The 72,089-nt window shown below is 37.8% G+C and overlaps 1 protein-coding gene, 1 long non-coding RNA gene, 1 other non-coding gene and 1 pseudogene across 4 annotated transcripts; all 4 read right to left on the bottom strand.

The window, feature by feature from the left end:
* Nucleotides 1–5,985: 5,985 nt before the first annotated feature.
* Nucleotides 5,986–6,089, bottom strand: LOC132620597 (small nucleolar RNA R71). Its single transcript, XR_009575038.1, has one exon. It is a non-coding gene; the product is annotated as a small nucleolar RNA R71 (small nucleolar RNA).
* Nucleotides 6,090–18,430: 12,341 nt separating this feature from the next.
* On the bottom strand, nt 18,431–25,773 carry LOC132619128 (uncharacterized). The gene is made up of 2 exons (XR_009574523.1): nt 25,077–25,773; nt 18,431–18,629 (listed from the first exon to the last, which is right to left on the bottom strand). It is a non-coding gene; the product is annotated as an uncharacterized LOC132619128 (long non-coding RNA).
* Nucleotides 25,774–63,501: 37,728 nt separating this feature from the next.
* Nucleotides 63,502–68,756, bottom strand: LOC132617233 (cytochrome c oxidase subunit 6a, mitochondrial-like). 2 transcript variants are annotated; one of them, XM_060332192.1, is made up of 4 exons: nt 68,481–68,725; nt 66,952–67,058; nt 66,469–66,511; nt 63,502–63,745 (listed from the first exon to the last, which is right to left on the bottom strand). In XM_060332192.1, the coding sequence occupies exons 1-4, from the start codon at nt 68,605–68,607 to the stop codon at nt 63,711–63,713; spliced, it is 312 nt and encodes a 103-aa protein (XP_060188175.1). In that variant the 5' UTR covers nt 68,608–68,725; the 3' UTR covers nt 63,502–63,710. The 2 variants fall into 2 exon arrangements, with proteins under 2 accessions (XP_060188175.1, XP_060188176.1); XM_060332193.1 differs by lacking the exon at nt 66,469–66,511 and having other exon boundaries at nt 68,481–68,756.
* A 2,362-nt stretch (nt 68,757–71,118) lies between these two features.
* LOC132620081 (probable polyamine oxidase 4) overlaps nt 71,119–72,089 on the bottom strand; it is a 4,919-nt pseudogene continuing 3,948 nt past the window's right edge.

Genomic DNA, 72,089 nt, shown 5'->3' on the forward strand with positions numbered 1-72,089 from the left:
ATAATACAAATAGAAACATAGAGCATGATTAACAATATCATAAGGTCGTAGGACATATGATGAGGATAGAAAGTAACCAGTGCGTAGGAACGCCCCTGTCAGGCCGGATACCGTGCATGCTTGTCTTTTCCTTTTTAAAACGTTTCTTATTCATAGGCATAGAAAATAGGATTTATATCATGTCATGTTTTATCATATTATACACTGTCATATCATAGCGTGTCGTATCATATCATGTCGTAGCATATCATATCATGGTATATTATGTCATAGCGTATCATAGCGTATCATGTCATAACATAGCACGTCATAGCGTATCATGTCATAGCATAGCATGTCATAGCGTATCCTGTCATAGCATTGCATGTCATGGCATATCATATCATAGCATAGCTTGTCATAACATATATTATCATAGCATAGCTTGTCATAGCATATCTTACCATAACATAGCTTGTCATAACATATCCTATCATAGCATATCTAGTCATGACATGGTAGGTCATATCATAGCATAGCGCCGAACGATGCCGGCTCACCCACATAGCGCCGATATACACCGGCTCACCCATATATCCCGCGTCCGGGCACCCCGCGTTCGGGATGATAAACCAGCTGATCAGGTGGCAATGAAACATGTTTCCCTTCCCATTCCCCCATATATCCCTTCCCCCCATCCCAGGGTCATATACATATCTTACATACATATACATGTCTTTATATTCATATACATAGCTTGTATACATATACATGTCTTATATACATTTACATATCTTATATACATATACATGTTTTATATACATATTCATATCTTATATACATATACATATTTTATATACATATATCATATAAGCATGCAAGGGAGCCCAAAGAAAAATCATGTAGCCATCGGAGTGACGTAAGGTCGGTGACCTCCGATTACACTATGGAATACTCGTGATCGCCTCGTCTCACCTTGAAGGGACGAGTATTTTAAGGTGAGACTATCAATGGAGAATAATATTAAAGTAAACGAAAAATGAAATCGAGGCATCATAGATGTCAGTTCATAGGCTTTGAAATCCTTAGAAAATAATGTCATAGCTAAGGAATATAAATAAGATTCGAAAATTAGTCTATTACTTTCATATTCACATAGAATACTTAGCTTTGGAATCTTAGTCATAGAATCGTTCCGGTAGTACTTATCGTAGGCATATCCTCTCCTCTAGCATCATTGTCATCATTATCATCATGGAAGTCTCCTCGTTAGAGTAGTTATAGTACTTATCATTTGGTAACGAAATCGGGATCAAAGGATTCCCTTGGATTTAACTTCTAGTAAGTCCAACAAGACCATAAGGAAAATCCGAGAGTAATGGGCCCACCTCGGGTCGGATGAGGTAGCGTATACTATTTGCATATGTTACATGTCATAGCGTTACTTGTGAGGGTTCTAGGGTAATCGGGTCCCATTTGTGCAAGTTCTAGGGGTTTAGGAGGTCTTTCCATCATTTTGCACTTTCTAGTTCAATTCTATTGAACAAAAAGGAGAAAACTTTAGGTGCGGATTCCGGGGAACGGAGTTGTCCCCGAGGCTCGTACCCAACTTATTACAGCTAAGACATGCCATAGAAGGAAGGGTGAAGCCTTACATACCTCTTTCCGCTCCTTTTGCTATTCCGAATTCACGTTGCAATCTCGTCAAAATCTTTCTTCTTCAACTTTTCACTTGACCACAACTTGACAACTTGTATGATTATGAATTTTTCTTGCTTCAACAACCACTCCACCTTGTTAAGGAACCTCTAATTAGTAGAAATTGATTTTTGAAGGAATTATTTTATCAATTTTCCTTGGAAATCTTTCTATGGCCGAAGGCCTTGAGGGTTTTGCTCCTCCTTTCTTTTGTTTTTGTTTTCTTGAATTCTCTAGAAGTTTATGAGGTAAAGATGACTTAGTCATCTCTTATAAATTACCAATTAAATCCCACATGGGCTTGGCCCAAGTCCATGGCCGGTTGGGCCTTGTCCATCTCCTTAAAAATTTCAAGCCCACTTATTTTTGGGCTAGTTCTTGTAATTCATGAAACATTTTTCCAACTTCCAAATTTGCCCTTCGTCTTTCTTCCATATTCCCACGAGTCATATTGCGAATTTCCCTTTATGCCCTTGACCTTCCTCATTAATTCCACTTCTAAATTTTTCATAAGCAACTCACATGTCAAACAAAATAAAATATGGCCTTGCTTGTTGTCTTCCCGCGATTGTCTTCAATTATACGATTATACGAATTGCGGGATATAACAACAATAGACAGCGAAATCCTTACCTTCCATAGGTAAGGCTAGGATCAGGGTTGTAGTCAAAAGAAGTTTGACCTTTTGGAAGCTCTCCTCACAATCATCCGTCCACCGGAAGGGAATATCCTTCTGAGTCAATCTGGTCAAGAATGAAGCAATGGCAGCAAAACCCTTCACAAAGCGACGGTAATAACTGGCCAAACCCATAAAACTACTAATCTCAGTAATCGTAGTGGGCCTTGCCCAACTCCTCACAGCCTCAATCTTTTAGGAATCAACCATAATCCCCTCCTTGGACACCGCATGACCTAGGAATGCTACAGACCCCAACCAGAATGCCACTTAGAAATTTTAACAAACAGGCTATGTTTCTTCAACAACCCAAGAACAGTACGAAGATGGCTATCGTGCTTCTCTCTACTCTTGGAATATACCAAGATGTCATCAATGAACACAATCACAAAGGAATCAAGAAATGGTCTAAAGATGCCGTTCATCAAGGTCATAAATGCAGCCGGGGCATTGGTAAACCCAAAAGACACCACTAGAAAACTTGTGGTGGCCATATCTCGTCCGAAATACTGTGTTCGGAATATCCTCCGCCCTGATCTTCAACTGGTGATAGCCGGAACACAAATCAATCTTCGAAAACACCGAAGCACCCTGAAGCTGGTCAAACAGATCATCAATATGAGGCATAGGACAATTGTTCCAAATAGTGGCCTTGTTCAACTGGTGGTAATCAATACACATTTTCATGGTCCCATCTTTCTTCTTCACGAATAACACAGGAGCACCCCAAGGGGAGACGCTAGGTCTTATGAACCCCTTGCTCAATAAATCCTGCAATTGTTCTTTAAGCTCCCTCAACTTGGCAGGTGACATCTGATATGGTGGGATGAAAATGGGACGAGTTCCCGGGTCTACGTCGATACAGAATCAATATCGCGATCGGGTGGCATACCCGGCAGATCCGACGAAAATACCTTCGCAAACTCGCTCACAATAGGGATAGACTCAAGAGGTGGAGATGCAACAGTCGTATCAGGAGCATGCGCCAAATACGCTAAACACCCCTTGCTTACTAACTTCTTCGCCCGAAAGAAGGAAATAATCTTCTTTGGAGCGGGACTAGGAGTACCTCTCCACTCCAACCTAGGAATACCCGGCATGGCTAAGGTAATTATCTTGGCGTGACAGTCCAAGATCGCATGATATGGAGAACGCCAGGACATACCCAATATAATATCAAAGTCCACCATATCAAGGATCATCAAATCTACGCAAGTGTCATAACCCATAAAAGTAACCAAACAAGACCGGTAGACTCGATCAACAATCACAGAAGCTTCGACCGGAGTAGACACATGAACAATTTTATCTATGCTATCACAAGGAAAATTCCAACCAGCGGCATGAAATGTAGATACCTACGAATAAGTGGATCCAGTATCAAACAATACAGTAGTTGACTGACCCAGAACATAATTAATACCTGCTGTCGCTGCGTCAAGGATCTCCAGCTGGAGGCCTAGCTGCTCTAGCTCTCGCGGCCTTAACTCTCGCTGCACAGTTAACGATGGCCTGGAATGAAGGGCCTTCGGCCTCAAGATGGACACATGGCAGCTGAAGAGGACCATCCAACCCACTAAAAAACCACCGGATCCTGCCAGCCTCCGTCGGAATCAAGGGGTAGGAGTAATGGGCAAGATAGAAGAAGGATATCGCATAGGTAGTAACTGGCATGCCTGATGTGCCCGAAATTTATGGCATATCCAAGGCCTTTTTACGAAAAATTTTACTTGTTTTTAAGCAAGCTAGTGTCTATTTAATGTGTTTTTAGTGCATTTTAGGTAACAAATCAAATTTGGAATGAAAATAGTTAAAGTGCAGAAGTGGCCGTAAACTCAGTATACTTACCGTATTCTGAAATACAGGCCATATTCCATAGGCGTATTTAAGGATAAGCAGAACCAGAAAGGCATGTTAAGGAGATGGTGAAATATGAACAACTTTTACGGACCATATTTCAAAGCGTATTTAACCATTTAGGCATTGGCAGAAAGTTGAAGTTTTGAAAGTTGAAAGACGACTATACAGAAGACGGACTGTAAATCAAAATACGGTCCGTATTTTAGGAGGTTGCAGTTGCTCAAGTCTTGAAGGAAACCCTGGTTGTAAACTGGTTTACGGTCGGTATTTCAATATACGGATCGTATTTTGTGCCGACGGGGACCAAAGTGCAAATTTATAACTTTTACGTTTCAGAACCAATAAATAGTCAATGTAGGGTTTTAATTGTGATCAGTTATTATTTTTTGACTTTTGGCTTAGCACATTAAATACTCTCTTGGTTTTGAAGATTCATTACATCAATTCTAGTATTATTAATTCCTCTTCTTTTCCAAAGTAAGCAATTATGAATCCTTCAATTTCTTATTTCTTGTCCTTTTTCATGAGTAGAAAAATCCCCTTACTAGGGCTGTGAACCCAATGATGAGTGTTTTGTGAATGGGTTTGTGATTGATATATGTATAATAGATTGTTAGGGTTTATTTATTCTTCATTCTTCATTCATAATTAATGGTTGCAAACATTGATTAAAGCCATAAATCTTGATTTGTTTCGAAAAACAATTAGGGTTTGGTAAGAATAAATAACAAGAACTCGAAGCTTCAAGCTTTGTTTAATAAATTCACTTAGGAATAAGAAGAATTTACTTGACATAGTTAACCGTTCTTCATATTACTTTCTTATATTTGGAAAAATCATAGAAAGAAATAATCTTTATTTATTGGAAAATAGTAGGGATTCACATAGAGGTTAAGTGCATTCATATAGCAATCCATTAGAAGTATATCAGGATCAATACCCATGATCATACACCCTATCTAATGGGGATACAACCTTGGTTTCTTTTATCCTAAATTACACTCCAAAGAAATTAGTTAGCCATTAGTCCTACACAACCAAACTTTTACAAAAATCATTGGATTAAGACATTAGACCTAAATTAAGCATTCCACGCGTTTAGTAAACTTTTCACACCATATTCTCTGTGGGATTCGACCCCAACCTTGTTGGGTTACTATGTTTGATATCGTCCGCGTTATACTATTATAGGTGTAATTTGAGCGTATCAAATTTTGGCGTTGTTGCCGGGGAATACGGTTTTGAAATTTCTAAATAGTGTTTGCTTTGATTGAAGTCTTTTGCTTATTCCATCACACCTTGTTTGTGATTCTTTGTAAACCAGGTGAACATGAATTAGAATCAGCAAAATCAACGTGCTAGTAACCAGGGGATCGATTGAATAATCGGGCGAATGAATCAGATGAAGAGAATGTTTTCGCTAATCTTATTCCAAAGGTGGACTATGCATCTGCTATTGTTCATCCTCGAGTTGGAGTTGCAAGCGTGAAAATTCACTCCTCTCTAAACCTGTTGTTGAAGCTTGAGGGATACTTTCAGAACTCTACCGAGAATGACCCTCAACGTCTTTTGCAGAATTTTTTGGATGTGTGTCATAATCACATCCAAAACAACATTTCATAAGATGCTATTCGGTTGAGGTTATTCAAATATTCTTAGCTGGAGATGCAAGAGCATGGTTCAAGAAGCTGCTCCGAAATTCTATGACAACATGGGCAGAGATAGTAACAGTGTTTCTCAAGAAATGGTACCCTCCTACCAATAAGGCTGAGATTCGTGACAAGATATATGAATTTAAGCAGCGACCGGGGGAAAAATTATGTGAAGCTTGGGAGAGATTCAAAGAGTATTTGCAGAAGAGTCCGAACCATGGATTTTTGGAGCACATATTAATGTAGAAGTTCTACCGAGGGCTGGATCTAGTGACACAATTAGTTGCTAACAATGTAGCTGATGGTTGTTTCATGAACAAATCTTATCGATGAGTGACCAACATACTTGACAGGCTGACTACTCACAATCAGGCTTGGCACTTGAACAATGCTGATGTTGTGCCTTACGGTAGTGCTATGATTCAGAATATGGTAAAGGAGAATCTAGATACCCAACAAACATTGGCTGAGCTTGCAACAAATATTTCCTTGATAACAAAGAAGTTTGATGAGACCCAGATTAAGAAGGTGAATGTTTGTGAGGATGATGCAGGTATGCCAAAAGGGATGTACCAGACCGAAAAGTGTCCGTTTCATGAGGGACCTCCTATGCAGGTTGAAGATACTAACTATGTGAATAACTCTCAAGGGGGTTATCAAAGACAGAACTACCAAGGTGGTTGCCAGAATCAGAATCAATGGAGACCTCAGCAAGGTCAAGGTGCTTATAACAACTCAAGGAACTACAACAATAATTATGGTGGTGCGAACCAAGGGAGCTACAACAATAGTAACAATTTTAGGAACAAGAGTTCTAATCCATATATACCACCAAAAGGGCAGTGAACAGAGCAAGGTAGTTTGAAGGTTGAAGCAATGCTTGAGAAGATTCTAGCAAATCAGTCTAAGTCTGAGAGGACTTTATCTAGGCTGACAGAGACAGTGCGTTCCCATACAATGGCTATTCAGAAGCTCGAGTCATAGATGAGGGATATTTCTAGAGAGCACCACCCTCCTAAAAAGGGAGGACTTCTGAGTGACACTATTTAGAATCTGATGAATGGGGGAGGCGGCGTATACCGTGTGTTTTCCATCACTACTAGGAGTGGTAAAACACTCCGAGGGGCTGATAAGAAGGTTGTTGATCTTGAGCCGATAAATGTAGAGGAAGAGGTGTAGTCTGAAGCACCAATGATTGCTGATGAGAATCTTACTGACAATAAGGCCGTTGATATTCGAGAGACTTTGAAGTAGGCTGATGACAAGTGCAAGCAAATTGTAAAAAGGGCTTTCCGCCCTTTGACTCAGCTTTTCAAATCTAAACCATCCTTTCCTCAGAGGTTGGTGAAGATGAAGGAAGATGCTAAGTTCAAAATTTTTTATGATCAGTTGAAGCAGTTGTCTCTAAAATTTCCTTTCTTGGAAGCTGTCAAGGAGATGCCAGGTTTTGCTAAATATTTGAAGGACCTGCTGACTAAGAAAAAAATGGTATAACATGAAATCGTGAGTTTGACTCACACTGTGAGTTCCATCATCTCAACTACTACTGTTCAGAAAAAGGGAGATCCTGGGGCGTTCACCATTCCTTGTTCTATTTGGTACCATGATTTTTCTCGTGCTTTGTGTGATAATGGGGCGAGTATTAACTTGATGCCACTTGCTATATACGAACAATTAGGTTTGGGGATGCCAAGGCCAACTACTATGAGGTTACAGATGGCTGACAGGTCTATCAAAAGGCCTGTTGGTGTGGTTGATGATGTGCTTGTGCGGGTTGGTGAATTTATCTTACCCGCTGATTTTGTGATTCTTGACTGTGCTGTTGATCGGCACATTTCTATTATTCTAGGGAGACCTTTCATTTTCACAGGGAGAGCTCTGATGGGTTCGGAGAAAAATGAAATCAAGTTCCGAGTCAATGATGAAGAAGTTACTTTTCAGGTTAGCAAGGGGATGAAGTTACCAAGTGCTTACGAGAGTATTTCGGTAATTGATTCGTTTGATGTTGTTGATGAAGCGGTGGATATCAAGATGGAAGAAGAAAGTTTGGGTGAAGCTCTAGCCGGTATTCTTGTGAATTTTGATACTGAAGACACGGAAGGTTATGTGGAGACAGTTAATTCTCTTGTTGGGTTGGGTTCATATGCTTACCACCCAAAGAGGCTAAATCTTGATTTGAAAAATAGAACAACTCCTCTAGCAAAGCCTTCGATCATTGAGCCACCTAAGTTGGAGCTTAAGCAGCTCCTATCATATTTGAAGTATGAGTTCCTTGGTTCGAACAATACATTAACAGTGATTGTTTCAGCCCTACTAAATGAGGAGCAGATTCTATAGCTTTTGGAGGTATTGTGTGTATATAGGCGTGCTATTGGTTGAACCATTGCAGATATTCAAAGAATTCCATCTGGAATCTGTGAACATAAAATCTAGTTGGAGGAGGATAGCAAGCCGAGTATAGAGCATCAAAGGAGACTGAACGAGAATATGCAAGAGGTAGTCAAGAAAGAGATCATCAAATGGTTAGATGCTGGAGTGGCTTACCCTATTACTGACAGTAAATGGGTGAGCCCAGTCCAATGTGTTCCTAAGGAGGGCAGCATCACAGTGGTGCCCAATACAAAGAATGAGTTGATCCCGACAAGGACTGTAACCGGATAGAGAGTTTGCATGGACTATCGCAAGCTCAACACTGCCACATGCAAGGATCACTTCCCTATGCCTTTTATTGAATAAATGCTTGATCGGCTAGCGGGGAGTTCTTATTATTGCTTCCTTGATGGTTATTCGGGGTATAATCAGATCAACATCGCTTTGGAGGATCAAGAGAAGACGACTTTTACGTGTCCTTATGGGACGTTTGCATTCAGTCGGATGCCCTTTGGGTTGTGTAATGCACCAGCCACTTTTCAGAGGTGCATGATATCCATCTTCTCTGACATGGTAAAGGACTTCTTGGAAGTGTTCATGGATGACTTCTCTATTATGGGTGATTCGTTTGAGGATTGTCTTGGCCATCTGAGTCAAGTGCTGAAAAGATGTGAGGAGACAAATCTTATGCTAAATTGGGAGAAGTGCCACTTTATGGTGAAGGAAGGGACCGTCCTCAGTCACAAAATCTCTGAAAAAGGAATTGAGGTCGATCAAGCGAAAATAGATGTGATTGCAAAACTTCCTTCAACTATCTCAGTCAAAGGTGTCCGAAGTTTCTTGGGACATACTGGGTTCTACAGACGCTTCATCAAAGATTTCTCCAAGATTGCTAACCTGGTGTGCAAGCTTCTTGAAAAAGAGGCTAAGTTTGTGTTTGATGACAAGTACCGGAAGGCGTTTGAAGAGTTAAAGGAGCGCCTCACTACTGCTCCTATTATTGTTGCTCCTGATTGGTCCTTCCCTTTTAAATTGATGTGTGTTGCTAGTGGTTTCACGATAGGTGCTGTGCTTGGCCATAGGGACAATAAAATTATGCACCCAATCTATTATGCAAGCAGAACACTGAATGCTGCCCAGATAAATTACAGAGTGACGGAGCAAGAGCTGCTTGCAATAGATTTTTCTTTTGAGAAGTGTCGGGCCTATTTATTGGGGTCCAAAGTCGTAGTATACACTGATCATGCAACATTGAGATACCTTATGGCGACGAAGGAAGCAAAGCCGCGACTAATCTGATAGGTTCTATTGCTGCAAGTGTTTGATTTTGAGGTGAAAGACAGCAAGGGTAGTGAAAATCAGGTTGCTGACCATCTCTCTTGGCTTGAAGAAGCTAAGAGACCTTCTGATGAGGTAGATATAGATGATGCATTTCCAGACGAGAGGGTGTTGGCTGTGTCAAATGAAGTGGCGCCTGACATTGCTAATTATTTGGTGACAGGCATAGTTTCAGAAGATATCAAAGTTTACCAGAAAAAGAAGTTCTTGCGGGAGTCTCGTCAATACTATTGGGACGAGTCTTATTTGTTCCGAACATGCACTGACAATATCATTCGGCGTTGTGTTCTCGAAAGTGAAGTGATGGCGATTCTAAAGGTATGCCATGACTCTCATGTTGGGGGTCATCATAGTGGTAATCGAATTGCTGCTAAGGTTCTTGAATGCGGTTATTATTGGCCGACCATATTTCATGATGCCAATCTATTAGTGAAGTCTTGTGATCAATGTCAGAGGTAAGGAAATATAGGCAGAAGGCAAAAAATGCCTATGAATTTTGTGATGGAGGTAGAAGTGTTCGATGTCTGGGGGATTGACTTTATGGGATCCTTTGTGAGCTCTGGTGGCATGAAATATATCTTGGTTGCTGTGGACTATGTGTCGAAATGGGTAGAAGCGGTGGCCTTACCTAATAATGAGGCCAAGAGTGTCATGGGGTTCCTCAAGAAGAACATATTTACTCGATTTGGTACTCCGAGGGCTATAATCAGCAATAGTGGGTTCCACTTTTGCAATAAAGCTTTCGCGGGATTGATGGAGAAATATGGTGTAAAATATAGGGTGGCAACACCTTATCATCCTCAGACAAGTGGGCAAGTTGAAGTATCTAATCGGGAGATCAAGAGTATTCTAGCAAAAACGGTGAATGTAAATAGAACTGATTGGGCCCGCAAGCTCGATGATGCTCTATGGGCATACCGGATTGCTTTCAAAACCCCAATTGGGACTTCACCCTTCAAGCTCGTTTTTGAAAAAGCTTGTCACTTGCCGGTTGAACTTGAACACAAGGCTATGTGGGCGTTGAAGAAATTGAATCTGGATTGGGTAGAAGCGACCAAGCCCAGGCTGTTTCAAGGCATATGAGAGTGCAACACTATATAAACAGAGGATGAAGTAATATCATGACAAGAAAATCCTGAAGCGAGAATTCTACAAGGGTGATCCTGTCTTGCTGTTTAACTCTCGGTTGAAGTTGCTACCAGGCAATCTAAAATCTAGGTGGTCTAGTCCGTTTGAAGTGGTGGGTGTTTCACCCTATGGGGCGATTGAGTTGAAGTTTGGAGATGGAACTCGGATATTTAAGGTGAATGGGCAGCGGGTGAAGCACTATCACAGGATGGTTTCGGGAGATAGAATTGTTGACCGATATCGGTTGAAACACCTCGGAACGAACACTGACCTGGTGTTCGCAGATAAGGAGTGAATGGGTACCACCGTCGTTCCGCGACATTAACTCAAGAGCTCCTTGGGAGGCAACCCAGGTGTAATGTTTATTTTCTTTTGCTTGTTTTTGATTGCATATAGGGTAATGGTTGTTTTGGTGCAGGAATATATTGCAGAAAATATTGCTGAATAGCAGATAAGTTAAGTAATAAGAGAGACTGTTTTGCAACATTGCAAAATACGCCTGCAGTTTACGGATCGTATTTCACAATACGGCTCATAAAACAGGGCGTATTTAACAATGCCACAAAATAGTAGCACTGTTTTGTAACATGAAAGATTACGACCATGGAATACAGACCGTATTTCAGAATAAGGTCCGTAAATCTGATCGTAGTCCTTCATGGCACAATATAGTGTATTACCCAAAGAGATATCTCTAAATACTGTCCGTAAATGACTTTATGGACCGTATTTAGAAAAAAAAATTATAAGGGCATCAATCAACTAAATTACGGGCAGAGAGAAAGTAGACATGCCGTTTTAAATTCTATTTCTCATGATTCCAAACCATAACTCCCTCCTTCCACCACAACCCCACGACTTTCCACTACAAACCTATCATCTTCCAACTCCTAAACTCCATAAATACACCAATCCACACTCTGAAATCCATCCACTCTCACAAAATTAGAAAAAAAAATCCCTAATCTCTCTGCCCTAGGTTTAATTGTTTGGTATTAAGTTGTTCTCTCAAATTCCTTCTATTTTCCATCTGTTGGTTCATCATTAAAGGTATGATTGACACTCTCCACTCTTATTTTACTCATTTGAGTATGAACTAGTTGGTAGGTGTTGATTAGACTAGGGTTTTGTGAAATTAAGTATGAACATGTCTTGGTTAATGATCTTGTGTGGGGATAATGATGTTTAAGTTTTTAAAATCTCTTAGGAAGTATGTTAATAAGACCCAAATGGGTTGGAGGGCATTCCACACCTTGGATTTCAAATTTGAGATTTTGGTATGCCCACCAATAGCATGACTGATGAGGAATTGATGAGAGTTTGGTAGAGAATTAGGTGAAGTCTGAGTAATCTAATCCCCAAAACAATGTGAAACCAGGATTTGCAATGAAATTCAACAACCAAAACATGTTCTAGGTCTGTAACTGTGTGATGCGAAAAACGATCTTAGTTTACGGACCATATTTCAGTTTGCCGTCCGTCTTTAAGCATTTAACCGATGGACAAAAAGGTCATCCAAAGAATAAGCAGTTTACGATCTGAGTTTACAGACCGTATTTCAGTTTACGGTCCGTCTTTTAAGTTTACGGTCACAGACAGAATATTGTTTTTGTGTATAGTTATTTTGTTTTCAATGATGGTTGTTGTTCCAAGGTAGCTAATAAGATGTATCTTTTGCAGGCATGGGTCAGAAAAAGAATGCCAGGAAAGCGGGGGCCCAACGCAAAGGCACGAGGAAGAAAGCGAACTCGGAATATAAGTTGAGGGATGAACCCACAAGTTTCGAGGAGGAAAATTCCTGGTCCGATCACCAAGAGGTTATACCGACACCCAAAGTCAGAGGGGCCCCTACAGAAGGCACATCCACGCCCCTAACCATGACACCATCTAAGTCCACGTCAGATGCCCCCCAGTCTGAAGAGGGGGATCATGACGCGGAAATATCAAGCAGGGGGGCAACCCAACAAATGGAGCAGGAGAGTGGCTCAGAGAAGCCAAGTCCTAGTAATGCTCTAGCTGATGGTACACCGCCAGAGGGTCATAAATTATCCGTCCGGACCAAGCGGCTGGAGGAAGAGAAACTCCGATTCTCGGTCAAAGGGTCAAAGGAATTGTATGATCAATGGATGGCTGGGACAGAAATTGGGGGACAGCCGCAGAGGAAAATATTTGAGGAGCGGAGACTATTTTTCGATGGTGTTTCGGCACATCCACAGCTGGACAAGATCGTCAAGAGGTATAAGCTGGATGCTTTCACTCATGAAGCAGGAGAGTATACTCCACAAATTGTGAGGGAATTTTATGCATCATATGGGGATATGTTGCTGTCTATGAAGAAGCCAAGTCGCGCTTGGCATCAAATACCCATATTAGAGAATGTGAGAGTCTGGAACTCCTTGGTCGATAGTTCCTCCAAGGCCATCAACAGAGTTCTATTTGGTAATGATTTCATGGCACCTACCGATCTGAGACTATACCTAGACAAGAGGGACAAGAAATCTGTGAGGGAATGGACTGTCGCTACTGTCACATCTGAGTCACATAAGAAAAAATGGACACATGATGGAAAAGTCAAAATTGCTAAGAGTTTCTTGTCGGCGGAAGCTAAGTTTTGGTGGACATTGCTTAGGTACAGGATCACTCCTACCCAGACGAACAACACTCTCTCCACCAGTCAGACAGTCACTATTGCCTCGTTGATGTCAAAGTACCCGATGAATATTGGAGAGCTCATTGCGGAGGAGCTGCATGTGAGGGCACACAAGCCCAAACAAACCATGGTATTTCTGTGTCTTATCACGAAATTATGTAGACAGGAAAGGATATTATAGCTTTCGCAATGGGATGACACCATCACAGCTGCCCATGTGGGAGATCGGAGGAAGAATAAGGTGCCAGGCAAGAATGACCAAGAGGCAGATCACCCCGGCGATGACGACGACACTCAATTAGAGTTGAGTCCGAGCCATGCTTATGGGACTGATCCAGTAGATCCCGATATTAGTGTTGCTGCTATTGAGACTGTTTCTCCCACTACAGGTGTCCCAGATACTGCGGATACATCAACTTCTGCAGCCAAGATAGGTGCTTCTGAGGTGAGGTCTCCACCACCACCTCCTGCCTTACAAGGCCCTCCTTCGGGGTCTGCCACTGTAGCTAAGTCAGCCGAGCCTGCCGATCTAGAGTTGGAGTTTCTTCACTTCAGCCATACTAATTACAGCCAGATTGCATTTAAGGCGATGAAGGTTGAAAGGCAAGTAGGGAAAATCTACAACAGTTCAAGCCGAAAATGGTGAAAATAGTGCAGCAGTTGGTTACAGAAGCTGCCACAGAGATTCGTGTGGAGTTAGAGATCAAGCACGAGGTGTAATAGGTTAGACTGGATAGTCTGGAGTCAAGGTTAGTGACTCGAGATCAGACCACACCTGGTGGGGAGTCTGTTTCGTTGATGAGTGAGTTGGAGAGGCTGAAGAATGAGCTTAAGGCGTCCAAAGCGCAAGGTACGGTAGCCGCACCAGTTCCAGCACTACCTGTCACTTTGCCTAGTATGTTTAAGGTGTTGGATCTGCTAGATTCTGAGGAGGAGGCGGAGGATACCGAGCCTCGTGTGCGGGATACAGGCAAGAGGGCCCGTGAGACATCTGAGGACCCCGAGGAGTTAGCTAAGAGGTTGAAGAAGACGGAGGAAAGGGAGTTGCAGGTGGCCATCCTTCAGTCCTTAGTTGAGCCACAACATCGATCAGGCGAATCCAGTAGCAAGCCGCCTGATGAGGCAGGCCAGTCATGAGATACGTACAACGCCTAGGGCGCGCAGGTACAACCTCTTTCCCTTGTTCTTATAATTTAGGCACTGGGGATAGTGCTTGAATTTTCTGTTGGGGGTAGGAGTGTTGGTTTTTTTGTATTATAAATATGTGTTTAGGAACCCCCTCGGCTTTTCTTTGCTAAAATTCTTTTCCTGAGGTTTTGTTTTTGTTGTTGTTGTTGAAACTGGCATGTTTAGGTTGTTGCTTAGGTAGAATAGAGTAGTTTTGGCTTATTTGGTATTGTTCTGTAACTCATGGCATGTTTATGGTTTGTTGTAAATTTTGGACCCCTCAAAAATTTTGAAAGATGCATACTTAGAACACCTTGTGATGACATGATTGATTCTTTGTATGACATTATGATTATTGGGGTGTTCTGTCTAATGAATGATTATTTAGAAGGTCACAGTTGTACATGATCATCCTGATGCCAATGTGTGTGTGAGCTATTAGTTTTGTTCTATTTATGCATGTATAATCTAGAACTTGCCTGGTTAGTCATGTTTGAATCTGATAGTTGGTTTGGTTGTGAGATGATCTTAGGCTTTCCTTGAATAAATAGTCACTTTGCCTATATAAGCCTGACCATTTGATTGAAAATATCCCTAGTTTCCCCTTTTGAGCCTGTTGACCTTTTTCTTGGCTAGCCAATAATGAAACCTTATCCTTTGTGAAATCAATCCATCTTTGCGCCCGTTCCCTCCTTAATGCTACTAGATAGATGAGGCAAAAGGCATGAGTTGGGAGTGAAATGAATGTGAAGTAGATGTTAAAAGAATAAGTTAGGGGTGGTGGAGTTTGCTAGTTGGGATTTGATGTGGTGGTTGAAAAATAAAACTGGAATAAAATTGAGAAAAGATTAACACAAAAAGAGAGAATTCTAAGTTGATTAGGAATAAAACCTTCTAAGTTGATTAGGAATAAAACCACATCGGGATCGAAAGCTTGAAAGAAATAAAAAGGGGTTGAATAAAGGGCAAATTAAGGTAAGGAGATGATGTAGTGATTCAAGGAGGATTAGTCACTAATATCCAAAAAGTATCTCACCCGTCCCTAAGCCTACATTACAAGCCAGAAACAAGTCCTACTGTGATCGCAACTGAACGAGCCTAGGAGGAAAGCATAGAAAATAAGGGCAAGCTTATGGTATTTGCATGTATAGATATGAATTTCTTTGTGAGTGTGAGTGTTTCTTCTCTTCTCGTTTGTCTTCTTCCCACTATTGTTGTAAATAGATGTGTTGGGACTTTCCTTGGTCTATGTGAGGGCACGCGGATGAGAATGGATCAAAACGAAGTGACCGCCTAAAGTAGCGTTTGTGTGCATCATAATATGTCCGATAAGGTAGTGTCATGCATTGAAGCATCATTGTTGGTCGTAGCATTCTTGAGTTTTGCATATTATTTGAAAATAGAAAAAATAGGGTAGTCCGTGAAAAACAAACAGTGAGAAGAGAGAACATGCATGTCGGTAGTTCAGAGTCAAAACCAATGTAGACATTATTAGTCTATGACATCTAGGTGGTAGATTGAGTCGTTGTATTGTATGGCTTGCTTGAGGACAAGCAAAGACTTTAAGTTGGGGGTGTTGATGTGCCCGGAATTTATGGCACATCCAAGGCCTTTTTACGAAAAGTTTTATTTGTTTTTAAGCAAGCTAGTGTCTATTTAATGTATTTTTAGTGCTTTTCAGGTAACGGAGCAGATTTGGAATGAAAACAGTTAAAGTGCAGAAGTGGCCGTAAACTCAGTACACAGACCGTATTCTCAAATATGGGCTGTATTCCATGGGCGTATTTAAGGATAAGCAGAACCAGAAAGACATGTTAAGGAGATGGTGAAATACGAACAGCTTTTACGGATCGTATTCCACTTTACGGTCCGTATTTCAAAGCTTATTTAACCATTTAGGCCTTTGGTAGAAAGTTGAAGTTTTGGAAGTTGAAAGACGACTATGCAGAAGATGGACCGTAAATAAAAATACGATCCGTATTTCAGGAGGTTGCAGTTGCTCAAGTCTTGAACGAAACCCTAGTCGTAAACTAGTTTACGGTCTGTGTTTTGAAATACGGATCGTATTTTGTACCGACGGGGACCAAAGTACAAATCTGTAACTTTTATGTTTTCAGAACCTATAAATAGTCAATGTAGGGTTTTAATTATGATCAGTTTTTATTTTTTGACTTTTGGCTTAGAACATTAAATACTCTCTTGATTTTGAAGATTCATAACATCAATTCAAGTATTATTAATTCCTCTTCCCTTCCAAAGTAAGCAATTATGAATCCTTCAATTTCTTATTTCTTGTTCTTTGTCATGAGTAGCTAAATTTCCTTACTAGGGTTGTGAACCCAATGATGGGTGTTTTGTGAATAGGTTTGTGATTGATATATGTATAATGGATTGTTAAGGTTTATTTATTCTTCATTCTTCATTCATGATTAATGGTTGCAAACATTGATTAAAGCCATAGATCTTGGTTTGTTTGGAAAAACAATTAGGGTTTGGTAAGAATAAATAACAAGAACTCAAAGCTTCAAACTTTGTTTAATAAATTCACTTAGGAATAAGAAGAATTTACTTGGCATAGTTAACCGCTCTTCATATCACTTTCTTATAATTGGGAAAATCATAGAAAGAAATAATCTTTATTTATTGGGAAATAGTAGGGATTCACATAGAGGTTAAGTGCATTTATATAGCAATCCATTAGAAGTATATCAGGATCAATACCCATGATCATACACCCTATCTAACAGGGCCACAACCTTGGCTTCTCTTATCCTAAATTACACTCCAAAGAAATTAGTTCGCCATTAGTCCTAAGCAACCAAACTTTTACAAAAATCATCGGATTAAGACATTAGACCCAAATTAAGCATTCCACGCGTTTAGTAAACTTTTCACACCATATTCCCTGTGGGATTCGACCCCAACCTTGTTGGGTTACTATATTTGACATCGTCCGCATTATACCATTATAGGTGTAATTTGAGCGTATCAATGTCCTCCTGATGGCGATCTAGGAACTGACTTAACGCTCGTCCTTCCGCGAACGAGGCACGTACCGCTCTAGAAACACCCTCATAGAACTGCTCCCAAGTAAGTGGATGCGCACACACTGGTCTGCTAGCAAGGTAGTCCCTCTACCATGCCCTCGCGCCATCGCGAAATTGATGGATAACATAGAAGACTCCGAGTATCCGTAATCCCTGCTATGTGAAGTAGCTTGTGCGTGATCATGATAAACTCGTAGGCATCCTCGCTTGGTGTGCCAATGAAAACCGGTGGAGCCAACCTCATGTACATCCTCCAGGAAGGCGTGTCGCGAATCCTCACCATATGTGAGGGAAGAGATAAGAGTCAGAGACCAATTTGATCTTTCCAGATACCAATTTGATATAAGTAGCACGAAGGAAAGAAAGAAAGTGAGATTTCCTAAATGTCCTATAGCCTCCCGCACATAAGTATGGAGCTCATCGTATCGATCCGCGAGACTCTACTAAACACGCTCTTGTATTAAAGACCAGGTAACCTAGGGCTCTGATACCAACTTGTCACGACCTAAATTACCTAAATCGTGTGGGCATATACCTTCTCACCTCGATAAGAGAACCATCAACCTAACAATGAATAAATACATAAAAGCATGAAAATTAAGCAACGGAATAGAACAAATACGTAAGTCTCACGATATATATATATATATATATAAATTACCTAAATCGTGTGGGCATATACCTTCTCACCTCGATAAGAGAACCATCAACCTAACAATGAATAAATACATAAAAGCATGAAAATTAAGCAACGGAATAGAACAAATACGTAAGTCTCACGATATATATATATATATATATATATATATATATATATATATACACAGAAAGTGCGGAATGACGATAAACACCCCAGGGTCTAGTCTGAATAACACAAGAGCATCTAAAGGGGAATAATATAATCTGGAATACTAATACATAAAGTGTCTATGTCTCTGAATAGAATAGGACATAAAGATAGAAAGTCTTCAAGGCAGTGGACGACCATGTTCACCCTGGAAACTCGAGAGAAAGCTGAAGCGACGATCCGCCACACATCACGGAAGTGGATCCAACCTGATACTCTGCATTCATAAAAGAATGCAGCAAGTGCAGGTCAGTACAAACAACGGTACTAGTAGGCATCATCAACCGACTAAGAATAGCTAACACAATTCAGATATATAAGCAGATAAGCAAATAAACCAGCAAGTATAAGACAATGCAATCAATTCCAATTATCCGTCATCACCTATGTAGAGCATCTAATCCCAAATGTGCCAAGTCTGAAGGTATCCAATCCAAGATCACAATACAACACCAAACATCTCAATCAAGTCATAATGCAATGCAATGTAGTAATGGTATGAATGCAATGCAATGCCAAGCAAATAAGGTGTACACATGTGCTCCGGACAGAAATATCAACGTCCCAGTAACACAACCCAGTGTGACTCGCGAAGTCTAAGTGCCACCCGTCCCGAATCTTTGCCCAACAAACAGACGGGACCCCGGATCTTTGCCCACGGGGGCTTCTCACCGGCACCACTTTGGGGGACCCGCAAAGTCTATGCACTCACTCAATCCACAATTTCGAAATGAACATCGGACTCTCATCTCACTCAGTCAATTCACGATTTCGAGACGAATATCGAATATCGAACACTCACGTCACTTAAGTAATACTGAGCCCAGCTCATCAAGTATCATCAATATCTCAATAGTGTATCATAAAAATAAGAGCGCGTCCAATGTATGAATCACATCAATAATCATGCTCAATATCAGTAGTACGAATAATAAGTATGCCAACAATATATCTGAATCACAATACCAACAATGGGTATGCCAATAATATAACCAAATCACAAGTATCAATAGTGGGTACGCCAATAATATATCCTAGTACAAATACCAACAGTGGGTATACCAACTATATCATAATCAAGAGTGATAAAATAGGATCCAATATCTACCAACGACTCGTGGTATCAAGACGGCACAATCGAACAATCAAATCACACATAACGGGGTGGCTAGCCCCAACACACAATAGGGCCCAACCTAAGGCAATATCCATCCCGACTTCATACCCCAAGGTTCATATGCTATCTCCGACAATATAATCTAAATATGTTCTTTGCTATACGAAGTCTCAACAAAGGTCAGTCATAACCTACTTGGATAGCCGAACCGCAACACCAACAACTCACTCTTTTACCTTACCTTTCCGCTGAAATTTAGAACCAAAGTAGTCTAAGCATAATCGAATTCTAGATTAGAAATCATGAAGAATGATACTAATATTGCTACTATTCAAATTAGGTCAATTCTAGCCCTAAAAATTGGAGAAATGGGCCTATAAGGGCAAAACGGGAAATTCGGAGGTAAATTATAAAATTAAGCACTAGGTGATCATAACCCAACCACTAATTACTGATTTAACTTAAGGATTAACCTAATTTCTGATTTCAAGCAAAAACCCCCCAAATTGGGTATAAACCCTAATTCCTTGATTTCGAAATTCAACGCTAGGAAAGCAAGATATATGATTAATAAGCTTAGATTCATCAAAATCTAACATAAACATCATCAATTTATCATACCAAGCCTACAGAAAGTGTTCATCAAAACTCTCTTCCAACTTCCATCACTAAGGGGTTATTAAAGGGATGGGGGAAATCAAAGATGATTATGATTTAAGGAAGAGTAAAGGAATAAGCAAGATTTACCTCCAAGAATCTCCTCCAAATGTCTCTAAGAGCAGTTCGCTCAAGCTCAAATATCGAGATGGAAAATAATGAGGGTCTAAGGGATTTTAACAATTCATTAATTTAACAAACTGCCCATCACCCGCTTTAGCGGCACTGGGACCGCCCCAGGGTGTCGCTTCAGCAGTCACTTGACTGCTTTAGTGGTGAAAGCAAAACGCCTTGGACCGCTCCAGCGGTACCACTGCCGCGGTGCTGGTGCCGCTAAAGCGGGCACCAGAGACCAGAAAACTTCCTAAGTTTCACAATTTGATCCATTTTTTTGACTAGTTTTCGAGGCCATTTGCTCACATACCATACACATAAAAACACATCCATGGCCTCGGAATTCCCACCGGAGGTCTCGTTGACCGAGTCAACCTCCGATTCCTTAATTCTATTTTCCCAACTCAAGTCCCCAAATGCATCTGATTGCATTAGGAACTGAACCAAATACACACCTAATTCTAAACGACCATCTGGATCTCTCGGAATTGAAAGAATTTCGAAAAAGTTTCGTTTACCCAAAAGTCAACTTTGGGTCAATCATTTTTCATTTGAAGCCTATATTTGACAACGGTTGCCCAAATCCGGTCTAGACACCTCGGGAAGCATGTCAATGGTCCCCTCCAGTCAAAACTGAGCTAATCAATTCTCAAAAAAGGGGAAAATGCTGAAAATACTATAACGACTTTGAGTTAATGAAGAATTGATGAAGAAATGACCCGCAAATCAATTTTGATTTGCTATAACTTTTTGGGTTGTTATGAGGTCGTTTTAATATTGTGTTATGGCTGAAAATCAGTAAGAATGGTTAAATATATTGTGGTTAATCTTGTTAAAAAGTTCTGGAAGGAAAGGAGTTTAAAATTATAGTTTGTTTAATCATAAATCGAGCTTGCCGCTCGTTGTACTATTGTTTGAATTTTTGGAATTGTTCTTACATTGTTGAGGGGATGAATAGATGGGATTGGTTGTTGATATTGGTAATATTATTATTTGGCACTGTTTTGGGTTTGTGAAGAAAGGAAATGTAGGGGAAGTGCTGCCCAATTTTTCGTAAGAGAGCTACTAGCTTAGAAATGTGTTTTGAAGTTCTTCCATGACATTAACCATAACTTTAATGTCTTAATGTAGGTCGAAGTACTCCGAGCAGTGTGTGTATATATATTGAGTCGTTGATAAGCAACAAAGGTATGTTAAGGCTATCTTTTCTTCCTCCTTGACATGAATCATATGAAAAGAAAGAAAGAACAAACATTATCCATAATGATTCCATTCTTAGAATGCTAGAAAGCTTATGTTTCTTTGGATTCCTGATGATGTTATTGCTTTACTTCCATGATTCTTAAGTTGAATTTGTAATCATTATTTCAGTAAAGGTAAGACATGTTGACGATGCTAGCTCCATAACGATATTCGGAGGTCACCGACCGTACGTCACTTCGAAAGGCCCAAAAGTTATTCCTATGAGTCATTCATGAATTGTATATATGTATATATGTATATATATGTATGTATACACACACACACACACACACACTTATTTTACCACCCGCAGCCACGCTATAGTTGGCTGGGTACAACACCCATTGTGTACACCACTTCAGTTGGGTACGGGTAACACTGAGCCTGTCATGGCCGAGTACGAATAACACCGAGCCTATATTATAAGGCCGAGTCCGATATTATTCATATACGTATATGACTTTCAAAGATGCATGCACATGATACACCCTTATAGGCACTCTCAGTTATATAGCGTTATACATATACATTCAGATGCTCAGGTTGTGTAACGACCCTTTCGGTTGTTATGAAAAATCTAGGATCTCCCTACCAAATAAAACCCTTCCAAGGATAGAATGAGCTAATAAAAACCCAAGTGTAGCAATCTAAGAACTGAAAACTTGGCTTGTTTGTGATTATTGTTTGATTGTATCGAGTCCATTGGAGGGTGACGCAGGAAATTAGATCTCCGTTGGGGATTCCGAGGCCACGGGTGAGTCTATATAGTGTGTTTACATTAACACACATGTTTTGTTTGTGTTTGTGAGGCCTTGGATGAAGTGTTTCGTGGTAGAGTGAAAACTGTGAAAATTAGCGAGCTCAATGGTTTAGTGATACCGCTGTGGTGGAAGAAGTATCGTTGCAGCGGGGTTGCTATAGCGGCGTATCTTTGGCCGTCGCGGATTTACCGGAAGTGGGGTGCGCTATGGTGGGTCTGTAGTCGCCACAACGAAAGGTAGCATTTAGTCTAGGTCTGCTACAGCGGGCCCTTGCCTGCTATAGCGAGACTGCTTCAGCGACAGAATGATCACTGAAGCGGTCGATGAGGACAAAATACCGATTTTTAAACACTTAGTTTCGAATTCTTTATTCATAAAACTCCAAAACAATTCTCAAGGATCACATATGGCGAAATTCTAAGGCTAGGGCAAGAATATTCTTGAGAGGTAAGTCTCAACCATTCCTTCCTTTATTACGCTTTCATGTCTAAGATTATCATCATTCTAATGGGTCCACAATGGTGAATTGAGAATAGAAATCCTAGAACGTAATAGACCTTCAATAGTTGGTGGGTTATGAATATTGTTACGTGATTAACATCTAAAGGCTTGGGTTATCACTTTCTAATCAAGAATTGAACTGTTAGAGACATGAACTAAGTGAGTTGAGACTTAGGGTTTCATAAAGATGGTAGCTTGACCATAGAAGTTGCTTGTAAGAGATAACTTGAATCAGTAACCTTATGAATTGATAGTTTAAGGTTGCTAAGACCAATGTTAGGATAATTTACACCTAATAAGCATTCACCCATTAGAAGGGGATAAAGTGTAAGGGTGTTCATTGAATTGATATTGTTGACTACAGTGATTGTGACTTATTTAGCATTTTAATTGCTAGACTTTGAGCGTTCCGAGGCATTACGGAAGGGAAAGGCCATCGTATAGTGATTCGCATTTTTCCAGATGGTCTACTTGAGTTAGACTTTGATTAGTTGATTGTATGTGTTATGAGATTGATAGGAGAAAGCATGTCTAGTCTTCGGGCATAATGTGTGGTTGGAATTTCTATATGCTATTGATTGTGGGATAATGTGGGCTTAATTCCATTATTCGTTGTGTTGTGATCTATATTTTGATGACAATTGTGGTGAGAAGTTAATATGATCTTCTTGACGAAATTGAGATACTACTTGATAACTGATCATTGAAAGTGATGTGACTATATATATATATATATATATATATATATATATATATATATATATATATTATCTGTTGCACCCTATTTTAACCGAAGGCTAAACAAAGCACAACTTATGGGACTCTAAAATAATTAATTATGTACAGAGTCGCCACCTAGCATTTAAGGTATACTAGGGTACCTATAAATTATTAATATATGCAGCTTAACATGGTCTACGAAAATAAGTGAGATTCTAGGTAAGGGTTCAAATTATTCCGAAGGGAAGGTGTTAGGCATCCTTCAGAATCCACAAATGTGGTTCCCGGTTGGACCAATTTAACTATTCGGGGGATGTGTAAAAAGGCTTGATTATTACTTACAAAAATTAGTAGAATTTAGACTAAAGAATAACTAATATGACTATTCACATAAATAATCGTGCAATATGTATTTTTTACATATGTGATATAATAATTACTTTTTTTTTAAAAAGGTTATGTGCAACTTAGAAACTTGGGTATGTGACAAAGGTATAAAAAGAAAATGGACATGAAATTATTTTGCACTCGAAGTGAGTTAACTAATTTAACTAGTTAAGTATGTACGCCTAATCAATTAATTATGAGAGTACATTCTAAAGCCTAAATATTGAGGCAAATCACCCTATTTATTCACTTAAGTGTGCTAAGCTATTGAATTAAAACTCTAGCGAAACATGATAACTATCAGAATATTAACTACAAAAATAATAACTGTCTAATATTAATTTATCTAAAACACATAAAATTTAAATCACCTAAGCAGATCATAAATAAATACCACTAGCCTACACCCTAAAAAGTAAAGTTTCACTATATTTTATGCTTGCATAATTTAAGAATGTAAAAAAAAAAAATATATATATATATATATATAAACAAAGAATTTAAGAAGCTATTTGAACTTCTTTGAGTGCCATCTTTCAAAAAATAACTTCAGATACATGCATGAGACTTAATAAAAAATGTTAGTAAGAAAATAAATAATTATCGGATGAATTAAAAAATAATAAATAAACTTAAAATAAAAATCCGTCTTTGTACATGGAAGGCCTTGGAAATCGACGGAAATTTCTTCATCGGCCATCTTTTCTGATTATTTGATTTTGGGATATAACGGACTGAGGCTCATTGGAAGAATCCAGTCCCAGGCAACGTCCGTCCTGATAATTATCCACAATTATATCCCAAAACAGAAAAGCATTTATTAGTACGAAAGATTGGGTTCTTCCAAATGAATGCTAAGTTACGGAGACAATGGCAATTAATGCACATATTATCTAATTCTTCCTTTTTCTAACAGCAGGCGCAGCTTTAGCACATTCCATATTATCGACAAATTTTCAGATCTATTGCCCCAAGACCTTCTTGAATTTCCTTTTGTTACAAGTTTCTTTAAGAGGTATACATTATCTCTACAACTATTTATCTCACTTTTCTTTTATATCCTGTTATTAATACTATAGCAAAAACTAATGATTCCAAATATTAGAAGTATTATGAAACCAATACACTAAACTACAACTACACCCACTCAGGTATGTAGGAATACCTCATTGTGCGCATAATACAATCCCAAACAGAAACAACAGGCGAACGAAGAAGAGAAGACTGGTGGTGTGGGTGCTTGCTGGTTGTCGGTGGCGATGGGTATGACGGGGAAAAGGGTTATTTTTTGTGGTGGTGGGCAGCGGTGGTTCACGATGTTTGATGGTGGCAGTTTGGTTGCTGGTTGCTCCGGTTCACCGGAGCAGCGAAGGAGACGAGGACGAGAGGGAGTAGTGAGGTTGTGTGGTTGCTGGTTGTGGTTTCGTGGTGAGTTTCTGCTGGAGCTCCGACGGAGGGAGTTCGTCGGGATTGGCTTGGCAGTGGAGAGAGGTGTTGCAGAGGGTGTAAAGGGTGACAAAATGGCGGGGCAATGGTAGTGTTTGGGGCGTCACTGGCAGTGGAGAGAGGAGGATAACGAAGGGGGGGGGGGGGAGAAGAACTGGAAAATGGGAAGGGATGTGTTTTGGAGCGTCGCCGGAGCTCCAGCTCCGGCGGGGAGGCGGCTGTGGAAAAAAAAATGAGAGGAGGGAAAATGTTTAGGGTTTCTTTTGTTGGAAGAGAGAGCCAAAAATCTGAAAATTAAGGGTGGTGTGTGTGTCTAATGTGTTGGATCCCATCATTAAATTAACCCCCTTTTTTCTTATAATATAAATAAACACCCCCTTTTTATGCCCAAAAATAATGAAGCCATACCCCTTTGTCCCTAACCCATCATCTCAATTAACTCTTTTTTTTAAAAAAAGAAAAAAAAAAAGAAGTGATGAGATCTTCACTTGACCAAATTTTACTCTGCGTTTAAAAATTAATTACTCCGATTTTCTCTGCACTGTCGGACTATATTAAAATATAGTTAATTAATACATGTATAAATAATAACGCAAATATAAAAATATAAATATTAATGTCTATGATATGAAATGTATTGATATAAAATTAACAAACAATTATTAATTGCACAAAAATGGTAATATTACGCTGTACATGTGCAAAAATAATAATTCTTGAAAAAATGGCAATAAATTGAGAAAATTCCTAAAATAATGATAATCATCAATAAATTCTTGAAAAAGTGTAAAAATGTGTAAAAATGTATTTCGTGCTCTTTAACGAATCAGGGCCCCCCAAAACGTTAATTTTAAGCACGTCGAGCCAAAATTAGGTGTCAACAATATCTATGTACCAACTTTTAGCTATGTTGTAGGATAGCAATGTACCAACTTTTTGATTGGCAAAAAAAACCCTGCCACCTCATAAAAATAGAGATATCTAGGGTCTTTTTTGGTCTTTCACCTAAAATTTCAATTTCCCTCCATAGAATTCCCAAATCTATCTTCCATTGGCTCTCTGTAGAAAGTTCTAGCTGGGAATTACTCTGTAATTGTATCCACATTGTGTATCATTTTTCCTTGAATACGAAGTTTGAATTGTCTGGATACAATAACGGGACAATCCATTGTATATAATATTACAAAGCATATCAACCATTGGAATAAACCATCAACAGGAAAATATGTAAATACAATTCACCCATTTGACTGCAAACTAAAGAATAAACCGGACTTAAAGTTACCAGCAAACTGATAACAAATTAATGAAAATGACAACAAAAATTATCCTAAAAAATTGTTCCACTTCAGTGGCAAGATAACTTTAATTTGAGAGTACAAGAAGCAACTAATATCGTTTTTTATTCCATAAAGATGAGAAATTGAATAAGTTAATGACGACATAGAATTTTGGGGGGAGGAGCCTCGAAACGACAAAGAAAATGAAGACAATGGTCTCAGAATAATATGGAGAACTAGATAATTTAGGCGAAAGACTAAGCCCCTAGATATCTCTATTTTAATTAGGTGGCAGGGGTATTTTTATCAATCAAAAAGTGGGTACATTGCTATCCTACAACATTCATATTGTAAGTTAGCAAAATCCTATATATATATATATATATATATGAAAAGACACATTTGACCGAGGGTGAGGATGTGACCTAGATATGAAAAGACACATTTGACAGGGGGTGAGGATGTGACCTAGATTATGAGCTCGAGGTCCGAGGTTCGTTCCGGAATGAGTGGTACATGGACACCATGGGTCCCTTGCAGGTCATGGCTATTGGGAAAATACACCAATTAGCATGTATGTACATGAGTGATTGGCTTTGTGGGAGCAATTTGTTATGCCACCTGGGCTACTACAGGTGCTGGAATCAAGGCTTTGAATCTTGATGTTGCTTTCGTGGCTCCCGGTGCCGGGACCAAAACCATGAAATTCGGATGCTCCTGAAGTGCGAGGGAGGCTACTGTGTGCTCCAAGGATTTGACTGCTCTGGAAATCAATACTTTGCAAGCTTCCCTGTCCTCATTCTTTTCAATCATGTGGACTCCGTTGTTTCCATGGTTGGGCAACGGGTTTGTGTTCACATTGGGAGCCACGGTTTCCAAGACGATTTCCCTCTTGTCAATTAGATCTTGGATTTTATGCTTGAGATTTATACAGTCTTTTATGTTGTGCCCATTTCCCCCTAAATGATAAGCACATGTCTGATCAGCCTTGTAAAATCTATTTCCCGCCTGTGCTGGTTTCGATGGGACCTTCTAAATCGAGCCTGCAACCAATAACCATTAGAAGAGCCGGGCCCTAGGGTCAAGGAGTGTTGTGAATTCCCTTACCGGCCTCTTCTCGAACGCGGGACGTAAAGCATTGTATGTTGGGGTGGCGGTTGCTTTTTGTAGTTCTGGGGTGCCTGATATACTTATAATAGGTTATTTGTGCGGTAATTTTGATGGGGTAGTGCTTGGTAAGTGGGAGCGTACACACGGACACTAGGCAAAATCGTGTAAGCTGGTATAGTGACTGTGAAGTTTGGTTACGCGTAATACACAGGCGTTGGGTAACCTATGTGGGGTGTAGTTATGTGGGTGGATTGTGATTCTTTTGGGCTTGGGTTTGGAATGTGGGATATGCTTGCCACGTCCTCTTTCTTCTTGCGGAAGATTCCTACAGCAGCTTGTCCAGATGCTTTGTTGAAGACGCTAACTATTTTCCCGGATTTGAGACCATCCTCTATAGCCTCTCCCATTTTGACCAATTCAGCAAACGGTCTTCCAGCCATGGACAACATTCTGTCGTAGAAATTAGGCTCCTGGGACCTAATGAACATAGTGACTAGGTCTCTTTCACACATTGGTGGCTGCAGGCGGGCTGCCTCGACCCTCCACCTACCGGCAAACTCTCTGTAGTTTTCTGTTGATTTCTGTTTGACCTTTTCAAGATAATAACGGTCTGGTACTATTTCGACATTAAAGTGGAATCTTTCCATGAAGGATTCTGCCATGTCCTCACAGGTATGCCATTGACGAGTATCTTGAGTTGCGAACCATTTAGCGGTTTGTCCAGTCAGGCTACGACTGAATAATCGCATGATTAGAGGTTCATTTTTCTTTACTCCGACCAATTGATCACAGTATGATCGGAGGTGTGCCTTGGGATTCCCTGCTCCATTGAACATCTCAAATTTTGGGATTTTGAACCCTTTTAGTAGGTCCAGATCCGGATGCATGCACAGATCATTATATCTTAGGCCTGTAGCTTTTCTTTCAGACTTGTTGGATTTCTCCAGTAACTTCTCCATCTTTTTCTCCATATCCCTTTCCCGCTTATCCTATTCGTCTCTCCAGGTCATTTCCATTTCTTCATAATGGTCTAGCTCATTATGCCCTAAAGAGCATTCGCTGGGGATGTTGGGAGTGAAGAATGAGACCTGGTGGGTGGTATAGTTGAGTGGGGTAGTGGTGGTTTGCCCAGCTGGTAGAGCTCGACCAAGCAACTAGCCTGCTAGATTAATGAGAATAGGATGAGGCGCCTGGTAAGAAGGAACTGAGTGAGTAGTCCCTGGGATTTGGGTGTATTTTGCTGGTGCAGGAGTGCGGTAGGAAGTTCCAATGTGGTTTGGGTTGGTGGAGCTTAGAGGAGTTGGGATGGTTCCTGGTAGGTATATAGGAAAGTGGTCAGGCATTGGTGAGCTCGGGGAAAGGAATGAAGGGGGAGGCCTTCTTTCCTCTGTCGAGGCATCCTTGCCCATATTCGTTGCCTTATTCCTGGCTATCTTTTCTTGTAGATCCGTAACAACAGTCAGTAGTATTGCAATCACATCATCTTGAGATGATACCTCTTGTGGGTCTTGGGCATCTCTGTCACAGAGAGCGAGCTCAGTTCCGTTCTCGAGTGTACCAGTCATCTTCTTTTTACCTTTTTCTGCGAGGGATGCTATCGTGGCTTTGGATCTTGTAAAGTATTCCAACTTTCAGTACTACGCTAATCGGCCTCGTTCTATAAGAGAAGAATAACTCAATGGTAGACAAAGTTAGTTACTTGACATAAAGTATAAAAGCAAGATATCACAAATTGATATTTAAAGCGCACATAACACATAAAGTCACATATTAAGCTTGAACACTTTTGATCCTCTGTCCTAAAGACTCGGATGTTTTATGGGCTTTTGATGTTTGGGTGGATCTTGGTCCAATGGGCTTTATGGCTGACTTACTCTGGGAAACCCTCCCTTCCCACTAGGGGAAATCAGGCCCTATTTTAATTCATTTTACAAAAGAAGGATATATATTTTTCCTAAATATCCTTTAAGCTAAACCTAGCTAAAGACATCCCCAAACTAGGCCCGGTTAGGGCTTCCTGCGTATCCCTCTATAGGAACGTCGGGTCGGCGCGGTTTCTTACAATTTTTGGGAGGGGGTAAATTTTTATGTGCAAAAATAGGGACACCTATTATCTACCCAAAAATACAGTTCTGCGAGTCGCTGTCCTTTCGAACCCGCTCTCTCTCATTCTCCTTCCTTCCCAGTATTGTGGTGGTAAGATGACCAAGATCTCTCCTGTACTGATCTTGTGTTCAAGTTCAAGCTTGAATGTGTGGAACTCTTTTATGTCGTGCCCCATGGCTCCTGTAGGATACAGGAAAAATTTGTTCCTGTTGGGCCCTAATGGCGCGGGCTCGTGGGTAGGCTCCACGGTCTAATCTTCCTCAGACTAGCCAGAGTTGAGAATATGCGGGCGTATGATTTCTCAAAGATCGTGAAATCGTATCGCCAGATTTACGTTCCAGCAGTGACTCCTTCTCCAGGGATAATGGGGTCATGAACTAGTAAGGTGTATGGCCCCCATAAAGTCCTAATGATTCTATCATCAATCAGACTACAAATTCTTCTTCTCAACCCCAGACACTTGTTCAGGGTATGACCAGCCTGGTTGCGATGGAACAGACACCTTTTGTATGCATACACTAACTCGGGCGGTGGTAACCTAGACCTAGTGGTGCAAGGCACTCCTGTGGTAACTATCATTTCATATACCTCCTTACAGGCGACAGGCCGTGGAGCCACCCTAAAAGGAGAATAATGGGCTCTGAAGGCTATTCCCCACCAAGCAGGTTCAGAAGGGCTTACCCTTTCAAAATTTTCTGATGCCATGGTGGAGGTGGCAGGTATTAACGTGGGTGAGGGTGCATAGAAGTCAGATCCCTCATTGGTTGGGGTATAATAATCAGACTCCTTATTGGATTATTGTTCTCTTCACCAAACTCAGGAAACATTCTAAATGGTTCTTCTTCCCCCTCAGCCTCTATGTCAATAGGCTCTAATTCTTCCTCCTCCATATTCTGGGGACCTTTCTCTTCTGGTTCCTCCTCCGCAATGGGTTCAAAGGCTTCCTGTTGGGGCTCTGTTTCTTCTTGGGGGTCTAACTCTGTTAGCCAATGATCTGATCCAGCTCCTTGGCTTTCATTCCTTCCTTCTAGAGTCCCTTTTCTAGGAGTCATGGGCCTTCTCTCTATAGGTATATAGTTCAGCACTAAATCCCTTACTCCTTCCGGGACATTCCCATAGTATTGTTCTTGGGGTACACCCTCAGGTGGGTTCCCCACCATTTCCAGTAGTCGGTCTACTTCCTCGATTTTCCTCCCGATCTCTTGGAGGTGCTTCTCCATTTGTAGTACTTTATCTCTCAACATTTCAGCTGTCTCTCCCAGAGTTCGCATCTCTTGTTCTCCTTGGTTTGCCATGGCAAGTCAACCTTTTAATGGAGATAAATTTAGGTAAATTTTAAGCTTTTGGTTTTTTCTTTTGGTATGTAGTTTTAGGACATTGGATCAAGTGTATTCAAGCCAGAATACACGATAACACACATAGCAAGTAAGCATGTATTAGGCATTCATATAATTTGACAAATATTTATACTATTCGCGTTCCTAAAACCTTTTTGAGTTAAGGCTTTCCTAAACGATTGAAGCATGAAAGTGCCATTTGTGAAAATAACCATAGCCCCGAGTAATCATCATAATATAATAATAATAATAATAATAATAATAATAATAATAATAATAAAATATCTTCCCCGAAATGATTACAAAGATGATGTAGCTGACAAGGGGCTCAATATAAAGTAGTAAATCAGTAGGGTTCTCCTCCAACGGCTGATGTCGAGGCCTGAATTGTCTTGGCCTTCTTCACCCTCCGAAGGGTGGTCTGAATCTGAAGTCGTGCTTGGTACATTTCTATCATGACTATCACTGGATCTATATCTTCTAAAATCCGGGTTAAGTGCTCATCCATGCATTCTAAACATTCCTTCATACGTTCTTCTTCCTGGCATCGTGAGGAGGTGTGGGCCTTGGGATGGATGCACGGGCCAAGTGCCCCTATAACCATTCATGATACCTCGAGTCACATCCTGCTTTGAACCTGTCTGAAGCTAAAGTATCTGGGCCCCAACTCGGCCATTCCATTCTCTGAGGATCATCCCGGAATTCCTGATCTTTTGTCCCGTATGGTCAATGACAAATTGCTCAGGATTTCCTACCTGAGGTATCACTTGCCTTCTACCAAATTGTCTCAGAACCCGAGATGGGGCGGATTCTTCGAACCCTGGCTAATCCCACGAAAGGATAATTCTTACGCCGAACTACCACATTTTCTGATATGAAGTCAGGAAACATCCACTGGATTCTACCTTTAGTCAATTCTTCAAAGAAGTCAGCTCATGCCCTTTTGGACATGTAACCAAGATTTGGGCAATAATTAGCAAGGCAGTCTATCTTGTTATGGTTGCTCAGATATTAGACTTCCTTAGCCATGTTAATGTGTTTGATAATCCACCATTGTAACAACATGCTACATCCTTGGTGTATGGGAAGCCATTCCAGCATTTTCCAAGGCCCGAAAAATGTCTGCCAGGATAATAGGTGCTAAATAAAAGTACTTCATTTCTTAGTCCTTGGTTATACCATAGAAAATAGCAATGGCTAAGTAGATCACTTGGGTGTCTATGGCCATTGAATTTCCCTATGGAAACACCATGATGCCTAGCAAGGCTATGGCAAATGCCAAGGGTCTAACAGCTTCCTACTCTTCTCTACTCTTGAACTCTTTCTGATACAGAGTATACCCAGTGACATCTCTGAATCACCGATACTGATCTCTAAAGGATACAGTGGGCCCTCGCGCCCAGGGTACTTCAACCAATGCAAGGAACATCATAATCTAGCCGACTGAGGGCTTCTATGGAAATAACAGGTGGTGATTTGGTTTGCGTCGTCTCCTTAGACAGGTTCCATTGCCGTCTATGGCGTCCCTAATCTCCTCCAAGGTCGGAGTCATCTCAATTTTGCCGAAGCGGAACAATATTTCCTTATTGTCCTAATGTCCGGCTAATACCTCTATTAGTTTCGGATGACCTTTCATCGTCATGATAGCTGGGAGGTGACCTATAATGCAGCTAATTATCTTTTTGTGAGCATCCCCTAACCATGCCCACCAAAGGCTCAATAAATTCGGAGCCTCGACGATTATGTCAAAGCGGATATGGCCTTCCATCTACTAAACAGAATACCGTTAGGATTCCACCATCCCCACATGGTTAATGTTCATCACATAGGCACTTAACATGCTTCCCCATAGCATATAAATGAGATGCGGTGTTGTTCGGGTCGTAGACCGTCTGAGCACAAGATGGTCTCTCTTAATGAGCTTCAGGTAGGTCTGAGATACCCAAAGCTCGTCTAGGCATGAATGCTCTAGTTTAGTAGGGATTTGGCTTGGCTCTATCCTAGTTTTACTAGAGTGGATTTTTTACAAAAGACCGGGAACCCAAGCGGATAATTGGGGCTGAACCATCGGGGTTGTTGGATGACCACGAACGAACCCCGCCTCATAACGGTTCCGAAAGAAGTATTTTGGTTTTTAGTAAAGGTACGACCACGTGCTCCACGATGTCGCCTTTGGAACAAAATGTAAAATAAATGCCAGGAGCGGCGAAGTTATGATATGCATGCAATGACAGTTGATAATTGTGGGAAAGTAAACATATAAATAGCTAAAGAAAATATACCCACATTATATTGGAACCCTTATGGTTAGAACCTTTAAGTCCCCAACAGAGTCGCCATCTGTAACGGTTCGCATTTTTGCGGGCGGGGTTAGCGCTCGAAAAAGCTACTTCAAAATCATTGGTGCTCTTTTGGACTTAGTTTTAAAAGAGTCACCACCTAATTTTTAGGAAATTAGAAAAACCAGTTTTGAAGGGTTTATTCATACATTACGAAAAAACTTTCTTAATCCAAAGTTCTAGGTAAGGGTTCGGGTGATCCCCTAGGGAAGGTGTTAGGCACCCTAGTATTAAGGATCCGTACTATACGGTTGACCTTCGAATTCCAATGTGTGAGTATTTGCATGAACTGTTTACTTAGTGTTTATTTCCCGCAAAACCTGTCATGTTGCATATCATCATTTGAAAAAAGAATTGAATATATCCCCTTTATATATAGGGTATTTAGGTTCAGATTTGTGATATCCGGGTATAATTAGTCCCTTTTATATATAGGGATAGTAGTTTTTCTATAGAAAAAGATAGGAAGTTTTGTTTTAGTGATTCATGTTTTACTCACACATGGGTCGGGTTAATCCGTTTAATATATTTTTAGAATACCCTTACCTATTTTTTTTATAAATTAGACGTAAATTGGACTGTTTTGACCCTTTTAAGAAAGAACTCCTTATATTTTACGCAGTTGGTTTTAAAAAGGGAAAATGAATTGTGTTTGTGGCCTAAAATCTTGTATATGTTCCCTTTAAAAAATCCACTTGCTATATATACTTTTTGTAAAAGTCCCAAATTTAGTTTCAAAAGATAAGACTTTGACTTTAAAATCCATTTCGTTTTGGGGCCTCAGGACACTTTACTGAATTTCTTTAAAACATGGGCATTAGCCTAGAAAAACCTTTTAACCATGTGTTCATTGCTTAGAAAAAATTAAATGGGTCTTGACCCAAAGAAATGTTTTTATTTATTTAAAGAAACATCCTGCGTGGGCCTTGGCCCAAATATATCTCGCTTGGCCACTTACATTACAGGCCCTAGTCTCCTTTTATTAGCTTCAGATTTTATGTTAAACAAAAGACCAAACAGAATTTTCCTAACCCAAATTGTGACTTTATGTAAATTTTTATTTTTTCAAAGACCAAACTGAAATGGTTCTAGCCCCAAAATATATTTTTGAAAATACTCAGTTTTAAGGAAAAGACTTGGGTGGGCTTTGGGCCTAAAAACATTGCGTTTTTATTAACTCATGACCAGAAAAGAGACATGTTTTAACAGTTTTTTGAAACATAAAAAGAAATTTTCGTCTAATGTATTTATCTACTTAATTTTGGTACCACACTTTATACCATCTCTATTTAAAAGGATACCTCTTTGGCTCGCCACTTATTAAGACAAAAAGTAGTTTTTTTCCATTTTTTATTTCCAAAATCAGTATGCATTATTCAAAATTTTCAGAAAAAAGTTTTAGGTGCTAAAGTCAATCTAAACGGCATATGTACCGTTTTGCCTAAGATGACTAATTCACAATATAATGGTTCCAATAATGTTTGTTGGTTTTACAAGTAACAAATACAATACAAAGAAGCAAAAATAGAAAAATATAATGAAGCAAAGTGAAATGTGGTGTACCAAACCCCAATCATTTTCACCCATGGTTGGGCCTTTATGTCATTTTTACCCATGACTAGGCCTTCAATATATTAGCTTCCCTTTCTTTTTTTTTTTTTTTTGGACTCAGTGACACTTGAAAGAATTTTCCCTATTGGGCTTTGGTGGCTGGGCTTCGGCCCAAGTGGCCATGTAGTGGAGAGGGGAAAAAACAAAAAACCCCAGTTAGTTTATATTTTATTGTTCCTATCATACCCATGTTATATGCACACAATATACACAACACATTGCTGTTTACAAGTCCCATTCTATACATTAATAGACACATATATAAGCAACATATCATATTTATTCACAAACTCATGTGAGGGGCATATGTGTGTTCCGTGTCCTCAAACTCAAATCTCCAAACTAGGTGGTGGAAAGCCAACTCATCACCCCCCCCCCCCCCCCCAAATTCTTGATGCCGCACAAGTTCCAAGAGGTTTCATGAACCTCCGGCATGGCTAGTCACCAAGGAAGGGTTCAAACTAGACCCCCTTTTACCTAAATTGCTTCTCAAACAAGCACAACCATGGAAGACACGGATTTACACATACACACATGGCTCAGAATAAATAGGATAGGCCCAACATACATATGTATGGAACAACTATCAGCCAATAAGAATAGATAAGACAAGTAGAGAAGAGATGAAATGACTTGAGCATGAAAAAAAGACAATTTGTATGGGCACAGTGTGGCCTAGACTAGACTTAATCCAAATAATCACAACAGTGACAGTCACATAGAAATAATGCAATTCTGGACAATATTGAATCAAGTAGATGTGTTAAAGTATAGAGACACATAAGGATAAGGAAAACCATCATCTAGGTATAGTACAATCACAACAGGTTTGGTATGCATGAAGTATATCTAAGTATAACCCTCAAATGAGCCTAGATACTTTATGAATAATTCAAGTGAATTCTTGCCACTTTAGAAATTATGTTCCAAAGACTGAATGGTTCCTCTAGAGAAGACAAAGAATAAACAGAAGGAACCAAACTGTAATCTTAATAGGTATGGTATAACAAAACCAAATAGGTGAAAATCAGAGTCTTTTTAAAATGGAACAGCCCTTTACTGGTATGATGCTATATTACTTCTCACAGAACCCAATTCAAGACACAAGCAATAATGAAAACCAAACTAGGATCATTTGTAGAAACAACTGCCAAGAGACTTTTAAGTCCTCATGATCCCATATAGAATATACAAGTCTCAGGTACAACAATTACACCTTCACACATAACTTAAGCAAGTAGGAAAGTCATAGTCCCATGAATACACAGAAATTTCACATTTGTAAGTTCAGAGTTTGGAATTTTACAAACCTTTACTCTTGATTCTATTTCATTTGCAAAAACGTCTAAATTAGTTTTAAAGTGATGCACCTAATTTAGTTATGACCTTCTCTTAATCTTCATTTTTTCAAAACTGGACAAATATCACATATTCTTGACTGACCTTTAATGCTGCACAGAAAGAGAACACATTCTTCCAACATAACCAGATTAGGTTCAACTTTATTTTAATGGGACTTTGAATTAATGTACTCACAACACATTTCAAAGAACAAGATGGAAAGGAAGCATGACTTCTTGTCCAAAGTATCACAAAGAAAAAGGGTCAAATATACCCCCTCACCCTACATTGCTATCTTGAATGAATGCAAACCATTGACCTCCTTATATTTTAAAGGTATTACTGTAACTAAGGATACAAGGAGAGAACATATCACCTTTCAAAACACAAGTTGAACCCACATCAATGCACACAAAGTCCACATAAGGTCCAAATCATGATCCTAACTTAAACAAATGTTAAAGAGTCTGTCATATTTTATTATGTCATCTTCACAAAAACTCTTCTACTTTATTTGCCAAAACAATCAGTATTCTCTCTTTGAAAATAATTTTTCCCCTTTCTAGTTTTATTACAATTTTCAAATCATTATACATCATCCAACTAGTCCAACCCCTTTTCTTAAGACACATCAAACAAGTACAGCAGAGCTAGGCTATCAGTCCTAGTGAACCACTAACAAGTGCACAAAAAGTTTCATTTTTTAGGAATTAATAACCTTAACCGAATGACAAGGAAAACACCAAAGATGCAAAGGTAGGAGGTTATACCCCCATAGGCTGGTGAGGGATGCCATGACAATCTTTTATTTGGGAGAAAAGATACTATGGATCAAGCAATGCTTGACCCTTTCTCAATCCTTTCCTAAGATGTCTTTAAAAGACCTTCCCCATCTAGCCAAGTGGTTTTCAACCTCAACCTCTACATTTATGATCTTTCATTACCCTTTATCACATACCAAAAGAGACTGGACAGTTTACAGATCAAAGACAATTTTTTTGTTAAGTTCTCAACTACTGTTTTCTTCTTTTTCTATCCTTTCATGTTCTTCTTTTACTTAAACTAGCATCATAAGGTTTTTTCCTATCTGTTTCCATCTTTAACCTCAGCCAAATTGAAAATCAGGGGTTAGTATTACTATATCATCCACTTATGCACACTGAAAAGCAAAGAAAAAATCATGTCTCAAGACAAAGGCCTCAGACCCTAGACTGTTTAGGATTTGGACAAATCAAGACCAAGCTGCTTCATTTCATATGATCCTTTATCAAATTAAGACCCATATATGGATGAAAAATCAACGCAGATGCAAGCGTATAGCATATTAGTCCATCCTATAATAAACTTACTTCTCTCTTTAGATAAAATAACTAATGGGGGCAAGACCAACAGGAGGAAATCACAAATAGGAGGACAAACCTCTTTCCTAGGGACTACCTCATTCCATTCTTTTATATTTTTCCAGTTTCAACATGATCATGACTAAGTTACAGATTGACAACCAACCTATTAGTTAGTTTAACTTTGATTAACCTTCCAATGGGAACTTAGTCCTATATTCCTTCGAGATAGTTATTTTCTTTCATTTTTCCATTTTCAATAGACTCTGAACCTTTAGGAGTAGACTATTCCCAGGTGAAGGACTTGTGACATAAGCTGACAGAGCAAATTATGAACACCATGTGTTTAGGCAACAAATTCAGACAAGAAAACCGGCCTTGAGCAAACCAAAAATAAAAATAGAATTCACACTCAAATGCCTTAATCATAATGGTTCTAGGATTTGCCATAAGTCATGGACAATTAGCACACATTTGCCACAAATCACAAGTGATTACACATAGTCTAGCCTACATTAGATGATAATATAACCACAGATACTGCCATCAACAGTCTACCAATCTACAGACTTAAAACATTAACTTGATACTCCTTTGTTTTAGTATTAATTGACAAACAAACAAACCATTGAATTATCTTGTCTTAACTTTATTCTAAGTGAGTAAGATCATTTAAGATAAAAGGAAAGAAGAAATAAAGTAATCTACTATTATATCTTCAAAGGTTCAGCAAACAGGTTTAAATCCTACCTAAGTGTTCATTTACTTATTTACTTTAGAAGAAAGAGATTACATCAGGAGTTGTGTCCAACCAACTTGTCAAGTTCAAACAAACACAGTTAAGATTTTGACAAAGGACTTCACTTCACAAGAGGGCAGTTTATGACTGACTAGTATAGTGTGGGACTCTTATATGTAATCATGAGCATATATTACAAGTAAACCACCCACATTCATCTAAATCAACACATAGACTGCCTCATCTCTTTTTAAAAATAGGTTGAACTTCCCCATGTTGATTCTACTTAGGATCATAATCAAGGAACTAACAAAGAATTCAAGAAAGAAGGAGAAGGGCAAGGGATTTTCAAATCACCTCACACACACTTCTTTATAGTAAACATAGGACCTTAAGATCACATGAACAAGCAAAGCCAAAAGGTGATTCAAGCAGCCTATCTCTTAAATGAATTTCACCATAATATTTACGCTAATTCCTACTATGTTTGCATCAAATAAAGCACATGTTAAGCATAGAACCAAATAAGGCACACTTAGCAAATAAGCATCATCATTAACAGACATCAAAACACAGCTAACTTGTAAATAATACTTAAACTAGGCAGAATACTAAATAACAAAAAATGAAATGAATTAAGGTTTACCTTTTGTGTGCGCAGCCAAGAAAAGAACGGATTTGGCAGCCTCTGTGCTTCCAAACCTCTGCAACTCAGCCACACACGAAAATAAATAAAGTAAGGACCAATATTTTAACTAACTAAACCCCAACTATTCAGTCTAGGTTTTAAAATTCTTTAACTAAGATGTTTTTTTGAAAAATCTGAATGTTTCAACTTCTTATACTCTCAAATTTCTCTATTTTTTTATCTACTATTTTTTCACCTTTCAAACTTGTCCCAAAACTTTTTTCTCGTACGAGGGTTGGGGTTATAGAACCCCAGAAGTTCAACTGAAACCAAACAACAACGATGTGGGACAAAACCCTTTTTTTACAATCAAACTCAGTAAACAACCAATCGACCTAAGGCAAGCCAACACACGGTCATATCTGACCCTTTTTGGGTCGATCTGACCCAACAAACGTAGACCAATAGTAAAAAGGCGAGTGAAATAAACTTTGAAACAAAATAAAATGATGATTTTGACTAAATATATGAAAATAAAGAGTAAAGCATGGATTTGTTACCATATTCGGGCAAAGGAAATTGTGGAACCAAGTGAATCTTTTGATATTTCATCACAAAGAGCATAAAAATGATGTGCATGTCAGAATACATCTGTAAACATGCCATTTTTGGCATGAGAGAGACGAGGGAGAGCATGGCAGCTACTTGGGTTTCATGAGAAAAGGAGGGAGAGAGAGAGAGAGGCGGGTTGGGGGGGGGGGGGGGGGGTATACCTATTGTTTAATTAAAAATGAATTGGGTCGGGTCTCAGCCTGGCTTGGGCTGGACTCGGTCCAAATTCCGAATTTAATTAAAATGGCCTTATAAGTTTATGCATACACGAAGTGTATACATATATATCTCACACACACACACACACACACACACACATATATATATATATATATATATATATGTATACTTGATGTATACATTAAGTATATCTAATACTTAAAACCAAATAATTAGAAAGAAAATTTTAATTACGGGAAAATTAGGCCGTAATTATTTTATTAAAATAATTTTAAAAAGTCGGTCAAATTGCTAATGGGCCTAAAATGGCCTTAATTAATTAGCTTAGCACAATTATTTCAATTGTGGCCTTTTAACAATTTTGGAAATTAAATTAAACCTATTATTTCAAATGAAATGTTAACAGGCTGATTTTGCAAAATATCTCTAATTTCTTAAAATTATGAACTGATTAAATTAATTATGGCCAAGACAAAAAAATATAATTATACAAAAGGATCAATTTTTCAGTGATTATCACTTAATTAATTAATTAGCCTAATTAAAACACTTAAGGGTAATTATGCCTATTTTGACAAATCATGCATATAAAAATCAGAAGTTTAAAAGGTTAAGTAGTTAATTACTTAAATAATTTTAATCATTCAAACTTTCAAACATTAAAAACAAAAAGGAAAAGAAGTATTTGCAAAATTTTGATAAGAATAATTAAATAAGAACCCTTCCTCTCTCTTTTTCTTTTTAATTAAATTTAACAAAATCTCATAAAATATCATGAAAATACTCATTAGTTTCTAAATAAATTTATGATGCATGAAAATCCTTTTTTATTAATTTAAGGGAAAGAAATATTGACTTGGACAATTTATAAAAATCACTTAAGGATTTTAAAATGCTCAGCTCATTTATTTATTATTCGGGGACTCTGAGTGATTGAAATAAATTACGGGAGGTCAAAAATTAGTTGTCAACACTTATATGTTTTGATTGGCCTATGATTAGCCTTAATTGTCTGTTTAGGGTTCATTGTAGCATAAATATGGTTAAATCCCAGAAACTAATCACAATTTGTTTTGTTTTAGCTTAAGTTAATTAGGGTTCAATATTAGTGTTAAAATCTAGATGTATATGATGATTAGTTTAGTATGTAATGCTTCATGTTTTTTCCCTTAATCAGTATTAGTAAAGCTTTCTCTATACTCAACCCTTTATGTTTAGGAGATAAGGATGGCAGTATAACACTACTTTATAGGCTTGTAGTCCATTTACTGTGAAATATATGTCTATGCTTAGCATGATTTCCTTAGTTTAGTCTAATTTTGGATCTGTCAATATGTCACACCCCGAACCATGGCCTGGGCGTAACACGGCACTCGATGCCTGACTGTATGTGACCAAGCGAACCACATGGCTTGCTGACTCAATATGGGGCATGAACTTATGTTAAATAAACTATGAACATGTATAATTTAAGTAAAGTGTAGGACCATAAATCATAAGTCTAAAAATATCATAATATTGTAATGTGGAATAGTCTGAATAAACATTATAATAATGAGCCAAAACGGCTAGACGACTCTGAATATCTGACATAACATAACAGACTAGTCTATGAAACCTCCGACATGAATCTGACTACTAAACTGTTTACCAGGACAAGGCCCCCGGCATGCCTTAACTGCATGACTGAAATAAACATAAGTAAAGCTAAAACCCCGAATAGAATGGGGCTCACCAAAAGCTGATACGTACTGAGTCCTAACATGCTGATCCGTCGGTCTGTAAATCTGCATCGTAAAATGTAGGCCCCTAGGTAAATAAAGGATACATAAGTACACTTGAATTGTACTGGGATGTAAAACAACTAATTGAAATAAATATGGCACATGAAATAATAGAACTGAAACTGTAAGCTGGACATGAACATAAGCATCACTTGACGTGAGTAAAACATTTCATGTGTGTTATATATATATATATATATATATATATATATATATATATATATATATATATATATAGTATAACCGATAACATGGAATCACCATGTGGGTACGTGGATTTTGGTACCTGGCCCGACCAGCAGAGCAACCCACACCTTGCTAGGGTATAAGACATAAGCATGACATGAAAATAGATCCAATTCAACGGTCTGAAGGTGTCATCCTAATCTGGGCGGATCGATCCTTCCCTACGTTGGCATACATAGTTTCAGTCTATCTCAGCCTTCTCGGTAAACCTATGCTACTCCTAAAATATGAACATGGATATAGTTGGCCTCTGAACCAATGGTCTGAATAACATGGCTTGTAATCACGACTTGTAAACTTGATTCATAAACATGGCTTGCAAATATGATTTCATGAGTATAGTATAGCATGGATATAAGTACATAGTATAACTTGTATAAAACATGGATGCATGTAGAATTTCATGAAAATATATGTAAAAGTTCATATCTTGCATTTTAGAACTCATGGAATGCAAAGTATGGGTTTTTCATGGATTATGAACAGATTCTCAATAACCAGAATGGAACATTAAGAACACAATAATGAATGAATCATACAAACATAGTGACTCATGGTATATATACTTAGGGTTATCATGAACATGTTTAAGACCCTAGTTTTGGCAAAACTTACGTATAATCATGGAACAACGTGGCGTGGGGAAGGACAATAATGTTCCCACACGTAGATAGCAACCTTATATACCTGTAAATGCTCTAAAACTTGTAATAGAATTCCAAAAGCTTGAACTTTGAACCTTGAGATGGATTTTCTTGAAAACCCTAGGTTAGGAATGATGAATCCTTGTTAGATTACATGAATACATGAGTCACGGACGCGGCTTAGTTTAAAGGTACGAGGTGTTATAATATCTCCCCCTTGAAATCATTTATCCTCGAATGATAGGTTATGGTTAAGATTGGGACGTGACATGGCTTGAATACATGAGCGTGAAGGAAACATGTCATGAAACATGGAGACTGAATTAACATGACATGGTTACATGAAAACATGAATACTGAGACATGGAACATGAGCACTGGATATATGAGTGTGAACGTGAAACATGAGGGATGGATACGTGAAGGAGATGGCATGAGTATGAAGGATATTTACCTTGGACGTTTTCTGCTTGCTCTTCGAACAAACGGGAATATCTGGATTTCATGTCTTATTCGGCTTCCCATGTAGCCTCTTCAACTTTTTGACTCCTCCATAAAACCACTACTGAAGCAACTTTCTTAGTTCTCAACTTGTGAACCTGACGATCAAGGATTGCTACATAGATCTCTTCATAGGTTAGGCCATCCTTAACCGTTATAGTGTCAGCAGGAACAACCGACGACTGGTCTCCCACACACTTCCTCGACGTAGACACATAAAACACTGGGTGTATAGCTACTAAATCTTGTGGTAACTCAAGTTCATAAGCCACTTGACCAACCCTTCGCAGGATTCTGTAAGGTCTAATATATCTGGGACTAAGTTTCCCTTTCTTGTCAAATCTCATCACACCTTTCATAGGTGAGACCTTTAGAAACACCCTGTTATACCCCATTTAAACGGGTTAAACCGGAGTACAACATATTGGTGATTCCTATTTTTTTTATTTTAAGGAGTCGCCACCTAATTAATTTAACGGTGAATTAGGACACCTAAACATTAACTAAGGCAGAGTCAAACTAAACATCTATTAATGGTCTGCTTAATCAGCGTGATTCTAGGTAAGGGTTCTAGATTATCCTAAAGGGAAGGGGTTAGGCATCCTTTAGAATCCGTTAATTACGGTTATCCGGTCAAACTTAGGTTAATTAATTAAGGCTAAATATGGTGCTTAAACTTTAAGAAAATGGCTTGTAATGTTACTAATGTTTTGAAGGAAAATTTAATAATACTATTTAAAACAAGGCTTATAAATATTGCTAGGGTATTAAATAAGAATGCTATTAAAATAAGACTTGTAGAATAATTTGCACAAAAGGGAGATTTCAAATGCTATTTAGAATAAACTTATAAATATTGCTAAGGCTTTAAATAATAATGCTATTTAAAATAAAATTTGCAAAATATAATGATTTGCATATAAGTAGAAACTTTTAAGAGAAGGCTTAGCAAATTTAAATTTGGGATAAAATTATATTATATGAATGTGGTGATGTAAAAAAATTTAGACTTATTCTATAAATAGGATGCAAGAGGAGGTGAGTTTTCTTTCTCTTTTTATTATCTTTATTTAATTATATTCGGTTAAAAATATGTATAATCGGATAACTTTGAAAAATTGTTTATACGATATATTTGGGTTCATATTTGCGTATTAATGACATTTTAAATTTCTAAGATATCAAGAATAAATCATGATTCCCTTTAGCTCAAAATATATAGTCACGCTTTTTGAAAATCGATTATTCTAATAAAATAAATATTATAGATGCCATAAATAATTTAACATAAAAAGGGAATGAAACCTATGGGACTAATTGTTAGTTTCTTTTTAAATTGACTACTTATTATACTAAAGCTAACCCATTAATTTCACTAGACTTCATCTAAGTTAAGCAAACACACCAAGTAAGTATTAGTTATACAATACAACTTAAATGCACAAAATAAGGAGCAAATAAAATTAAATGGTCTCAGTCCATTTTATAGGACTGCTGCGATCTGTTTGCTGTTGGGCTTCGGCCCAGCAATTTTTTTTCATTTTTTAATATATTGCTGTGGATGGGCTGATGAGGCTGACTCGAGAGAAATTGCATTGGGCTTTTAGCCTAACACCGGATGCGGAAGAAGACGAGTCCCTCGGACTCGTATGCGATGGTCATGCATAAAATGAAAGGAAAAGGATTAGTATATAATCAATGAATAGGGACAAACATGTAAAATATACACTCAAAACAGATCAATAGATTGTGTATATTCTGTGAATATTTAAGTATACCTCATGTATACACACTCATAAGGATGTTTAGAAGGTCAATATCAGAAAGATTTTGCCCCCGTCTTCCCGATGTTGCACAAGTTCCAAGGGATTTCGTGAATCCCAGGCATGGCTAACACCGAGGGTTCAAGCTTGATCCATAATGACCAATCTAACCTCCCTATTAATGTATTTTCATGAACATACTTGTCATATACATAATCCAAACACAACATGCTTGCAACGCACAAAGCATATACGAATTTTAACAAGCACAAAACGTCACAACATTCATACAGATTATGACCCTTTGTTCCTTCACTGTTTTTTTTTTTTTTAAAATACAATTCTAAATACCAGCGGCAGCCAACGAATATACCAACAGTGAATCAACAAACTCAACAGCAAGATAATGACCTTTTTTTCTTATTTCAACAACTTATATACTTTAAAGACCGCCACTATCACTGGAGCAAATTCCAATTTTTTTTTTAGCAACAGTTCGGTTCAGTTCCAGAATTGCAAAAGAAGTGCATAGTAGAACTGATTACAAGGTCACTATTCACTACTAGCAAACTAACATATGCAACAAGGCAAGGCTGCCTCGCCATTCCATAATACTACTATATCAGTTGATAAACTATATAATTCTCACAAACTATGTTGCACCAGTTTTCAAATTAGTATCACTAGGATTTGATTGTTATAGCTAGTCAAAAGCAAAACACACGGAGAACCGAATATAAGGCTAATCACAAAGACTAACTTTTGCGTAAAGGGCACTGCAATACCACTCCTGCATCAGTCATGAATGAATACATAAACACTTACTGAGTTACCAGACTGAAATTAATTAACTAAAGAAGAGTTGTTCACATACTTAAACAAGCTAAACTACATTATTATACAAAAACATGCTTAACCATACAAACAGACTAACATAGAAACAGACTTATCTATCAAACTAAATTAACTTAACTAAACTAACATGCTTGAATCACGGAATAATAAACCAAAATAACACAGGGAAACCAAAGAATGCAAAAAAAAAAAAAGGAATGGAGAATTACCTTCTTCGGGTGCAGCGAACAGGGTGCGGGGTTTCCAATATACTCGAACACTATCAAATCCGAGCTTGCGATGCTCGGATTCGCAGCAACAACAAGGCAAACGAAAACAGAAAAATTGATTTGATATTCTTGACCCGATATGCAGAACTATTTCGACTACTAAAAAAAACTAATATCTTTTAGGGAATTCTGGGTGGCTTAAAAGAGCTTAATATTTTCAGGGGATTTTTCCAGGTGACTAGAAGCTTTTTTTTTTTTAGGGGGAATTTTGGCGACTCAAAAAACTATATTTTTTTAGGGGATTGAGGCGGCTCACCAGATCTGTTCAACTGACCTACAAAACGATTATTTATAGAAAAAACATCTAGGGTTCCGCTGGAACTCCACAAATTTTAGCGGGATTTTTTAAAGTTCAAATATCTTTTCAAATCAAAAACGTTAGGGGCTTTCTCTATCCTCGATCAGAAACAGATGAAGAAGAAGACAAAATCCACTAAAACCCTTGTACCTGAAAAATGAAAAGGAACTGATAACGACAACGACTTCCCCTTCACAAATCGACAAAACCCATTAAAAATGGTTTCAGATCTAAAGAAGGGGGGGGGGGGGGGGGGGGGGGGAGAAAATAAAAACTCAAACTCGTCAACGGTTGAAAAAGGATCGACTATTAATTTCCCTTTCCTTAAACGGCCATTCATGGTCTGTGTTCAACGAAAGGCCCTCTGTGGATTTGCTACTTTTGTTGAAGAGGCGAGAGAGAGAGAGAGAGGGAGGAGGAGAGAGGAAGGGAAATAGAGAGAGAGAAAAGAGGAGGCGTCTGATGGGTTCATTAGGTTTAGAAAATGAAATGGTATGCTTTGTTGGGCCGGGTCATCAAAACGGGTAGCGGGCTAATTGTTAAACGGCCTGGTCCGAACGTTGGGGAATTAATTGGGGCGGGTAGATGGATAGTGGGCTGGTCGAATTAAAATGTGGGCTGCTGAGTTGAATATTATTTTGGGCTTCTAAATTTGCATAAAAGACCTCCTTCAAAATATTATTTAATATAAAAGTATGTATTTATTAGTGCTCAGACAAAAAAATGAATTATATTACGTCGTAATAACCGTGCGATAATATTTTAAAAGTTCAACAGCAAATAAACGCTATTATTTAAGTGTGCGAAAATAAATGTGATGCGTGTGCATAGGATGGTAAAAATGCTGAAATGATTATAATGCGAATTATCATAATACTGGTAATAATAATAATAATAATAATAATAATAATAATAATAATAATAATAATAACAAAAATAATAATAATAATAATAATAATAATAATAATAATAATAATAATAATAATAATAATAATAATAATAATAATAATAATAATAATAATAACGATAAGGATAATAGTGGTAGTAGTAATAAATATAATAACATCTAGTGACTGCAATAGAATAATGAAACGCCGGTAAAAGCTAATAATTATAGTAACATATAAATAATTATTTTTTGAAGTTGCCAAAAAATAGTAGAAGCGTAAATAGATATTTCGGAGGAAAGGTGGGACAAAATTGGGTGTCAACACACCCCATCATCAACTTGAAACTCTAAGTCCTTTCTCCTCATATCTGTAAAGTACTTCTGACGACTCTGAGCCATTTTCAAACGCTCCAGAATTAACTTGACTTTCTCCATAGCCTGGAGGACCAAATCTGGTCCTAGAAATTCTGCTTCACCAACTTCAAACCAACCAATGGGTCCTTCGCCCATACAAAGCTTCAAACAGTGTCATCTTGATGCTAGCATGATAACTATTATTATAAACAAACTCAATGAGAGGTAAGTGGTCTCAATTACCTTTAAAACCTAGGACGCATGCTTTTAACATGTCCTCAAGAGTCTGAATAGCACGCTCTGCCTGGCCATCTGTCTATGGATGAAAAGTTGTGCTAAGGTTCACCTTGGTACCCAATCCTTTCTAAAAGGACTTCCAAAAGCTCGTTGTGAACTGAGGACCACGATCTGAAATAATGGACACTGGGGTCCCATCTAATCTAACAATCTTATGAATATACAACTTAGCATAATTTTCTGCTGAATCTGTGGTCTTGACTGGCAAAAAGTGCACTGACTTAGTAAGTCGGTCCACAATCACCCAAATCGAGTCATGTCTGTGGGATGAGCGAGGTAGACTTGTTATGAAGTCTATGTTTATCATCTCTCATTTCCAAATAGGAATATCAATATTCTAGGCCAAACCACCAGGCTTTTAGTGTTCGGCTTTCACCTGCCGACAATTCGGATATTTAGCCACAAAATCTGCTACATTCTTCTTCATATCATTCCACCAATAAATATCTTTAAGATCATGATACATCTTAGTAGAACCTTGGTGCATGGAATACCTGGAGTTGTGAGCTTCTGACATGATTCGCTCTCTGAGCCTATCTACATCTGGAACACATAATCTGCCTCGGTACCTCAAGGTACTATCATCTCCCCCTTGTTCAAAAGTCATTGTCTTATGCTTGTGAATCCCCTCTTTCAGTTGTAACAAAGTAGGGATCACTAAACTGCTTTTCTTTAACTTCTACCACTAAGGAGGAATGAGCTCGGTTCTGAAGAACAACACCACCATCCTCGAAGTCCAAGAGTCGAACTCCTAGATTAGAAAAACGGTGAACTTCCTTGGTCATAGTTATTTTATTTGCCTCAACATGAGCTAAACTTCCCATGGAACGCCGACTAAGAGCATTAGCTACCACATTTGCTTTCCCTGGATGATAAAGAATATCCACATCATAATACTTAAGAAATTTGAGCCATTTTCTCTGCCTAAGATTCATCTCCCTTTGCTTGAAGATATACTGCATGGTTTTATGATCGGTGAAAATATCAACATGCACTCCATACAAATAATGATGCCATATCTTAAGTGCAAAAACCTCGGCTGCCAACTCTAAGTCATGAGTTGGATAATTATTTTCATGAGTCTTAAGCTGACGAGATGCATAAGCTACAACCTTACCATGCTACATTAAGACACATCCGAGACCAATTCCCGAAGCATCACAATAAATCATGAACCCTTCGGTTCCCTCTGGCAGCGTCAGAATTGGAGAAGAAGTCAACCTCTTCTTCAACTCTTCAAAGCTTTAATCGTATGCATCTGACTATTGAAACTTAACATTTTTCTGAGAAAACTTAGTCAATAGTGTTGAAATAAAGGAAAACCCCTCCACAAAGCATCTATAATAACCTGTCAGAGCTAAGAAACTTCTTATATCAAAAACTGAAGTAGGTCTGGGCCAATTATTTACGGCATCAATTTTCTGAGAATCAACCTCCACACGTTCACCTGAAATAACATGGACTAGAAACGCCACTGACTTGAGCAAGAATTCACACTTTGAAAATTTAGCATAAAGCTCATGATCCTGAAGTGTCTGCAACACCATTCTGAGATGTTCTGCGTGTTCGGTCTCAATATGGGAATACACCAAAATATCATCGATCAAAACAATGACGAAGAGATCGAGATACGGCTTGAAGACCCTGTTCATAAGATCCATGAAAGCAGCTGGTGCATTTGACAACCCAAACGATATGACAAGAAATTAGAAATAACCACAACGGGTTCTTAAAGCGGTCTTCGGAATATCAACTTCCTTAACCTTTAACTAATAGTATCCTGATCTGAGGTCAATTTTAGAATAACACTGGGCACCCTAAAGCTGGTCAAACAAATCATCTATTCTGGGAAGAGGGTATCTGTTCTTAATGGTGACCTTGTTCAACTAACGGTAATCAATGCACACATGTAAGGAACCATCTTTCTTTCGTATAAATAAGACTAGCGCGCCCCAAAGTGAGACACTTGGCCTAATAAATCCCTTGTTAAGGAGATCTTTCAACTGACTTTTAACTCTAACTCTGCTGGAGCCATTCTATATGGAAGAATAGATATTGGCTGAGTGTCGGGAAGTAGACCAATTTCAAATTCAATCTCCATGTCAAGAGGAACTCCAGGAAAATCTTCTGGGAAGAGTTTTGGAAACTCATTAACTACTGGTACGGACTGAAGGGCCGGAGTCTGGGCATCTGTATCCCTAAATCAAACTAAGTGATAAATATACCCCTTGAAAATCATCTTTCTGGCTGCTAGATAGGAAATAAACCTACCCCTGGGTACTACTGAATTGCCCTTCCACTCTATAACTGGTTCATTAGGAAACTCAAATCTCACTATTTTGTTTCTACAACCTACTATTACATAACATGAAGATAACCAATCCATACCTATGATTATATCAAAGCCTACCATCTCCAACTCTGCTAAGTCGGCTATGGTTTTGTGGTGACAAACTAAATCTGGGCAACCCCTATAAATACATCTAGCTATAACTAATTCCCCAACTGGGGTGGACACCTAAAAGGGTTTATGTAACTTTTTTGGTTCAATCCCAAATTTTTTAGCAACAAATGGGGTTACATAAGATAAGGTGGATCCTGGGTCAATAAGGGCATGTCAAAAGTGAAAACTGCTAGTGTACCTATGACAACATCTGCACGTGCCTCTGTATCCTGACGACCTGATAAATCATACAAGCAGTTTCGACCTCCGCCTGCATTTCTAGACTTAGCCGCACCATGCCTCGATTGGGCTTGAGAATTTCGAGGTACTACTGAATTTTTGGACTAAGTCACATTACCTCCGGTACCCTGTCTCGCTGAGGGACAATCCTTCTGAAAATGGCCCTGCTGGCCACGACCATAGCAAACATCCATACCTATGTGACACACCCCTGGGTGTCTCTTACCACACTTGCTGTAAACCGGAATGTCATAAGTCTTCAGACCCACACTAGTCTGAGAATAGGTATAAGTCCGCTAGGAATTCTGTCTCTTCTTATCATTCCTGAACTCTGTGGCTGGGGCACTAGCTGCAGATGGAGCAGGTCCTAATGATCTGTTCTTGAAGAAATTCCTGCCTCCACCTTCCCCATGACTGAAGTTACCTGCAGACTTAGCTCTTTTATTGAATTCCTTGTCCTTCTCTTTCTTAAGAGTTTCCTCTCCTTTTGGTCTTTCCTTATTACCTTGCACAAAAGCAACCATCTTGGTGATGGTCATTCTGAGCGGCAATATTAGTGTCACCATGCAAATCTGGTACAAGCCCCAATACAAAACGCCTAACTATGTCTCTCATATCAAGTAGCATATACTGAGCATACCTATCCAAGGAAACAAACTTGAGATAATATTCATTCACACCCATGCCATTCTACCTGGGTCTCTCAAATTCGTAAACCTTCGCCTCTTTGACCTCAATTGGCTAGAAGTGGTCAATGAAAGCATCTGAAAACTCATCCCAAGTTGCCGGAGACACATCTCCCGCGGGATTGCTCCCATGTATCATACCAAATATGGCAACATCCTGCAATTGATAAGCTCCCAACTATGCTGCCTCTATCTCGGTAGCATGCATAACCCGAAACTCTTTCTCAAGTCCATCAATGAAATTCTGCGGATCTTCCTCCTTTTTAGACCCTGTGGACACTGGAGGTTTTAGGTTCAAGAATTCTTTACTGTCCGATCCACCACTAGAACTAGCGCTAGGAGCCCTTTCCTAGCGTTGGGCTTGATTAGCAACAATCTGGGTGAGCAACTGGATAGCTCCCCTGATGTCCACGTCTGAAGTAATAGGCTGCGGAGTAGCGATCGGACGGACCTCCACAGGCCTTTCTGTATCTGGGTTTCAGTATCTGAATGAACCCTCTAAGTCTGAGGCTCCACTTCTGGAGTAACTTTAGTGGTAGCCCTTTGACTGGTAGCTGTGGTCCTCTCGGTGTACTTTTTTTTCGTAGGCATTGTCTGAAATACGTAGTATGCACGAGTTAGAAGAATTCCTGAAAGCATAGCTCTAACTGCACGAACTAGAAGATGAAAGAAGTGACACAATCCTAGATGTCTTGGTGGTCAACTATTTATATGTGTGAGTGCCACACACATTTAAAAGTAACCTCACTAGACACGGTTTCATGACTCTCTAAGACACTTGAACCTAGGCTCTGATACCAAGCTTTGTCAAGGCCCAAATCATGGCCTGGACATAACTCGATGCCTAGCTGCATGTGACCGAGCGAACCACGTGGCTTACTGACTCAACATGGGCTTGAACTGATCCGAAATAAAATATGAAAATGCATAATTTAAGTAAAGCGTGGGACCATAAATCATAAGTCTGAAAATATCTGTCACACCCCTACCAGGAGTATGAAGGGCTCTGACCCGTAAGCCGGGAATCACCTGACTTATCCGTTACTTTGAACATTATAAACCATAACTCGAAGAATACCTGCACGCAGAAAAGGCCCAACATAGGAATATCCGATCATTCAGCACATATGTTCATATGCGGACCGACAAGATCACCACAACATAACATACATTATATAGCCAGCCTGGCTAACAGTAAAGTATCAAGGGCTCAAAATAAGGCCGACAAGGCCACCACTATATTATACAACAATATGAACCGGTGGAGCTATAAAACATCTAACTGTGCACACACGTCTACGAGCCTCTACATAGAATACAAATGATCATAAGGACAATACCAAATAGACTGCAGCTCCAAATTAAGTGGAGTGCTCCTGAGAATCCGCTGATAGAACACCTACGGGTCTGAACCATCTCCCCGCCTACCTGGAAGATAATTTCTCGACTTCCAACTTACTTCCTGTCTTGCAATTCACTTAAGATCATTCGTAGACTCGTAATATTTTCCTTGTTAGAACAATAATATCTCCAATATCCATCTTGAATCCAAGCCAAAATACACCGCAAAACGATACTATAAGCGCGACTACACGTTGCATGGACCTCGATTAATATTCCGTCACTTGAAATCACTCAAAATCCTCACTTTTATGAGGTAAATATGCTCTCTTTTGCTTGCTGATTTTTCTGGAATATTTGGGAGATTATTATGACCAAAAAAAGGATTTTAACCCTTTTATAGGTGGGTAAAGTCGGTGGCACTGTAGCAGTACTGTAGCAGTTACTGTAGCGATCATTTCTGCTCTGTCAGCCTAACTTGTAATGTCCATAATTCTCTACTCTGATGTCGTATCGATGAGGGGTTTATTGAGTTGGAAACTAGACTCGACGAACTTCATTCTAGAATTTTGAAACACCTTAAAACTCCTAATATACCTGGAGATATACCCCTCCAAAGTTGACCCAAAATTCTGTCCTTAACTCTGCCAACTTTTTCCAAATTTCGACAAACTTATTTTCTTTGATTTGCTTGGTCCTGGAATCTTCCAAAACTCCCCCTACATGATATTTATCATTTATTATACTTGATAATGGTCATGTTCTTGTGTTTCAAGATTGTCCTTCCCGGTTACGACTTAAGAGATCGTAATTCATCCTTTACTTCATTGTTACGTACTTCCTATGGCTTGTACCTTTCAAAACTTCATGGGACGTCTCCGATACTCCATTACCACGGTGATGTACGTGGCATGCTCATGCTCTGAAAGTGCGGGTGTAACAATATAATAATATTATAATGCAGAATAGTCTGAATAAACATTATAATAATAAGCCAAAATGGCTAGACGACTCTGAATATCTGACATAACATAACAAACTAGTCTATGAAACCTCTGACATGAATCTGACTACTAAACTGTTTACCGGGACAAGGCCCTTGGCATACCTTAACTGCATGACTGAAATAAATATAAGTAAAGCTAAAACCCTGAATAGAATGGGGCTCACCAAAAGCTGATACGTGGTGATCTGTCGTCCTGTAAATCTGTGAAATACAGGCCCCAAGGAAAATAAAAGGGACGTCAGTACACTTGAATTATACTGGTATGTAAAGTAACTGAATGAAATAAACATGACACATGAAATAATAGAACTAAACTGGAACTGAAACTGAAACTGTAAGCTGAACATGAACATGAACATCATATGAAATGAGTAAATGTATAACGTGAGTAAAACGTTTCATGTGCATATATATATATATATGGTGGGAGAGCCGTAGTATAACTAAACAACATGGAATCACCATGTGGGTACGTGGAGTCAGGTACCTAACCCGACTAGCAGAGCAACCCCACACCTTGCCAGTCCTGAGACATAAGCATGAAATGAAAATGGATCCAATTCAACTATCTGAAGGTGTCATCCTAATTTGGGCGGATTAACTGTCTAACTGTCTACCCTCCTGATGAACTCATGAGAGTTTTAAACTCAGCAAATGTGTTCAATATGTTTTTTTAAGCTAACTGTAAAAAGTCCTACATGTAAAATGAACTTGTAGTAGTATTTTAGGACTTCAACATGACTGTTCAAGCTTGTGATTTATCTGGTTTAACATGGTAATTGCCTTGAGTTGCTTAATATTGAGTTAGCATGCCTTGGTCTCCTATTGAACATTCTCTATTTATTTTCTCCTATTAGTTTGAAGTCTCCTACGGTCTATGGCATATCAGTAATGGTCTGGGATGTTTCAGTTGTTCATATGTGTTTGTTTTGCATCTGTTAAGATAGTCCATAACTCATTTGAAGTAAAGGCATGCTTTGTATGTCATTTTGACTCATTATGCCCCTTTTGCTATGGTGTGAAGTAATGGATATAAATCATAAAGAGGCTCACCAAATTAAATATGAATCTTTTTCCCTGAAATTGGAAACTTGTTTAGTTAGGTGTTGCACAATCCTGAACCTTTCATTTTTATTGTGACTTAGCATGATGTTTGATTAAGTCAGTTCAGTCCCTGTTCCATTCAGTCTCTTTTTATCTTTGTGCTCTTCTATTATGTCCTACTTGTTTTGAAGTTGGTAGATGAAACCATGTTGGTACTAGTTGGAAGGAGTTTGTCCTGTGTTTGCTTTTGTTTTAGAACAAAGTGTTACTGGTTTAATTTGTAATTATGAAATGCACATCTATGATGATTAAATATTGACATAAACATGTTGTTAACTCAATAGGAATCAAGTGCATCAAGTAGGATACATGTGTAGTTTGATACATGTTTAACATATCATAGTTCGTGTTCATTTCTATCCCCAGCCTTGTACTGAGTTGTCATTTATGCTGATATACGTGAAATATACGAGGTATATATGTTCTGTATGCACTCTGGTGTATACAGGAAAGTTTGACATAGATATGACACTGATTGGGCCTGCTCCTTTATTTGGTTTCATTTGGTGATTCTGGGCTGTGGCTATCTTGAGATGTAAAAGATATACAATGAACTTATATGGTGTATACACTTAAAAGCATATAGGAAAGCATATATATTGTGTATATCAGTGAATCTAGGTGGAAACTTTAAACTTAACTATGTTTAGAATAATATTGTTGGGCCTGCTCTTTCCCCTTTACTACTTTGTCACTAAAAATGGGTATGTCCTCTACCTTAACCGATTCGCATTGTTGTTGAAATTGCGTCTTGCTCCATGTGTTATTCTTTGCTTTACTTGGGCCTGTCTACGTTCTTTCTATTTATTTGGGCCTATGTTTCTTTTGTTTATTTACCCAATCATGTTAAACATGTTTATCCTACATACTTGTATACGTGAGTTATATGTATTTTTCTACTTATGTCCTGATTAGTTTAATGATTAAGTATAGATACCCTCTCGCCGCGTTTTCCCTTTTCCCCCCTTCTTTGTTTGCATGGAAATTCGACACAGGCCATTTGGTTCACATTCTTCCGATAAATCTGTTGAGCCAAAGGCCCAACCCCTTTTTCTCTTGATCGAGTCCGAATTAAAGAAAGATGATTGAAGGCCCAACCATGGGTGAAAATGACAAATGGTAGGCTTAGGTAGGCCCAACTCTTCCTCATTTTTGTTTATATTTGTCATGTATACTATTGGTATAACTGTTGCATATATAAATAACACTTGAATGCATATTTACAATATATATAAGCGGCCTGGGGGGACGAACATGGCTCCCCAAGCTTGTACCAACAGCTTCATGAATTGTACCCGCATTAAATTCTTGTACCATGAGCTATATAATTTTTACACGTTATCCAATTATTTTTATAACCCATGTAGACATGAGTCATAATACTTAATATTTATTCCCTTCTCATGTATAGACATATGCACTTTAAATTTAATTCTCCGACACATTTATTTCCTTTGTGCACTTTTACTTGTTCACTTTTGACTTTTTGTGTTCTAGCTTAATATTTATTCTCTTTTCATGTATAGACATATGCAGTTCAATTTTAATTCTCCTACACAAATTTATTTCCTCCGTACACTTTAATTTGTTTCGGCTTGGGGGGGACGAACACGGCTCCCCAAGCTTGTACCAACAGCTTCACGAATTGTACCTGCATTAATTCTTGTACCATGAGCTATATAATTTGTACACTTTATCCAATTATTTTTATATCCCATATAGACATGTGTCATAGTACTTAATATTTATTCCCTTCTCATGTATAGACGTATGCACTTTAAATTTAATTCTCCGACACATTTATTTTCTCTGTGCACTTTTACTTGTTCACTTTTAACTTTTCGTGTTTAGCTTAATAATTATTTTCTTCTCATGTATAGACATATGCAGTTCAATTTTAATTCTCCTACACAAATTTATTTCCTTCATGCACTTTAATTTATTCACTTTTGACTTTTCACATTTTTTGAGAATTAATAAATCCCACGTGGATATATGTCATAGTACTGAAAATTTATTGTCTTCCCATGTATACACGTGTGCACTTCTATTTTAATTCTCTGACACATATTTATTTCCTCCGTGCACTTTTACTTGTTCATTTTAACTTTTCACGCTATTTAAGAATTAATAAATGAAGTACTCCTTCTGTCCCATATTACTTGGCCACATTACTATACTTGACTTTTCATGTTCTTTAAGAATTAATAAAAATGAAGTACTACCTTCGTCCATATTAACGTAGACATGTGTCATAGTACTTAATATTTAATTCCCTTCTCATGTATAGACGTATGCACTTCAAATTTAATTCTACGATACATTTATTTCCTCCGTGCACTTTTACTTGTTCACTTTTGATTTTTCGTGTTCTAGCTGAATATTTATTCTCTTCTCATGTATAGACATATGCAGTTCAATTTTAATTCTCCTACACAAATTTATTTCCTCCGTGCACTTTAATTTGTTCAATTTTTACTTTTCACAGTCTTTGAGAATTAATAAATCCCACACGGATATATGTCATAGTACTGAATATTTATTCTCTTCTCATGTATACACGTGTGCACTTCTATTTTAATTCTCCGACACATATTTATTTCCTCCGTGCACTTTTACTTGTTCACTTTTGACTTTTCATGTTATTTAAGAATTAATAAATGAAGTACTCCTTCCGTCCCATATTACTTGGTCATATTACTATACTTGACTTTTCACGTTCTTTAAGAATAAATAAAAATGAAGTACTCCATTCGTCCATATTACTTGGCCACATTACTAAAAATATATGTCTATTTTTCTATTCGATATTTATCTTCTTTTCAATTTCTATTATCCTCATTTTCCTTCTTTGTCAATAATTTAAACATGAAGAGAGGACGAACAATAGCAATGCAAATTTGTACCAAAAGTTATCTTAATGCTCCTACACATAACTTGTTCACTTTTGACTTTCACGTTCTTTGAAAATTAATAAATAAAGTATATATTTTATCATAATATCCATATTTATTGGTATATAGTCTCAATAGCCTTAGAAAATGATTTTAAAATGAATAATTAATGTGAAGGGTAAAATAAGAAGAAGAATTTTTTTTCCTTGATATGTTAACGTCGATAAGTAAAAGTAAAGGGAGGGAGTGACATTTATCCCCGTTTTCCTTCATTGTCAATACTTTACTTATTTACTTTCATTTGCAGTCTTTGATTATTGTTTCTTTACATTTATAAAATGTATTGCTTTATATTTTCATTTCAGAATTAAAATTTGGTGATTAATGATATAACATATATCTTTCTAATTTTGATTTCTTTGTAACAATTAATAGAAAAAATTATAATATATTTTTTAACTAATTTAATAAAAATATTTTAATCTAATATATACAACAAAATGGTTCTTATGTTTGGATCTGAACAGTTACTTAATTGAAATGGATATCAACCTGTCGGTATACATATAAAATATTAAAAAATTTAAAAGAAAATTTTTAGAACCAACATATTAATTTTCCCTTATATTCTTACTAATTTTCTTTTACATCAATGAACAACTTTCATTGTCATGATAATGATAAAAAAATCCTACTCTTTCCATCTCAAAGACTTTTAATTACAACTAAAGTGATGGTACATAAAATACATGTTGTATATATAATAACAATTAGAATATTTTTAAAAGTTATTTTCAAAATACAAACCTTAAAGACTGGCTAATTAAAGTAAATAGACATGCTCGGCCCGTGCATTGCACGGGCATGTATTGCTAGTTGAAACCCAAATGCGTTAGAAACTTAGGAAACTCGTGTAGTTGCTAAACAATTTCTCAAAAAAGCATCATCTCTATATTCTTCAACTTTATGAATGAATTAAATAATTTCGATTTATTGATTGTTTGATTGTTTATAAATCCGATTCAAATATATATATCTGCTATTATCAGTCTTTATGACCGGTAATAGATATTTATTAAGTTTAATAGTGCACCCATGACCGTTAAATCCTGAGTTCGTCTCGGAGACTAATACAGTTAAATTGAAAGATACGCTTATAACCAAGTAAAATAATTGGAACACTTTTTGGAAACGAATGCATGCAAAATGAGAAAATGACTCTGCAATTAAAAGAATAATTGCATCACAAGTCAAGAGCTATCTCCATAGTATAAAAGTGTATAATAATATATAAGATGTGTTTGAAAAAAAAAAATTAAGAAGTGTAGAAGCTCTTATGGTTGGCCCTATGCCGCGGCAATTTCAACCTCAACCACCGGCGACGGCGACAACGGTTCTTTTATTAGCTGAAGATGAAGCTCTCAAGAGAAACACCTATTGATACCCGACCCGCCAACCAGAAAACCTAGATCCCCCATCAACTATGGTTGGCCCTATGCCGACGCAATTGCAGCAACTCTCGAACAAAAGGACGCTAGCAACTGAGAAAAATACACAGATTTGCAGCAGCTCTCGCACAAAAGAAGGTGTGGGTGATGAATGTTATTCGTGTACATGCACCAATACCCTTCCGATAGTCTTTGAACGAAGACTTGTTGGGGTGTACCGTAATTGCAACCTTAGCCATCGGCTATAGCGAAGGAAACGCCAATTGCGTCTATTTTTCGCTTCTCCTCTCACATGCAAAAACAGGGACTAGAGCGGGTAAAAAAAATTATGGGCTAAAACGTGTAATTATTTAGCCCTAATTGTCATGAAGTGTGAAAATCCCTTTTGGATATATATATATATATATATATATATGATAATATTGTGCAATTATTTTTCTCCACACTGTATTCTGTATTGAAAACAATAATAAATTGGATCTTCCTCAACTACCCAACCCCAAAAATCCAGAAAATCATGTCATGGGACTTCTCAGTTAGGAGCGGCGCTAGAAAGCAACTTATATTAGGATTGTCCTAAACACTTTTTTATGAAATTCAGTAAATATGTACAAATTTAAAGGCATAATACATGAACAGACCCTTCAAACTTGGTCTCACCTGGCAAGCATGCCCTCAAACTTTAGGTGTGCACAAGTAGGCGCCTCAACTTGTATAAAGTTGAACACGTAAACACAAATACTGACATGACACATAAATTTTGGATGTGTCTAGATGATCATTTTCTAAGTTGGAGCGTTCAACTGACAAAATGGAGACAAGTTGAGGTGCTTACTTGTGTACACCCAAAGTTGGAGCGCATACTTGTCATCTGAGGCCAAGTTTAAGCACTTGTTATGTATTATAGAATCCAATCATTAGCACTTGAAGTTTTAATTATAGAATTCAACATTTATAAAGTTCAAATCCTGAATTAGCCTTTCTCCTAGCTTTAATATTATTCGGATTGTCCACTGGGGAGTCAAAATGCAATTTCTTTTGTCCAACTTAATTAAGCATATTATACAAGTACTAAATCGGCCAACAGATCCTAAAAGTTATAGGACTAAAATCACATCCATAGAAAAGAAAAATCTTAAGTCTCTTCTTGATTCCTGAGAGATCATGATCAACATTCCGTGTAGCAACAGCTTGCATCTTCAAGAACCACGATACATTGACTGAAATATTTACACAATCATAATCAGTAAAATCTAATTTTAGCTGCAAAACATTAAAAAAAAAAAAAAAAAAAAAAAAAAAAACACACATATTCACACATCATGCACAAAAAAACATGCATACATACGAAATGTATATACACGTATATAGTTAAACATGCATATACACATGAATGAGAATAAAAAATAATGTTGAATTAAAATGGAGATATAAAAGTAACAAGAAGGAAACTAACTAGTGGCTGCCACAAGAAGAACAAAAAAGACGAAATAAAGCTTAAGCAATGCCATGGAAGTGATAATACTTCAAACTTTATGAAAACGTTTCTGTGAGCGTCTCATCACTTTGCAATTGTCTTAATTTATAGATGCCTCCTTATAATGAACTAGCACTCCAGATTAATGGTCGAAAGGTATTTCTCTTTTTGTTTATTTATTCCTTAGCTTGTATTATCGATTGAGGCATCGTGATGAGGAAGTTATGAATAAATTATGCATTTATTTTCTGGATTAAAAATAGAGTCGACCTAACTTTTCTGGATTAAAAATAGAGTTGACCTAACTTCAAATTCATTTTCTCGGAAGATGCTTGTGAGACTCGGCTAAACTGCTACATAGATTTAAACACAGTCAAATTATTAAAATGTGAATTCTTTTATTTAATTGACGTTGCACATGGATTAAGAAAAGAGTTCAAAATTATTAGGTGGCAACAAGTTTTGATGACTTCAACTGACAATGAAAACATGTGATATCAGACATAGTCTTTTGGGTCTTCTTAGACTAAAAAAGCATAGAGAAAACACATCTTGTGATTATCACTGAACATTATGTGCAATTATTTCCGTGACTGCTCTCTATCGAGTCACATACGATTTTGTATAGCAACACTAGAGAGAAAATTTACCTTCACCAATTGTACAAAGATACTAAATTCTTATTGCTTTGGCTCAAATTATATTGTAAAAGAACTTTCCTTAACTCAGTTTGGTATTGTAAAGTATTACGTATATGCACGGGAAGATGCAGCGTGTTAGCAACAAGATCAACCTATCTCAACATTTTTCATGCAGATTATACATTTCTATATGAAAATTATACTAAATTGTAACAAATATTGAATTCCGTATCCATAATGCCAAAAGTTAAATAGGTTCGATGATAAAATTTTAAAGGTCGAAATTATTAAGTTTCAATTCTGATTTCGCCTTGACATATCGTTGAAAAATAACACAAAGTAAACATTAATTTACAGCAAGACATAAACCTCAAAATCCACACAATACCTAAATACAAGTTGAATTGTGGCATAATTAATATCATTTGTGCAACATCATGTGTACACTCCTTTTCTATCGTTGAAAAATAACACAAGTAAACATTAATTTACAGCAAAACATAAACCTCAAAATCCACACAATACCTAAATACAAGTTGAATTGTGACATAATTAATATCATTTTGTGCAACATCACGTGTACACTCCTTTTCTTTCCTCTAAACCTACTGGACAACAAGATTCAATGAACTTTCAGTGTCATCACATGTAGTATTGCAAGAAGTCGCGAAGACATTGGAAATTTGTACCCGCACACAAGTGTTGCGGGCAAGATCAAGAACTCAGTAAACAAAAAGGGAGCCAAAGAAACAAAGGAGAAAAGGTGAAGCATGGTCTACAGATATGTGTATTCATAGGTGCTTGTATCTGAAGGTTGCTTTACCAAGTCTAAATGTATCATATCAAGAAAGTCTCTAATGTAGAAAACACAAACATCTCAGAAAAAATACAAATTCGGATCGATACTTTGAAATTAGGAAGGAAAGAAGGTAAACATATTGATGATGGAGCCAAGGAGAGTGAAGGTAATAATTTGAAAGAAGAGAAGGAAGAGAGCAGAGAAAGTGTTAGTGAAGAGATGGTTGAAAATGGAAGTGAACAGAAGGACGTTAAGATGGAGGAAGGTAATAGAAGGGATGTAAAACGAAGGGACAAGAGCGAAGAAGAGAAATAATGAGGAAAAAGTCATCAAAAAGAACGACGAGAACCAAAATAAAACTGAAGAATCAGGATCATCAAACGATAAGATTCAAGACAAAAATACAGGACTAATGAGGCTTCAATGGCAGAAAAAGGCAAGGAAGAGAGTCCCTTAGTTAAAGAAACCGTGGATTCTGAAAACATGACCGAAACTGAGAAAGGCAATACAGTAATCATAAATACTGAGGGTAAATACAAGGGTTCTGATGAGTTGCAGAAGAAGAAGAATAACAAGGCAGATACTGAAAATCCAAACCGGTCTGGCACAGATGATGAAGAAAATGGGACAGTTGAACAAAATAATCCTACTGTTGGAGAAGTAAGTACTGAAAGCAAACCTAATGATAACTCCAGTTCTGCAGCAGGAAGCAATGAAGTCAATAACCAGCAACAAGAAAATGATAGCTCTGTTATGAAACAACAATATAGAAGAGCAATAACAATGAAAATAAACACACAATTTTACGTGGGACATCCTCAAGGGGAAGAAAACCCACGGCCAGTCACCAACTCTTTTTTTCTCAATGAAAGATGATTACAAAATCCACTGATTAAGCCAAGTTTATATCGGTTGTCAAAACACCAACTCTTGTTTCTTCCATCGCAGGGGGCTTCCGCCTCCTGCGACCCCCACATTCAGGCCCACAAACCTAACAAGTTCTTCACCTGAAACCATATAAAATGAGAACACTAGTGATAACTTAAATCCGGTATGAAGTTTCCTGCTGCAGGAAACCTCGTTGAATTGGTAGCTAGAGAAATGGGAAACATAGTTTCCATGCATACACAGTGATACGCTGAAGTATCAATCCAAGGTCAATGATGTCAGTTGTTTTTGTGTTCATTAAACGGAAAAATAAAGCTATAAATCTAACAGTATATTTACTTAAAGGAACTGCTATATCCCCAGATGTTCTCCGCTGGAGTCATATTGGTTGAGTGCTATCTGAATTCCAATCAAAAGATGGAATTTTAAACTCTAATTTCTCCATTATACTCAGGTAATAGTCAAGAAGGTGATGGGTCATGTTGCAAGGCAACTTAAGAGTATGAATAGGTAACACGTAAAATCCAATTGGATTATATTCTAGATATATTCCAACTCAACCAAATTTCTCCACTGAATTCATTTCAAATGTAGTGGGTAATCCAAGGGCAATCATATGAATATATAGAAAAGAACAGCTGGAAAGAGACAAGCTAAACAATTTCTTCATTTTTTATTTTATGCAGAGCACACTGCAAGAAACACAATAGACAGCACAATATGACACCACCAAAGCGTACATCAGAGCTATGGTTAAGTATCAACATAAGTCATCTGAAGCAAATTCAAAACATATTTCACACTACTTCAATGATACAGTAGGTTTAACTGTTTAAAGCCTTCACGGATAGATAATACAGGTTTTAGTGATGCTTCTTCTCGAAAAGGCCATCCGGACCTGAATTCAAAGAAGGAAAAAGAATTTTTAGTATTAAACAGTTTTATACAATACAAAAATCTAAATTCAACTACAAACTAATTCACACATGGAACTTTCAGCTACAGAAATAAGTATACCCCCAAAAACATACAGAGACTCACTGATACTGGAATGAACACTCAATTAACCCTATAAAACTAGGGAAGAGTGTCAACTCATACTTGAACACTCACCATTAACATTATGCTGTTAATATTAGGTCGAACTAGTATAAACTATAATGGATATGATAATTGTTTGTATTATGATATCGTATGATCTACTTTATATTGTGTTCTCTCGCCAAAGCATACCAAACACCGAGCCATACTAAGCAAATAGATGCGATGTATTGCACACTCGCAATTAACATAATGTGGACGGCATTGGTTAACTAAATATCTAATAATACCTCAAGCAATTCCATCAAATACGAACCATTAAGTAGTTGAAACAACCAATAGATAGGTAAACCAGGATAAACACACCTACTCCAAAACATGTACAGATTAGGTTTTAACTAAAGGTGAATAATTTATTGACATATGCAACCTACAAACATTCCCTTTTTCTTGGTAAAAGTACTCCCTCTTGATCTCTGTATGTCAATTACGTGTTGACATCTTAACTAAGCAAAATCAATGGATTAAAGTTATCACAATTAATATATAAGGACATCTTAGAAAGGATAATAGACCATGCAACCATCCATTACCAGGATTCCTTTTCGAGGGCTATTAGTCATGATGACTCATTCACATGATACGACTTAGAAGACCAAATGAAATTTTTTTTGAGCATAGAAAAAACATTCAAAACCAGGCTTCCCGTTAACAGGAAACAAGGAAAAAACAGGAAGATTACTTGTTCCTAACCAAGTACTTCCTTTTGATCTCTGTATGTCAATTACGTGTTGACATCTTACCTAAGCAAAATCAATAGATTAAAGTTATCACAATTAATATATAAGGACATCTTAGAAAGGATAATGCTTGGAGGCTAGAGGTGTACCTGTGTCTTACATTAGGGCGATCAAGGACATGTATGATTGGGCCAAGACCAGGGTAAAGACTATGGGAGGAGACTCGAAGCACTTTCCAGTGGTGATGAGGTTGCACCAGGGATCAACTCTTAGCCCATTTTTATTTTCCTTGGTGATGGATGGATTGATGCAGCAAATTCAAGGTGAGGTGCCATGGTGTATGTTATTTGCGGATGACATAGTCCTGATTGACGAGTCTCGCAGTGGAGTTAACACTAAGCTGGAGGTTTGGAGATAAACTCTGGAGTCTAAAGGGTTCAAGTTGAGTAGGACCAAGACAGAGTACTTGGAGTGCAAGTTCAGTGATATAGTGCATGAGGCGGACGTTGAAGTGAAGCTTGGCACCCAGGTCATACAGAAGAAAGATAGTTTCAAGCATCTTGGGTATATTATACAAGGAAATGGAGACATTGATAATGATGTCACACACCGTATTGGTGCAGGGTGGATGAAATGGAGGCTTGCCTCCGGAGTGTTGTGTGACAAGAAGGTGCCACCAAAACTTAAAGGCAAGTTCTACAAAGTGGTGGTTAGACCAACTATGTTGTATGGGGCGGAGTGTTGGCCAGTCAAAAAATCTCATGTTCACAAGATGAAAGTGGCGGAAATGAGAATACTGCGATGGATGTGTGGGCACACTAGGAGCGATAGGATTAGGAATGAAGTCATCCGAGACAAGATTGGAGTAGCCTCAGTGGAAGACAAGATGCGGGAAGCGAGGCTGAGATGGTTTGGGCATGTGATGCGGAGAGATGCAAATGCCCCAATGCGGAGGTGCGAGGGCTGGCTAGCGACGGTTTCAGAAGAGGTAGAGATAGGCCGAAGAAATATTGGGGAGAGGTGATTAGACAGGACATGGCGCATTTCCTGCTTATCAAGGACATGACCTTAGATAGGAGGGTATGGAGAACTCATATTAAGGTAGAAGGCTAGTAGGTAGTCGCGTTTATCCTTTCTTACGAGTAGTTTTATTGCTCTATAGTTTCTTGTCTCTTGATTTCTGCGAGTATCTGTTGGTTTATAATGGCTTATTTACTTTCATTGTTTTCATTTTCATAATTGCTTTGATTTGTTTGCCCGTATCTAACCTTTCATATGCCTTTTCTTGAGCCGAGGGTCTTCCGGAAATAGCCTTCCTACCTAAGGTAGGGGTAAGGTCTGCGTACACTCTACCCTCCCCAGACCCCCACGTTGTGGGATTCACTGGGTATGTTTTGTTGTTGTTGTTGTTGTTGTTGTATCTTAGAAAGGATAATAGACCATGCAACCATCCATTACCCGGATTCCTTTTCGAGGGCTATTAGTCATGATGACTCATTCACATGATACGACTTAGAAGACCAAATGAAATTTTTTTTGAGCATAGAAAAAACATTCAAAACCAGGCTTCCCGTTAACAGGAAACAAGGAATAAACAGGATGATTACTTGTTCCCAGTTCCTGATTTAGACAATCCACGACATGCTACAACATTTTTGAAGCCTCAATCAGATAAAATAAGAGTGCTTAAGTTAGATAACAGACTATTATTCAGAATACCAATGTGCTGATAGTTCATTGCAATTTGCAACCATCAAGGATGAGATACTTAAATATGAGATACAGTAAACTTGAAATCATTGACAAGTGAAATAAGAGAGAACTTAGGTATCAGAATTACCCCATGGAAACTCCTTGTTACGAATGTGCAGATACGGATAAGGCTGCAAAGAGAGTTAGAAATGATAGCAAGAATTGTAAGATACCGTTACGTAGCGTGAAGAAACATCATACAAAGAACTTCACAGTAATAAACAAAACATATAGGAAATAGAGGAACATAGAGTACACATGTATATACTCTGTCTCAGTTGTAAATTCCCCTCTATTATACAAACTTCCAACCCCCAAAGAAAAATAATCCCCTTATAATATCCGCTCAATCAACAGATGAGCACAAGTCAGACCATTGGATATTGTAAGGACCAAACTACCATTATTCTATCTTTTTTGGGCTAATGGAAATCCCTCAGAATGTGAATTTCTGATTTCATATTAAGTTCTGAAAACAAAATGGGAAGACAGGAAACACCATATTGATGAAAAAAGAAACACAGAATCTTGACATATAAAAGGTACAAGAAATGCATATAAAAAAGCTTACAGGAGGCTCTTCATAGTGAGGATGACCCTTAGCGAGATTAAAGATTGTAAGAATCGCGCACGTAACTATTCCAATATAAGTAATTTTCTCCCACTTAGCTGCTTCACCTGACCACAGCCCATTCAATATTAACACTTCAACCACATTGGAATCATTTATAAACAGCTGAATCACACAACCAATAAGAGGAAAAAAAAAAAAGAAGAGGAAAATTACAGATAGAATTCTTTGTTTTGTAATGGATAGTGAATATCAAACTATTATCCCCTGAAGAAACTAATACGTAATCGAGAGATTCCATTGTAAAACAAAGCTTTTTTAACATATACCTCAAGGCAACTAGCATACTCAAACGCATATGGAATGGAAAAAGGAAAATCAGATATTGCACACATACATATATATTCCTATGTACATATATGTATGTACCTATTATCTATGTATGTACGAATAGGGAGGCAGATCCAAGATTTAAATTCGAATTTGATTGATTCAACCTTTAGATTCTTGCTTCTGAACCCATTAAACTTTCAAAATAATGGGTTCAAATTTTAGTGGATTTTCACATATATATTTATACTCTGTATTGAAGATACTTGGTTTAGTTGAACATGTTGATTGTAAACTCCATCTAGTGTTGTATGTATATGTACGCGTGGATATACATGCATATAGAGAATTCAGAAAGTTCTCCTTTTTCTAAGTACGACGGTCAAACAGTGGCGGATCCAAGATTATAAAAATGGAGTGTTTGGGATTTGAACTTGAAAGCTAAAGGTAAATTTTGAATCCTCTTAACCACCGAGTCAATCTCTAGTCTTGTGTTCAGGGTATTCAAAATCTATATATATAGATAAAAAATAAAAGAATTACCTTATATACATAGTGTTATTTTTTGCCGACCCTGGTTCAAACTAACTAAAGTTTGATACGAATTCGGACATAGAATCTTCAATTATTTTTTTTGAAATAAAATTTGCATATTTAAAAACTACTTAAAGTTACTATAAGTCAAAATAGTTAACAATTCAAAATAATTTCAAAATATTTGAGAAAATAATAGTCAAAGAAACTAAGCTTATGTGATATAGTTTGATTCGACACGGAGTTTAACAAAGAAAGAAAGACTTTTGAAACTTGTGATCTAAAATAAGCTAAAAGGGAAAGTTTCAACTTAAATTATTTCTAAATATAAAAATGCATAATTCTTTTTAAGACGGACTAAAATGTAAAGTGTATCACATGAATTGGGATAAATAGACTAACTTTTTTTCTGTCCAAACAGTAACTAAGACAGAAAGTATTAAAAATGAGGGAGTATAATAACATTTCACTATAGAGAGATATCTACATAACAATAATATTATAAACCTCTATTATTATAAGGAGGTGTGACTATATATTTATTCAGCTCATTTCATGGTAAATAATTTGACTTCAAGCAAAATACCATCGGATAGAGTACCCAAAACTATTAAAAGATGAAACTCAAAAAAGAAAATTCCCTTTAAGTAAGATGATGAACTTACGGGCCTCATCATGGTGGGACGTGGAAGAAGCGAAAGTCCTCTTTAATGCCGGCGCTGGAGTCCCGCCAGAAGCACCGCCGCGGAGGGCTGAGCGAATAATATTAGATTTGATCAAAGCAGAAGCCATGCACTGTGAAGTCAGTTGGTTCTAGACTCTTCCCGCTACTATTAAAAGAAATGATTATACTAACTCCGATTCAGTGTTTCAGTTTAATTGAACCTAATTGATTGGGCATGATATTTAAGAAAAAATGAAGACTTTTAAAATTTGTGATTCAAAATAAGTCTTGAATATGTTCTAAATTAAAAAAGAGATCATTTATTTTAATATAAATTAAAAAAAATAATTTCACATAAATTGAAACAAAGAGAGTATAATAGACGAGAAAAATGACAAGGATTATCTAGAATGTTTGAGATACCTTTAAACCAAAAAAGTTCTGATTTGTTGAAAATAAGTCTTGTTTTTCTATGTACGTAATAAAGTATTTTAACATAACAAATTCTTCCCGCTGCTTTCCGCGGCCCACTATAGAAAATGACTATATGGGAGAAAGTGACAAACATAATCTTATTGGGTAGGTTCAAAGTGGTGTCTGACTCGCTCTCTCTTAATTGATGAGGCAATGTTTTGATTTGGAGAGTTTTAAATTTTTCAGTTTGATCATGTATAGAATTTTAAATTTTTTAATTTGAGTGTTAAAAGTTTTGCCTTATTTGTAAATGTTTAGATACATATGTTGAAGTTAAACATAAAATATGTCAAGCGAAATTCAAGTTATAACTAAAAATATTAAAGGACAAAATTAAAGGCCGCAAATTTGAGGGTCAAAAATTAAAGACCACCCCGAAATAGGACATTTGTGCAAATGACCTAAAATTTCCTGCTAGAAGTTGGGTCATTTGCACTTTTGTCCCTATTTTGTGCTGGTCTTTAATTTTTTTCCTTCAACTGGGCTGATCTTTAATTTTGTCCTTCAGAATCAAACTTATGGCTAGAGGGGAATAAATTGTGTATCATAATATCCACAAGTTATAACAGCACCCTCAAGAACTTATGACCCGTTAGGCATAAGTTCGATTAACCAATCCATTTAAAGGACAAAAATTAAAGACCAGTCTATTTGGAGGACAAACCGCGCAATTATGTCCCGCCTGGAAATTAGCTCTTGGCCCAAAGAAGAAGTCTAGACAAACATATCTATTTGGATCTTCTAAACGCTTTAGATCTTAACAGTTTTAGTTAGGGATTCGGCTACAAAAAATTTTGCCCCACCTAATTGTAACATATTGTAAACATCATTGATGTATATTCAATATATAACAAGTATATAATCAATGTACCCACTGATACAATGATTATTCTGGCTCAAATTTATAAAATAAAGATTATATTGTAAATATTAATTGTTTGATGGATGACCATCAAGTAAATTGGGAAGTAAGGTGTAACACCTCGTACCTCCTAACTAAGTTACGTTCATGATTCGAGACTTAAAAACCAAGGCAGGAAGTGTTTGGATTAAAATTCTCCTTAGATGGTAAAAATACGCCTTACGTCAAATTATACGGCCGCACTTCTTGGACGTACCTCACATGGGAGAAAACAGAACCACCTGAATTTGGCATTCCAGGTACAACCTGAATGTATGGGCCGTACTTCTTGGCCGTACAATTTATACGGGATGTACTTTAAAGTACAAGCCGTACTTTTCATCACGTACCTCACACACTAAAATTATGGTTTCTGGAATTTGGCACATGAGGTACGTCCTGATTTTACGGGACGTATAATATTGTACGGGCGTACATTGTGGCCGTACTATCCCCGCTTCAGCAAATAGTATAAATTTGGGGACTTCAATTTTTAATCCCACTTTTCATATTCTCAAGCCCTAGCACGGAGCTCTTCTCCTCCTACCATCAAGATACACTAGAGTAAGCCTACACTACAAAAAAAAACAGTATTTAGTGACGGACGTATTCCGTCGCTAATCAGCATATATCTGTTGCTAAACATGTGTTGCGACGGATTAGCAACGGAATGTCGTCTGTTACGATTTTGCGCGTTGCTAACCTATTAGCGACGGAAAAATGAAATTTGTAGCAAACTTAGCGACAGAGTAGCGACGTATGAGATCCGTTCCACATTATAGCAACAGAATATTTTGTTGCTATTGTTATGAATTATGTGACTAATTTCATATTTCATTTCGTCATTTTAGTAAATTAGCGACGAAAACCATTGTCTCTAATCCGTCGCAAAATATTGAATTATTTGTGCCTGCATTTAGCGACAATACAATGTTTGTCGCTGTCTGTAGCCTACTGATTTCCCTCTAGCAACGACCAAAATCCGTCGCAAATCTGTCACAAATATTTTTCTTCCGATTTTTTTTTTTAAATACACCTGTTGAAACATACTAAATACAAATTAATAAATACCCTTAAAAATAACTGACATTCACATAAAATAATATTTATAAAAAAGATTCAAAATAGATAGCGGAATCCTAATCGTTAAGTCCAAAACACCGACAACACCAAGCTATCAACTACCAAAAGAACCCACACATCCATCAAGTATTGTTAGTGCATAATTTTGTTCTTTCCAACAAAAAGCAGATAACATAAAAAACTAATGCATGGGTGAAGGACTACGATCATCATCAGAAACTAAAGGATCAACATCATCAACGTTAGCAGTAGTGGGAGGAGGCACTATGGGTGTCACAACTGATGGTTTGTCGATAGGAGTATTTGGATGATGTGATGGTGAAGAAATCACTCCGCGTGCCTTCTCAATAAATAAAGGAAGCAAGCGATCAGTCAGTGTAGGAATCAATCGCATCACTAACTCCTCCATATTTTCTGTCGGTGCTGATTGAGAAGTTAAAGGTGTTGCTGATGCTGAAGCATTAAAGCCAGAATTGACGCAAAGATTCGGCCCATAATAACTTTGTGCTTGAGATCCAAGACCATATATTCTTCTCTTCCTTGTTCCCCCAGAAGAGAAGCCTATCATATACATCTGTTGGCTTTCCGACCAGATCATACGAGTAACATCCTAATGAGCCGAGATCCGTTCCCCATCGTGATAAAAGATACTGAACCTGCAAATAGTACCAGGTATATAGCTATCAGCTCAACAGTTATAGTTGGAGAGAGTTTCGACATGCTTCACTACTTTCATTCTCATAGAGACCAATTTATCCACAATTTAAGGAAGTGTGTTAGACAAACAGATCGATCTGCTGGCTTGCTGGTGATATGGACCAAGTTATCTTCAGTACAACAACAACAACAACATACCCGGTGTGATCTCACAAGTGGGGTCTGGGGAGGGTGGGGTATTCGCAGACCTTACCCCTACCTTTGTGGGGTAGAGAGGTTGTTTCCGATCATTTTTACAAAACAGGTTTGAAAAGAAAAATACAAGAATAAAGAAGCTATGATGACAAACCAATTTATCTTACCCCTACATTCGTGGGGTAGAGAAACTTTCTGATACACCAACTTATCTTTAGTAAATTGAGCAAATTTTAGAGTCAAAATAAGAAACTAAAAAAAAGTACTAGATTGAATGTGCTTCCTCATTTTACTTTTTGA

Source organism: Lycium barbarum, chromosome 11, assembly GCF_019175385.1.
Source record: "Lycium barbarum isolate Lr01 chromosome 11, ASM1917538v2, whole genome shotgun sequence".
Taxonomy (NCBI): Eukaryota; Viridiplantae; Streptophyta; class Magnoliopsida; order Solanales; family Solanaceae; genus Lycium; species Lycium barbarum.

What these genes read in the sequence shown, in the direction of transcription:
- LOC132617233 (XM_060332192.1), bottom strand. Translation starts at nt 68,607, where the DNA reads ATGGCTTCTGCTTTGATCAAATCTAATATTATTCGCTCAGCCCTCCGC. An exon ending in GTCCCACCATGATGAGGCCC is followed by an intron (nt 67,059 to 68,480) that starts GTAAGTTCATCA and finishes GGCTGTGGTCAG; the next exon opens with GTGAAGCAGCTAAGTGGGAG. An exon ending in CTCACTATGAAGAGCCTCCT is followed by an intron (nt 66,512 to 66,951) that starts GTAAGCTTTTTT and finishes CTCTCTTTGCAG; the next exon opens with CCTTATCCGTATCTGCACAT.